Source organism: Pistacia vera, unplaced genomic scaffold (assembly GCF_008641045.1).
Source record: "Pistacia vera cultivar Batoury unplaced genomic scaffold, PisVer_v2 Contig125, whole genome shotgun sequence".
Taxonomy (NCBI): domain Eukaryota; kingdom Viridiplantae; phylum Streptophyta; class Magnoliopsida; order Sapindales; family Anacardiaceae; genus Pistacia; species Pistacia vera.
In genome coordinates this window covers 516,580-588,668 of record NW_022195303.1, presented here as the reverse complement: position 1 = coordinate 588,668, position 72,089 = coordinate 516,580, and the positions used below count along the sequence as shown (strand labels likewise).

Genomic DNA, 72,089 nt, shown 5'->3' with positions numbered 1-72,089 from the left:
CTAAACCTAAAACCAGAAGAATTTGTTACACCAAAGCTTTAATTAAATAATTTAAATAGCGTTAATCAAAGTCATCAAGTTTGGTTAGAAAAACGATAAGTACACACCCTCGCTTTGACAACGTGTCTAGTTTTTTTATATTTTAAAGGTAATTAATTAATTAAATCTTTGTATTTGTTCAAGCAATCCGTATCTCAGTGATTAATATTATAATTAATTTTTTATTTAAATTTGTACTGCTAATTAATTAAAATTAAGGCATTGACTTGTGTAAAATACATTATTCTTTAGAACCGGAAAATAATACAGTTATCGAAGGATACGCATCGAATTCGTGCACCGAATGACGTAACGCAATCCTGATCGTCGATTAATATTAATTTATAATTAATCGACGATCAGGATTGCGTCACGTCATTCGGTGCACGAATTCGATACGCATCCTTCGATAACTGTAGCATTACTCTTTAGAACCTAACTATACCATGTGTCATTTAGGTAGATAGATAAGCTTATTAGTTAAAACAAGATTAGATTAATTAAATATGAAGAGAAATTAATTAACATAAACAATGCACAATGTTCAATATACAATGAAGAAGATCAAAATTTTGAGAGATTTTTGTTCGATCTCTCTTTTGAAAAGTAGATTAAAGCAATTTCAGAACCCTTATGCTAACTAACGTGGTTGATTTCTAGGCAAAGATGCTAAGAATAAGTTTAATATTGTATTCAATTAATCAACATCCTCATAAATAGAATATGAAATCCACTTCAAAGATGGTTGTCACCCATAAAGAAAAAAAAAATCATGGAATTTGGAATCAAATTATCGGGACATTAAAAATACATGTCTTCATTAGTTTTCACATTCTACACATTTCTAATCATATCATATTTGTTAGTTATGGTTCATACTTTACATAGCCTTGATAGATTATCAACTTACATTGGCGCATTCGACGGTCCCGCTTGTCATTGAGCAAGTAAGGGGACAATACCCCCTTTACGGTAAACCCAATTAGTAATTAGGTTTATAATTGAATTGCAAATATTTGGGTCTAGGTCGGGTTAGATCGGATAGCCTAAATGAGATTAAGTTTACTATTATATGCATATTGTAATGGTGAAAAACCTATAGTGAGAAGTAGAGAGCAGGAGTGAACTACCGATACTTTTGATTATTGTATTATGCAAATTTCTGAAACTCAATAAAATACTCTATTTGAATGTTAGACGTAGCTCCTTTATTTGAACAAACTAAGGTAAATCAATTGCTCTTTGTTATCTTTCTGTTTTTATTGTTATGTATTTTGACTATAGTTTCAATAATATATGATATTAAGGGTGTTAGATAAATCAAATATATCACCTTATTTATATATTTATTAAATAAAATCATTTTAGATATAATGTTGTATGAAAAAAATTTCTATTATGAGACAAGAATATAATTTTTCCATCTCTGTTGTGTGTGATTTCTCCACCAAGCTCAGGGAGTTGCGAGGTAGTAACTCGACCCAGAATCAGTCCGACTCTACTAGTTGTCTAACCTAGCATAAGCTCGTTGTGATATAGCTCGACTCAGCACAAGCTAGTCACGAACAATCTAAATGATCATTCAATCAATTCTCAGATAACTTCAAATCCCAGATATTACAGGAATGATCAAATTGACAGCAATCCTTGCGCAATCATAGCACCCAATCGTGAGAATATTGATGTTACATTTCAATCTATTTGTAATCCCTTTAATTTCGCTCTTGCTTCTTGTACAAACTTTGTATATAAACCCCCTCAAATGATGAAAAAGGGGTTAGGAAAATCTAATAGAACTTAGACTGTAAGCTCTTATAGCAAATACAAAGAACAGTGGACAGAGGCTTAAGAATTTATCTCATCTAACCACTTAAAAAATCTATGTGCATCTTCTTCTTTACATTCATTATTTGTTCATTGCTGATTATCAGTAATCACGCACACACCAGTTCTGATCCCACCAAGGTTGATCGGATCACTCTAGTTGATGCAGATTTCTATATCAACATTTTGGCGCTAGAGGAAGGGCCTCTGCCAACATCTCAGAAATTCCGACTAACAACCCAGTAATTTAACCACTCCAAACTCACGATGGTATGTACAAGATAAAAAACCACCACCAAAAACAACGATGCCATGGAAACCACCCATCAAGAGGTGCAACAGGATGTCGTTAGACATCGACCACCATTGCCCCCATCTCAGCATACCATGAATAACCAAGGGGTAGGAACGTTAAACCTCGAGAATGGCCAGTTGGTGGAAATTATCAGAACTATGGTTGCACAGGTGGTGCAATAGAACATGGTTAAGTTAAGAAATCAGCAACCAACCGCCCAAAATCTTGATCAGCCACGCTTCACCAATGCCACCCCAATATGTATGAATTTAGCAGGTGGCTAGTCTAGTTCATCAGCACCAAGAGGCGATCAACACCCCCGACACTCCACTCACGAGCGTGAGTCCCGTAGGCAAGTTAACCCTAGAAGGTGACCAAGGAAGCAACCATTGGGTGAAGGCAAAGGAAATGGTCACCCCCAAAATGCATGACAATATCCCCAGCGTCAGCGTGCTGGTCTTAACACACGCCTAAAACAAGCTTGATCCTCGCAAGCTCACGAGATGAGTCATGCATGCCAGTCTGGCAATGACCAACGTTCTAGTTATAACCGACATCGTGGGCAACGTACCGATGAGCATGATAGTACTTATCAACCTAGCCATCATGACTCAACTTCGCGCATCAATGCACGCAATGGAGGGGCTTCACAGGCAACAGACTTGCGAACACACTTGCTCGAAGTAAGGCTGAACAGGGCCAGCCAGGGCAACCACAATAAATATTTGGATTGTGTGCAAAAAATGCTCGACGATCTAAGGGGCCCCAGAACGGTACAGTCGAAGAAATAGTGGGTTCCCCCTTTATAGAGGAGGTTCGCCAGGCCCCACTCCCACAGGGATTCAGGGCACCAGAGAGTAAGTTCGACGCAAGAGAAGACCCTAAAGACCACCTCAACAATTTCAATGACTTGATGGAGCTACACCAGGTCTGTGACCTAGCGAAATGTCGTTACTTCGCGGTCACATTGGTAGGAGATGCCAAGAGGTGGTATAAAAGACTCAAGGCGAACTCCCTCAGTTCTTGGCAACAGTTCTCCTCAGGGTACTTGCAACAATTCCAAGCAAGGAGACAGTTCGCGATGCCGCTCAGCTACTTGAGCAATATTCGTTAGGAGAGAGATGAAACCCTAACCTCATATTTAACGAGGTTCCAGAATGAGCAAGCGAAGGTCGCGGATGCACTTGAAAAGTCAGTCCAGACTTTGTTAATTGTTGGCATCAAGCCAAACACGGAGTTGTTGAAAGAGCTCCAAAGCGAAAACCACGTAAATCTGGCCAAGTTTTACCAAATGGTTGCAAAACATGAACGAGTGGAAAGCTCGTTAGCAGCGTTGCCCAGAAGCTCGACATGAGGAGCCCTAGATAGGCGACAAGATTGCCCATCAGACAAGCACAGGGGCCAAGACCGTAATGATAGGGATCGCAACATGTCCCAAAAAAGACAGAGAACAGATAACCGCGGGGACAAGCAGCCCTTCCCCCGGTATGCAGAATATACCCCCCCTCACGCGAGACATAACCCACATCTATGAAGTCTCCCGCGAGGCAAAAAGATTGCCAGCTCTAGAAAGGATAAGAGGGGCTCCAAGTAGAAGAGATTGGCAAAAATATTGCCGATACCACCAGGACATCGGGCATAATACCAATGAGTGTCATGTTTTGAAAGATGCCATCGAAGACCTGATTCAAAAGAGCCACCTAAAGGAATTTGTCAAAGAGGCACCGGCTCGTGAAAGTGCTAGCGAGCAAAACAATCAAGCCTAGAACCAGGTCCAACAAGCCCCAACAAACGCCAACAATGAGGTCCTGGTAGGCATGATCTACGAGGGGCCCGACACAGCAAACAGCTTAAGGTGTGCCTGCGAACAATATGCTTGTAAGGCCAGAACAGATTCGGTGCCTCGAATAATGAGTTGTGAATAGAAACCGCTGAAGCAACCCACATAAGAGAGCGAGGTAGTAGGGTTCACGATTGAAGAATGCAAAGAATCCCCTCGCCATAATCATGATGCGATCGTAATCGCAACAAGAATCAGCAATGCCAAAGTACTGAGGGTGATGGTCGATAATGGGAGTGGTCGATAATGGGAGTGCAACAAACATCATTTTCTTGGAAGCTTTTCGAGGAATGAGGTTCACAGAAAGAGACTTGAAGGCGTGCCCTTTGCCGCTCTATGGATTTACTGATGATAGCCTGGTTCCTAAGGGGATGATCGACCTCCCCGTGACTCTTGGGGCAGAGCCTAAGATAAGGATGGTGATGGCCGAATTCCTAGTGGTAAACTACCCAATCACATACAATGTCATCCTCGGAAGACCGATCTTGGATGACTTGAGTGCAATCACATCAGTGCGTTGCCAAGCAATGAGGTTTTTTACTCTCGGGGGAGTCGCGACTATCAATAGTTGTAGAAAGGAATCTAGGGAATATTACAACCGGGCCATACATGTAGCACAAAAATGGTCGCTCCTGAGGACAGTGGTTATCACATAATCTGAGCTAAACCTTGGGCCTCTCGAGGATACTATTGATCCTCGCATACATAGAGAAAAGCCCACAGCAGGGCCGACAGAAGAGTTGCGAGAAATATGTGTTAGCGAGGAAGATCCAACTCGCATACAAAAAGTTGGCAGCAACTTGAGCAAAGACATGGCTGACAACCTGGCGGGGTTTTTGAAGAAAAACCTTGACGTTTTCGCATGGGTGCATGCGGATATGGTAGGGATCAGCCCCAAGGTAATGTGTCACAAGCTGAACATCGACTCGAAAGCTCGGCCGATAAGGCATAAAAGAAGGTCTATAGATGTAGAGTGCTCCAAAGCGCTCAAGGATGAAATTGATAAACTCCTAAACATCAATTTCATTAGAGAAGTGAAGTACCCGGATTGGCTCTCCAACCCAGTCTTGGTTAAGAAGTCGAATGGCAAATGGCAGACTTGCGTTGACTTCACGGATCTAAATAAAGTTTGTCCAAAAGACAACTTTCCGCTACCACAGATTGACCAACTTGTAGATGCAACAATTTGAAACACACTACTTAGCTTCATGGATGCGTACTCGGGATATAACCAAATCCCGATGTACCAGCTCAATGAAGAGCATACCTCATTTATTGCTGACTATGGAATTTATTGTTACAAGGTTATGCCATTTGGCCTCAAGAATGCTAGGGCTACCTACCAACACCTAGTGAACAAGATGTTCGTCAACCAAATCGATAAGACTATGGAGGTATACATAGATGGCATGTTTGTCAAGTCAAAGGTCGCCAAAAGCCACATTGAGCATCTGGGGAAAATGTTTGACATCTTCAAAAGATACAGAATGAAGCTCAATCCCTTAAAATGTGCTTTCAAAGTGAGCTTCGGAAAAATTTTCGGCTTCCTCATAAATCAATAAGGTGTCGAAGCCAACCCATAAAAGATTCAAGCTCTACTCAATGTAAAAAGCCCGACTAGCATAAGGCAGGTACAGAGCTTGACGGGGCATGTGGCCACACTCAACAGGTTTGTTTCTCGAGCCATAAACAGATGCTTACCATTCTTTGAGACCTTGAGGGGAACAAAGGTTTCAAGAGGACAAAGGAGTGAGAAAGAGCCTTCTAGGAGCTAAAGAAACCTCCGGGACAACCTCTTTTGTTGTCAAAACCCATACAGGGCGAGTCATTGCTATTGTACTTATTGGCATCAAAGTCCGCTATCAGCATGGCATTGGTACGTGAAAGGGAGGAGTGCAATGGCCAGTATACTATGTGAACAAAAGGCTACTCGATGTGGAGATGAGATACCCTAAAATGGAGAAGCTCGTCTTCGGCCCTGTCATCGTTGTCAAGAAGCTGCGACCTTATTTCCAAGCACACTCCATTCACGTGCTGATCAACTTTCCTTTGAAGAAAATAATGCAAAAGCCCAAGACATCGGGTAGATTGATCCAGTGGACAATGGAAATGAGTCAGCACGATATCAAGTACATCCCGAGAACAGCAATCAAAGGTCAGGCCTTGGCGGATTTCATATCAGAATTCTCCTATCAGCCGGAAAGGGAACCAAGCTCGCTAGAGGCAAATACCTTAGGAGAAGTCAAGCAATAGAAACCAAAGCTTGATGACCTATGGCAATGGACTATGTATGTGGATGGCTCTTTGAACGAGAAAAGGGCAAAAGTAGGGCTTTTGCTCAAAAGTCCAGAAGGAAACCCTATTAGAGCTGTAGTAAGATTCGGGCTCGAAAGGATCCGCCTCACCAAGGAAATGGGGGCAGAGTCCATTAAAATTTACAGTGATTCATAACTCGTAGTCCACCAAATTACCAGGGAATACCAGGCGAAGGAAGATAGGATTGCGTCCTACCTCCAACTGGTGGAAACCAAGCTCAAACAGTTTAAATCCTTCACAATTCTCCAGATCCCAAAAGAAAAGAACTCAGTAGCTGATGTTTTAGCCTGCTTAGCGTCTACAATGAACCAAGAGAAAGCTGATTTCATTCCATTCCAGTTAAGTTCCTCCCAAGACCAAGCATCTCCGCTCCAAAAGAACCAGTCTTAGCAATGAGTCGGAGATATAATTGGATGGACGCAATCATTACCTACCTAAGGGATGGTACCCTGCCAGAGGGGAGAATTGAAGCTAGAACACTTTGTGCAAAGGCTGCTTGGTACACGCTCATTAATGATAAATTGTACAAACGCAGATTCAATGTACCACTGCTATGATGTATCGACCATAAGGACGCAGATTATGTTCTAAGGGAGATCCATGAGGGGATTGGCAGGAACCATGCAGGAGGCAGATCTCTAGCATACAAAGTGCTTCGCCAAGGGTATTACTGGCCAACAATTTTTGACGATGCAGCAGGTTATGTACGCATATGTGATAAATGCCAGAGGTTTGTAGATACTTCTTCTTAAGGCCTTTTGGCTTCTCAACCCTAAAGGTGGGCATTTAGGACTAGGTCTAAAAACCCAGTCTTAAGAGGCCTGGTCCTGCTAAGGAGGAGGGCCCTGTCCCTCCACTGGGCCCTCTTCCAAGGCCCGGGCCTAGGACTGGTCCCAAGCCTGGGCCCAAATCTTTTTAGTCTCTTATATAATTACATAAAACCCCTTATAAATTTTGAAATAAACATAAATTATAAGGGTTAAAAGGAAATTTTATAAAATTTTAAAAAAAAAAAATTTACTTTTGTTTAATAACCATTGGCTGCCAAACAATAGCCAATGGTCATTTGGACCTCTCATTTTTTTCACACCACTCAATCTCTCATTCTCTCATTCTCTCAATCTCTCTACTCTCTACTCCAAATCTCCAATCAAATTCTCATTCAAATTATATTTATATTTATAATTTATTCATATTATTTATTTATTTATTTATATTATTCAATTTTTTCTATTTTTCAATATCATATCTTATTCATATTATTAATTAATTTTTTTTCATTTTAATTATTTATTATTTTATCATAAATTCATAATGGATTCCCGAAATGATGCATTCGGAGGATCATCCCCAAATGAGTTTTACGTTCCATCCACTGAAGAAATAGAAGGGTTCAATCCATTTTCACCCTTTCCTCCAGAGGCAGCAACTGCAATTCCACAACCACATTCGGCCAGGACAACAAATGGGGAAGGGGAAGAATTGTGTGGGGTATGTAATTTCTGTGGAACCATTATTGGCACTGAGAATGGGACTTCGACGATGCGACGACACTTGGAGAAGAAGCACCCCCAAACAATGCAACTGCCCAGTACATCTTCAACTGGATCAGTTAGACAAATTCAAACTCAACTTAATTTTAATCCACAATCCTCAACTCTCTCAACATGGCAATACAATGCACATGTTGCACGAGAGGAAATAGCAAGATTCATAGTTGTTACGGACTCTCCCATTTGTTTATCTGAAAATCCTTATTTTATTCACATGATTAAAACTGCATTTTGTCCAGCATATACCCTTATTAGTAGAAGTACAAGTAAAAGAGATATCCTAAAACTTTATAACAAAATAAATAATAAACTTAAAAACGAATTTCAAAATTTTAGGAATATATCTATTTAACTTACATCGGACATATGGGATTGTAGATAAAAAACCGATTTTTTAACTATCACAGTACATTTCTTATATCATAATTGGGGTTTACAACAAAAATTGATGGGTTTTAAACAATTATATGAAAAACATAGTGCTAAAACTATTTATTTTACAATTCTTGAAGTTTTGCAAGAATATCTATTAACTGATAGAGTTGTAGCGCTAACGCTTGATAATGCAGCTGCTAACACCGCGACAATCTCTTTATTTGAAAAGAGATTGGATCCGCGTGGTGAAGGCAAATTTTTTCACCAGAGATGTGCTTTCCACATCATCAATTTGATAGTTAAAGTAGGTTTAGATGCTATACATTCGAAGATGGAGAGGGTGCACGCGGTTATCGGATTTATCGTTGGCGGTAGCAATAAAAGATGGCAAGAGTACGTCAAATATTGTAAGCAAGAGGACCCACCGATTTGACCTTTGAAATTATGTATGGACATGCCTATCCGTTGGAACTCCACCTACTTGATGTTGGAAAAAGCTTTGCCAACCGCAAAATAAATTACAGATTTTGTCAACCGGAAGCACTATCCAGAGAAAGTTGTCAGCTATGATGATTGGGCGGTTTTTGAACTTTTTTATTCATTTCTTAAAAAATGTTATGATTCCACTAATACATTAAGTGGTATTTGTTATTCGATTACTAATTTAGTGTTAGATATTTTACTTCAAATAGCTAAAACTTTTGCTAAATATAGATATAATAACGTTTTAAGGGAAATTGTTTCAAAGATGGAAGAAAAATATGAGAAATATTGGTTAGATATTCCATTCTTATATGGATTAGACCTTGTTTTAGATCCTAGGTTTAAATTACACGTAGTTAACTGTATAATTACTGAGTTAGGCCAGCATTTAGGACATGATTGTACGTCTTATTTGACTGACTTTAAACAAAAATTGGATAGCCTTTTTTCTTTATATGAGAACAGGTACAATGGAAGTGGAAGTGGAATGTTTAGGAGAGATGATCAGGACCCTGATACAGACCTCCGTCAAGGATCAAGCAAGTGGAAGTATATGGAACATGGCGGAAGTAGTAGCTCCAGCTCGTACATACATGGACCAAATGAGCTAAATCGCTACATACAAGTAGACTTGTCCTTCATGACGATGAAGGAGAAACGTGACATGGATATTCTTCAATGGTGGCACCAACATGAAAGTCGATTCCCCATTGTAGCCCAAATGACACGTGACATTTTATCTATGTCGGTTTCTACAATTGCATCCGAGTCAACATTTTCAATGAGTGGCCAGATTGTTGAAGACAGAAGATGTTCTTTAACCGATGAGATGATTGAAGTGATAACATGTTTACGGGATTAGACTCATGCGGAAAGAAGACTACAACAGCACCCTGAAGATCCCGAACTACTCGAACTCTTTAGGAATACAGATTTGAATGATGTAAATATTGTTGACAATGAAGATGAATAATTTAAAAAAAAAAAATTATTTAATTGTTTATTTGTGAAGCGTGAATGTGTGAAATGTGAATATTACATTTATGTTAAAATTAACTATTAATTTATTTATTATTTTATAAAATTAATTAAACTTCTAGAAACTTACTAATCTACCCCTGAAAAATACTAAAAACCCCCAACAAAATTTTATTTCACCCCTAAAATATAAAAAAAGATCAGGGGGGGAAAATAAATTTTCCAGGCCTATAGGATCGATCCTAAGACCGGTCCGGGTCCTCAAATTGCTCATGGGCCTAGGACTGGTCCCAGGCCCATGAGCGACGGGTCCCAAATGGGACTAGTCCCAAAAGGACCAGGCTTAGGCCTGCTTGGGACTGGTCCTTGACCACCTCTACTCAACCCACATTTCTACAAAAAAGAGAAGCAAATAGTGAGCAACTATCTGTGTGGGAGAAATAAGTGCGAGCAAATGATAACTTAACCTTTTTCAAGAATGGTGAGAAACTTGGCATCGACCCGACAGAAGTCGTATGCTCTCAAGTGAGAAAGCGTGATGATCTTGTTGACGTTACGCTGTCCGTCAGGAAGGTCGCTGAATCGCTGAAACCTCTCCATGCTTGCAGGAGGGAGATAGTTTTATTCGACGTTAACTGCAAAGCAAAACAACTCAGTTAGTTTAAACATAAAGCTTGAAAACGACCTTCGCATGCACTGGAAGTTTGAAGTCTTACTCGATTCCAAAGTGAAAACGCCAGTCTCCCGAGCCTCATAAAAGAAAAATTCTAAGTCCCAATGCGTCCGTTGAAATGCATGGACGTTAACCAGCCCGTTGAGACACACCTTTCTCGCCTTGGAAAGGTAGTATGTCTTGTCTTGCCCTTTCTTTAGTCTATCAGATGGACAAGCTCCTCGACAGATGGCTCGCCCAAATCGGCAATCATATATGTTATATACAGACCTACGATTATGACTTATGAATTCGCGGATAGCTGGAGAGGAACGTTATCGAGCCGTCTTAGAATGCTATCAATAAAATAATGAGAGGGAATAGATACCTCGCATCTCAAGAGGGTCTTAGAGGTCGCTACCCACCTGAGTGGAGGATTATTCCAAGAAGAATCCCCGGGAACCATTAAATTGAGTTGCAGCACATAAACCTCTCTTATGCGCCTCAGATCCCCGACATTAATCGAGAATTGCGGTTCCCTCCACAGTCTATGAACTAGAGACTGCATGCGATGAGCCAGCTGCACTGAGGCACAATCGGACGAGCGCGCTGCTTTAGGGTCTAAGCTCTGTGCAATGATTTCCTCTTAGACCTCAGGAATTATACCCCCGAGGATTGTTGAGCATATGAGTGAGTCAAACATGCAATCAATCGTGTGACTACTAGAAGAAGACATAATTATAGCTCGTTCTTAGGTACTTGAAACAGACGCAAACATGTATCAGAGCTCAAAAAACTCGGTGATCAATCTACACTTGCTTTTAGTTCAGGCACCCAAGATAGCTCACGCCACACAACGAGCGCACGCGACCTACCCAGGGTTCCGACAGCCACCACAATAAACCCTCCTAAAACCCAAGGCCACCAAAGACGTGTAATAGCCACTTTCTACTCAAATACTCATAATGAAATACATATAAAATAATATAAAGAAATTGGACCTAAATTTTTTTTTTCTTTTGTTATTAATGATTAATTAATATTAGATAGATATATTATATACATATATATGATATATATATATATATATATATATATATATAATATGTTTATTATATATATCTTTACCAAATATACATTTTACACAAAATTATAATGTGTACAAAAGTATCAAAAACATAATAGACAGTGTAACCGCTTCTCCTCGAGCGCGACGTCCATCCGACCGTTGTCCTCACCAGATCCTGCAAAAATAAGGAAAACAACAAGGTGAGCACTAAAATAATGCTCAGTAAGTAAATCCTCTACTCATCTACCCCGTACTCTCTCTCTTCTAATTCTTTCCTACAACTTCTCATTCAATTTCTCTTTGGTACTTCTCTCTCCTCTCTTTCTTAGAACTCTTTTCTATTAACTCTTTAATAAGTCACGGCCCCATCTTACCGGGGGCACGGCCGGACTCGTCCCATTACGTGACCTACTACGTTCTAGCCGATCGGATTGGTTATGCATGGATTCGAAACCCTTAGCCACGTGAGTGTATAATCTCTCTCTGGGTATCGGGTATAGCCCTCATCCCCATGCACTCTCACGGGCTAACAACTTTCTATTATACTCATGCCGCTCTTCAATGCGGCGTACATGCGGGATATACTCTACCATTACTCACGGGTTTCCCACGCACAACACTCTATATCTCTTCTCTAATATATCTCAAAATACTTCTTGAGTGTATAAGCAAATGTGTATAGATAGTCATGCTCACTAACGCACTTAGAAATGCCAAATACAAGATTTCCTCAAAACAGTCATTCTGCACAGGTCACACTAAAAAGGCCATAACTTGTGTTTACACCTCGGATTGCTACGGTTTTGGTCTCGTTTTAAAGCTTAGAAACGAGCTATAACTTCTAGTTTTGGTCTCAGCCCAGTTCAACCCGTAAGATGCCCAAAAATTACTTAGAATGTCACGGCAGTGACAGGGCAGATTTCACCTAGGATTTCATCAAGCAACTCATGTGCATAAAAACACTCTACTAAAATTACTACTATATTCATTCTCTAGCCATCCAAAATGGGGGAAAACTCCCTCATATACTCATAATCCCTGCCAGAAAAGCACTTCCAAATAGGTTCACACAACATCTCTCAAACTTCATCTCAAATTCATTTTCATCACACATCACAAAACACTTCTCATAATACATATTCATCTCAACTCAATTCAAAACATAACATACTTATACAAGCATACATCTCTATTCAAATCTACATCTCTACTCAAAACTTAGCAAACTCAAGTTGGTAGGATTACTTACCTGTGGAAAGGTGACTTTTTAGCACTTTTCCTTTCCTTTGTTGTCTTGTCTTCTCTCTACAACTCAAAACAACAACAAGAACAAACCAAATAAGACTTCACTATAACTATAAGAAAACTCACATCTAAAGCATGAATCCTTATCTTAGGATGCTTTAGATGAAATTTCTACTCAAATTTACTCAAAAGCTCTCTTAAATCCCTTGGAAATCTTGGAAGATTGGATGAAGAAATTGAGAGAAATTAGAGAAATGCAAGGAAGGCGGTGGAATGAATGAATAAAGGGCTTCTCTACACTTTAACTCTTTTTAGCTCACATTATAAGCATCCTTTCCCATTTTGCCCTTGCCCTTGCCCTTCCTTAGAAATTCCATCTATATCCTTTGATTCTTTACAACACCCTATCCAAAACACAATCTACTAAATTCCTTACATTTTACTCCCACTTTCCTACTATTAGGGGTAGAATGGTCATTGTGCCCCAAAAGAAGAATTCTCTAGAAAACTCAAGAAACTTTTATTAGGCTCGTCGCCGCAGCGAAGAACTTTCCGTCGCCCCAGCGAAACAGGCAGAACCTACCCGTGGGTGCAGCTCCTCCTCGCCGCGGCGAAGCTTCTTCTTCGCCCCGGCGAAGATTGGATTTCCAAACTTCATCAAAATTCAACCAATTTCAAGACAACCAATCAACCAACTCAATTGAAACTGAAACAGTAAACTTTTAACTAATACAGCAAATCTTAAATACGTACCTCAAGTGGGATATTACAAGACGCCCTTAAAAAACCCTAAAAAGCTCAATGTGGCCATGATAATGGCCACCCTTAGCTATGAAAATCAAGAAAGCAATTAACGAGAAGGAAGGAAGTCTTACCGAAATAAGAGAATGGGAAGAACTCGCTAGAAAGAACACTGTCATGACAATGCAGTGACAACAGGATAAGCGAAAGACGTCAAAGAATTTTTGCAAGATAAGTTTCTAACGACTTCGCTCGCTTTTATGGTGGCTTGCATGGGAGACAAAAAAGCGGGGTTCGATCATAGCCGTTGATCTATAATGAATCTCGACCCCCCATTCATCAAGCAATCCTAGCCCTTGGACGTGGCCACGTGTCATCTATCGCAAGGGGCGATGAACCATCAGACTGCTACAATCATAACTGTCGTCGCACGTCCCCTCGACTCTGTGCATGGATAGCTGTAGTTGCCCATGCGCAATAAAACGTGACTACTAAAGGTTGCCGCATTTAATGCGACATGACCACATGGAATTTACATAATTGCCCTAACTTTTCATATTCTGAGTTTATCAGGTATCACAGAAGATAAAAGATCCAAGTGTGGAGTACGTCGATCAGGCTCGAGGATGACCCTTGGAACTCGACCGAGCCTGGATCTGATGGCCTACTGACAACACCAAGCTTAGTATCAAATCGAGTAATAGTCTTCGAAACTCAAAACGAGCATCAAACACTAGGGGGCAAATGTTGTGTGTGATTGTTACACCAAGCTCGAGGAGTTGCAAGGTAGTAGCTCGACCTAGTATCAGTTCGACTCTACCTATTGTCTGACTTAGCATAAGCTCGTCGAGATATAGCTCGACCCAGCACAAGCTAGTTGCGAATAATCTGAATGATCATTCAATCAATTCCCAAATAACTTCAGATCTCAGAATTTACAGGAATGATCAAATTGACAGCATTCCTTGCGCAATCACGACGCCCAATCGCGAGAATATCGAAATAACATTTCAATCTATTTGTAATCCCTTTAATTTCACTCTTGCTTTTTGTACAAACTTTGTATATAAACCCCCTCAAATGATGAAAAAGAGGTTAGAAAAATCTAATAGAATTTAGACTGCAAGCTCTCACAACAAATATAAAGAACAGTGGACATAGGCTTAAGAGTTTATCTCGCCGAACCACTTTAAAAATCTATGTGTCATTATCTTTTTTACATTTATTATTTGTTCATTGCTGATTATCTATAATCACGCACAGACCAGTTCCAATCCCACCAAAGTCGATCGGATCACTCTGGTTGGTGTAGATTTCTATATCAGCTATCTCTATTTTACAATGAGATAAGGATCCATTGTTCATACAAGGCTAATTAAGAGATCAAAGTGGTTGAACCAATGAATCAAGAAAGGCATCAAATTAATTAAGAAGCAAAGCAAATTACAATATTCTTGCAAGGCTGATTAAGTAAAGCCGAAGTTTAGAAGGTCTAATTAAACAAGATCAAGCTTAATTCATTTCTACAATTCCAAGTTCGGTATTGCCTTAATATACATAAAATCTGCTAATTAACGGAAGATTAATTGAATAAAAAGTTATTAGAATTTAGAACTCCCTCAAATCATCATCATCATCATCAACAACATTGCCAGGCTGCAGGCTATAGCTCAAAAGATCGAAGAGATGATAATTTTAATTTGAACTAGCAGGTGAAAGTGGAGGTGGGTTTTTTAAGTTCAATTACTACAACACTAATATTATCACTGCTACCGCGAGCCATGGCGAGCTCGGCCAGCACTGCTGCCGCTCTAGTAGCTCGATTTTTGATCACGACATCGAGCGTTGATGACGCCCATTTTATGTGGCCATTGAAGCATCTTCTCACCACCTGGCATGCAACTTCGTTTGATACAACATCCCACAACCCATCACTTGTTGGTATCAGAAATTCATCGCTCTCAGTTCGCTCACTCACCATCACTTCTGGTTTCGATATCACAAATGGTTTCAGATATTGATCACCTGCATGCATGAAAGTTTTGATTAATTTTCCCCATTTACTTACTCTTTTGCTGCTAATTATGTAGAAAGGTTTTGCTTTTACATACCTATGGATCTTGAAGTGGCAAGAACTCCAAGTATTCCATGTCCATTCCAGTTTATGACTCTTCCCCCAGCAGCTTCAACTCTTTGCAACTCATCAGGTCTGTCGGGCTTTGCCAAAAAAAAATCCATTTCAATAGACGGAATTAAAACTGTAACTATATATGAATAGAACTGCCGCTAGAAGAGGTCATGCATTATTCCAACGCAAGATTGGTATCGGAAAACACCAAAATATTAGGCACAAAGCAGGAAATCACGTTGGAGTTTCATTTCTACCTCGATGTAAAAGAACCGACATCATCTTTCATCAGTTCTTCGTTTAATGTAACATAAAGATATTGACATATGATAGAATTGTAGTAATTTGATGGAGATAAAAGTCCACATTAACAGCGAGGTAAAGTAACAGGAAATTAGGGGAAACATTTGACATAAGTAGGGGACCGTTCACATTGTAAAAGGAAACATAAATATTGAAATTAACAATCCATGAATTAGGTTCGAAGTCGAACGAACCCCACTGTTGTTATTACATTTCAACAAATGTATCTACCAAAATAAATCACAGCATGCCACATGATCATCTAGATCTAAAGGTTGTCTGGCTTAATTATTATTCTAATAATGTTAAACAGTTGAAAGGATTTTTTATACTCATGATCGCAGTTTTCTAAGTACCCATGTATATTATGATATATTAATTACATCAAAGCCGTAAATCGTAATTAGCTGCTTAATGAAGACTTGGTTCTTGACCTCTCCTCATGTAGAGCTACAATATATTATAAGATTGCCCCAGATTATTTTCACATTTATCACGTGGAATATAATCATATTTTAATCTCCAACAAGGCATAAAGCAGACAAACAATGTAATGTCTCCAATAACAAGAATTCTATTCAACAATTGAACTGACAACAAAATCTCAAGACATAAACAACCATATCCCTACTCAGAATTTAATATAAACAATAGCAAATTCCCATAAATTAATCCTTTTTTTTTTTTTTTTATTTGTATAAATTTGAAGCAGAGGTTAATATTAATTAGTACCTTGTGATCAACAGAAAGAGGCACCACAACACCACCCCTAGAGAGCACAGCCCTTGAGTCTCCACAATTAGCCACCACCAACTCCTCCTTCACCACCACAGCCACCAACGCCGTCGACCCTACCATATCCTCCTTTAACCTCCCTTTATTCACCTCCTCATCCATTTTCTCAAAACAACTCTCCATCACAGTCTCCCAAACAATCTCATCATCTTTATTATTATTATTTCCTTCCTTTTTATAACTTTCTTGATTCTCTGTTACCGTCTCCACCAACACTCTGTGCAGCCTCTCTTTACACGCCTCCGCTACCCAGGACCCGCCGTGCCCATCGTACACCGCAAAAAAAAAAAAATCAAAAATTTTCCCTCCTTTTACCATTAACCCTTTCTCAACTCTCACCGTATCCTCCATCTCCCTCCTCCTCCCTATCACGGACACCATCCCATGTGACACGCACGTGACACTCTCCTTCTCCTCATTGCCCCTAATCTTCTCCTCAAACCCCATCGAAACGTCATAGTTTTCTAACGAATGATCAGAAGCAAAAGATATTGATAACGACAAAGACAAAGCCATCTCCGTTTCTTCTTCTTCTTCTTCTTCTCATCGTAGTTCTCTCTTATGCACAACACCATTACTAGAGACACGTGAACTTTGACAAGCGTACTTTTAACCCCCGGATTTGCAATCTTTTCCGACGACCATTCTTCACTCTCATCATAACAATTTTCTCGCCTGTTCTACCAGAATCTGATGCCATTCGGCGGGGCGGCTTCATTGGGTTTTTGTTGTTTTTAATGTTGGTGTTAGTCTTCTTCTTCTTCTTCATCTGAATCATTGCATGACAGGTGAAGTAAACAAGTCACCAAGATTAGAGATTACATTTAAAAGTGAAAATTTTTATTTAAATAGGAAGGCGTGAAAAGCATTGAATCAAAGCCATGAGATTAAATGTGGTCCAGTTGGTGGTTGCCACATGGGCCTATGTACGCTACTAGGCTTGGATTTTTCAACAAAGACGTGGACGGTTTAGTTTTGGCGGGCAGCATGTGGTGCTATGATCTACTGGTAAGTGATTCGATACGGTGACAGTGGGGCCCACCTGTGGACTCTAGTCTCTAGAATGGCCACTACGTGGCGCCTCGTGCTGTGGTGTTATGATGCTTTTCCAGTTTCAGTCTTTCCCGATTTGCTTTTGCAACTTTGTGTTTTCCTCTGACAAGGAATGTTCAATTGTCAACTTTTCCACTACACGTGTCCAGCATTTTCGTTCATATCTTTCGTGTCTGCTGTAGATAGGACAGCCATATTTCGGGTCGGGTCTAACCCGAATTTATAATGATCTACTATTAACTAGGCTATTGAGATATTAATTTGTATAATTTTACAAATTAATACTGACCCACTTATGGATAGTCTAACAGTAAAAACGAATCAAGAAGGTTGTTTATGAGTTTAACACTGAATCCTGGATAACATTGATGGGGTGAAAATGGCAGTAGTTAACTGAAGAATCCATAGAAATTGGCCAGCTTACGACATTTTGATGATGATACTTTGACAAACACAAGCAGCATGTAAAGAATTCTAATAGCGTTAATTACTAGAATACACATAATGATCAAATACTTTTCTTATTTATTGCGTGATTAAAAATCAAAGACCAGTACCGGATTCTACAAAAAAAACAAATTTGTTGATTCGAATTTTAACATGTATCGACAAGTTAAAACACTTTGAAAGATTCTTCAATATTTGGGCAACTGAATGGCTGGCAAATCAAAGGGTTGGAGTCAAACAAAACTGCATATGAAATATAAGTAAAGATTTCTAACTCCAAATAGCAACACATCAAAGATCGTAGAGGGGTTTTGGTGGAGCTCTGTAATTGGCTTCCTTGGAAATGTCCTTATCCTTTAAGATACATGTGACTCCATGTGGCAAAGTCACATAAAGCTCTGCTCAAAAGCTTGTCATCACTTTAAAGGGTGTGAAATTTAAGCTACTTTCCATATCATAGGAAAGAGTCTTGACAAAAAGACGAAAGGAAGGGAATCCAAGAAAAATGCACAGGAAATTGAAGTTATAAGACGACATTATTGGAATATCATATCATCAGTAAAGCAATTGAATGTGGGGTGAATTATTACACAATCATGGTAAATAATTGATCAAAAGAGTGCATACATAGTAGTATGAACAAGCTACAAATAAGAGCTACTAAAATTACAATTAGCAGAACAAGCAAAGGATGCTTCAAAAATGAAAAAATGGGAGTATANTGTAGTATTACTCTTATTTTAATATAGTTTGTAGGTTTTAACAATTATCCAATTTTATAAAATTTTAAAATATGTTTTTATTTCTTACATATAATTAGATTATATTGTATTGTTAAAAAAGTAGATAGCAATGTTATATAATATTTTTTGCCATATATATATTTTTTTTGTGGTAAAAGAAAGAACAATTTTTGCATAAGAAAGAAGTATTATTGCAAAAAAGAGTTGAAAGTTTTGCTACGAAAAAAAAGGTTGATATAAAAAAAATGAGGTTTTTTATTTTTTTTATTTTTTGTTACGAAAAAAATTTCTATAGGAAATAATTATTTATAACAAGAAATTTCGGTTACATATTTTTTTGCAACTCCAGTTTAAGTAACGGTTAGCCAGTTAGGTTTTCGTTGCAAATTTGATACAAAAATGTCTTTTTACAACAAATTTATAACAGAGACCTTCTGATACAAAAAGTGAATTTCCTTGTAGTGATACATACTCCTTGAAATTCAAAATTTTCATTTTTAACCCATAATGTTTTTACCTAAATGTTACTATGCCCCCTAAACAAAATTTTCTCTCATTTATTTATTTACTTCACCTTGTAGAATATTATTTATTATTAACTTTTGATTATCTCTTTGTAAATTATAATACTAGTGTAGATGCTAAAATCTATGGTTACGGAAAGAAGGCTTGATCCTGTGAGGTTGAGGTCACTGACAATCCGCTATACCTGCACATAAAGTAAACAAGCGTGAAGCTTATGTAAACACTAGTGTGGTATCTGCTGTAGGAACTTCGACGCTGGAGTTAGTAAGGCTCAATGGTGCAATTTAGTGAGGGCTAAGGGAACGAAAGGTTACCAGAAGGTTAGTTGAGACTAGAACCACGACATAGGTGTATAACTCTTAGGAGTAAGAGTTTGGGTGCAAGTAGGTGGTATTGAGATTGAATGCCTAAACAGAGATGTGACCCCTATTTATATAGTAGTCATAGGATCTTTATATTCTAATAGGACTTTGAGTCCATAATAGTACAGGTTTAGTGAATAGGAAAGATCCTGATTTACTTGCCTCGGGATCAAAAGACTTAATTCGCATAGGATATAGAATCTTGGACGAATTAGGATAAGACTCGAACAGGAAGTCTCCTAATTATCATTGACCAATGGGTCTGGCCCTAGGTGGGCCAATGGTGACGCCCAATCTAGAGAAAGGCTGGGTTTCGGCCGTGCATTTTGGCCCGTGACATGAATTATGATGTTGGCCCAACCAGCATTGGGCCATGGCCTTAGGCCTACATAGTAAAAAATGTTTGTTTGGGCCTGATAAGGCCTAAGATGATTTTTAGCCCATATAGTTAGCCCCCCACTCTCTAAGTTAAGAAGTACTTAGCTTGGACAATAATTAGTCTGAGTGGAGGTTACTTAGGCCAGACGACGGTATCTCAAGCAGAGCGAGTGTTTCCTCAGCCGAATGAAGGTGTTCTGTCTTGACAAATGATGCAAAGTGCCTTCAAAATAAATGTCCCCCCTCGGCTAACCATGCTGAGTGATAGGGTGCGAAGTGCACCTTTTTGTAGATATGCCCACTTGACTGACCGAGCCGAGTGATAGGATGCGAGGTGTCACTTTTTGTAGTTATGCTCGCTCGGTGCAACGCACATCCTTTGTAGATGTTCTCACTCGACTGATCAAACCGAGTGTGAATGTATTCTGACTATGAACTTTGAGAGGAAGATTTCATCACTTCGAGGACTAGACCTCAAGTCGGCTTGTCCGGGCAAGGTGAGTTTTGTTTGAGCGCGATTTGGTGGCGTTGGGAGAACAGGATGTGTGTAATGTATGGTTTCATAGACTTTGAGCGGGAAATGGTAGGTTGCAAATCTCGAGGTGAACCTATTGCAACACACGTGTACGATAAGGATTTAATCTTTCTTTTAAGCGGGAATTCGAATGGTTGCACCCAATCGCCAGCTGTCGCATGCCCTGTCTAACAGGATGGGCGTGTAGAAAATGATAGACCATTCACACGATTGTTCATCTTTTTTCATTCTTGTCTTTCAGATTACTTCGTTTCCTTTCAAAAATACTTTCTATTCGCAGTGGTGGTTTGCAAACATCCTTCACGCTTATTCACGGTAAAAACTTCATTCCTTTATAAAACTTCGCTTCTTTTTCTTATTTTTGTTTTCTTCGTATTTTTAGAGCAGTTTCAGTGAGTTTAGGCTAGTTTTTAGAGAGGTTTTGGGGGAGCTGAATCTTTGGTGTTTTTCACTAGTTTTCTGGTTCTTTTCCTTGAGAAACTAAGTTTGAATTGGGTTTGAAAGGGATTCTATTGAGAAAAATGAGAATATTAACAATTTTTTTACAGTTTTGTTGGCAAAACTAAAGTTTCAATGAATAAATGGGCGATTTTTTGGGCATTCTAGGGGTTTTTTAGGTTTTTGGAGGAGAGAAGAAGAAGCTAAGTTACCCAATGTTTCCATTCTACTCGTCTCAGTATCCTTGTCCGAGTCGAGTGAGGTGTTAGGTAATGCTTTAAAGGGCAAGTTGAGGTTAAGGTTAAGGTTGATTGGGTTGTCCAGTTGGTCTACCAGACCGAATCGAGTAAAGTGAGGGAAGCTGAAGTGCAGACTACTACGATGTCACATTTCGAGTCAAACGAGGAGAGTTAGGTAGAGATAAAGATGGGAGGTGAGTAGGAGAATGTTCCTACTATGGTGGTACTACTAGAAGAGGGTAATGTGCCAGTGGGAATTTTCAAAGGGCTTAGTGTAGTTGTGGCCGAGCTGACTTTTGTTGAGTTGAGTGATGAAGACTTTGATAGGCAATGGGAGAGTGGGGAAGAGAGTGATGAAGAACCAAATAGTAGTCCCGAGGACGAGCCCTCGACCAGTGGGAGTTTAAGGGATGAGTTGAGTTGGTCGAGCAGTGGTATCCTACCATTAGATTATCACCCCCCCCGGAGGTTACTTAGGATGATGAGTGGAGGATAAGAACTATGTACCATATACTTGACTCGGTAGAGATACGGTTGCCAAAACACTTTGAGAGAGTCGACTGGGATGTGCCAAGAGGGATTGGCATGTACGACATCTACTTCTACGATGGGCTGAGGCTGTTGATTCCCCAGTTGGTCTAGGAGGTGCTGAACCACTTCATGATTGTGCCGACTCAGTTCATGTTGAACATGTGGAGATTGTTGATGGCGTTGGAGCTCCTCTACACTATGAACCGAGTAAGGTTCGGGTTGTACAAGTTCCTTTATTCCTATTACCGAAAGAAACATGACAAGGACAAAGGTAGGTATGCCATCACCCTGAAGCACAACTGACTCCACCTGGTGACTTGCCTCAGGTTGAGTGATAAGAGCTAGAAAGAAAGTTCCTTTTCTTGAAAGTCTAGAGAGTCTTCAAAGAGAGGGGACAAGGTGACATCCCATCCACTTGGAGAGCCACGGGTGAGTGACATTTTTACTTGTCTTTCGTAATTTGATTACTGAGTCTTATCTTCTATTATTTTGAAGATCCCTCGTTCAACAAGGTCGGGCAGGGTGGTGATGGACTAGACGAGACCACCAAAGAAGTACTTGCCATACCGAAGGAGCAGAGAGATTGGAGAATGGTGTTGTAAGAGGCAAAGTTCAAGGCGAGTCATCTTTAGAATGAAGTAGCTACTGTATTGAAAGGTACACCTTTTCCTTCATTGAAGCAAGCGTGGAGTGTTTTGTTGATTCGTTATTGTAACCACATCTTGTTCTAGCATTCGTTTCTTTACCTTGTAACTCCTGAAGAGTTTGCCTTTGTAGAAAGGCTGATGAGAAACATCAACGTGGATGTCCCTAATGCGAGTGAAGCAGCTACACAATGTCGAGCTAAGAGAAAGAGGGAGTCTACATCGAGGTTGAGAGAAAATATTCAAGTGGAGCGAACCAAGTCAACTCCACCAGTTAGGCAATCATCGACCAGAGCCGGATTGTTGAAGAGTGTCCAAATTGATGAGGACGCCAAGAAATTGACCATCACCCTTCCGACGATGACCTATGTCTATTCCGATGCGGTTGGGATGGGAAAGCTGGCCCATTCCTTTCTGCTCCCCACGGACGAGAGCCAACTGAATCAGATAGGGATGACTGCTGCAATTGAGCAGGCAATGGCTCGGCAATTTCAGGTAAGTCTCAAATTTAAACTTTTTTGTTTTAATTATACAACTAATTATATGAACTTCTGCAGACTTTGTGCGGGATTCTCTACCTAAAGAATGTCACGGTCGTTTAGGAAGTAAAAATCCAAGAGCTGACCAAGTCTAACATTGGTCTGCGCACCTAAGAGGCTTCAATGTTGAAACTATCGAAGGAGAGCACTGCCAAGTTTAGTCGAAGTTGGTTGAGGCAAATAAAGCATTGGCCGAGAAGGAAGAGAAGTTGGTTGCCCTTAAGGAGTGATGCAAGTCAATCGCCATGGATGCCATGATCAAAGCTCGCGTCAAGCCGATGAAAGAGTACAAGGCCAAGAACACTTCTCATTAGAATCTTGACGAAGACATTAAGCCGTGGGAGGAGATTGAGGTTGAGTCAACTGGCGTGGACGGTGGAGCGAAGGAAGACTGAATCAAGCTAGAGCCTAAAAACTTGATGGAGGACTTCAGTGAAGACTTGGAGGGCACTCTGGCAAGGTTGAATGAATCTACTCCTTAGGACAAGTCGGTAGCGATGGCGTCTGCTGGTAAGGGGAAGGAAGTCAAGCCATCTGTGGGGCAGTCAACTTAGGATGAGGATCTGGAGCATGGTGCTCCTTAAAGTATATCTTTTTTGTTTGCTGGACTTATATTTTTGGGCGTTGAACGCCCATTGCTTTGTAATTAACTCAGCCTTATGAGACTTTATAAAAAATTGATATTTTGTTGATATTGATTTGTATCTGTCAGTTTTGCTTGTAAATGTACTGAGTTGTTTGAATCCGAGTCTGTGTGGTCTGACTGACATAGGTGTAATTGTTTAGTGTTTTGAGGCCATGTTGGCATGACCGACTGGTTTTGAATCATTGAGATTATTTCACAACTGATGCCCTAAGGCCTTGTCAGTATGACCAATTGACGTTGAATCAATGACTTATAATTTTTGCAACTATTCGAATCAACAAAACAAGCGCTTAGTAGTCCGAGTCGGTATGACCGATTGAATGTGAAGATAAAGGCATTAGGCCTTCAGAGTCGAGTCGGCGTGACCTACTGATTGCGAAAGTGAAGGCATAAGCCTTATGGCCAAGTTGGCATGACCAACTAGTAGTTCAAATTCAAGGCATTGGGCCTTGTGGCTGAGTTGGCATGACCGACTAGTAGTTGACATTCAAGGCATTAGGCCTTGTGGTTGAGTCGACATAACTGACTATAGTTAAAATTCAAGGGATGAGGCCTTGTGGCCAAATTGAACAGTCCGATTTGTAGTTGAATTTTCAATGCATTGGGCCTTGTGGGTGAGTCGACATGAACGACTATAGTTGAAAGTTCAAGATGTTAGTCTTTTTATGCTAAGTCACTATGAATTTGATTAAAGATGGATGTCATTCCAAATGTGGCTGATGTCTTTGCCCTCGGGAGATTGGAGTTTGTAGAAGCCTTTGCCGACTGACTTAGTGATCTTGTATGATCTCTCCTAGGTAAGCCCAAGTTTACCAGCATTGATTTCCTTGGTGTTCTGGAATACTTTGCGAAGGAACCTAGTCGCATTCTTTTAATGTTCTCACTCAAACATTACAGTTGTGCTGTCAAGTGACTTACTACTAGTAGATGGAATTTCTGATCTGGGCTTGTTCTTAGAGCTCATCACTAGTGTCCCAGTTGTGGTATAAGTTCTAGCTGTTTGACTCTTCACTCATCCATTAGAGTCTAGGTGATGAGATTGATACCTCGGTTGAGATGACTGCTTCGAAGCTGTATGCAAGAGAGAAGGGTGTCTCACTTGTGGACGAGTGGACGACGGTTTTGCAAGACCATAAGACTCTTGGTGGTTCATCTGCCCACGTGCCCTTTGCTTTCTAGAGGCGCTTTTTTATTGTTTGCATGACAGTCTTATTAGATGACTCATCTTGGTCGTTTGAGTAAGGGTTTCAAGGTGTTGAGAAGTTGAGCTTGATTCCCCACATTGCACAGAAGTCCTTGAAGCCCGAGCTAATGAATTAGGACCTATTGTCGATGACTATCTCTTTCGAAATTCTAAACCGACAGATGACGTTCCTCTAGATGAAACCTTTTACCTTCTGATCTCGGACTTGGGCAAATGCTTCTACCTCAATCCATTTTGTGAAGTAGTCTGTGACTGCCAGCATATACACTCGTTGCCCGGGTGTAGTTGGAAGCTTGCCAACTATGTCCATCCTCCACTTTATAAATAGCCAAGGGGTGAGGATGGAGTTAAGTCGTACAAAGGGGAGGTGCGAGACATGAGCAAATCGTTGACAACTATCACACTTCTTGACATATGAGGCTGAATCCGAGCACATAGTGGGCCAATAGAATCCTGAAGTTATCACTCAATGTGCTAAACTGCGTCCCCTAATGTGGTTCCCGCACTCGCCATCATGGAGTTCCATTAATATGTATTGGGTTTCTTCCGGAGTAATACACTTGAGATAGGGACTAGAGAATGACTTTTTAAGAAGCTGACCCTCATGGATGGTGAGTCTGGCTACCTTGACTCTCAATTGGTGTGCTTCATTCTTGCTGGCTGAGAGCTCATCTTTTTCTAAGTATTTGAGGATGAGAGTCATCCATGAGTTGGCAAACTCAATGTCCATAACCTCGGTGGGTTCTTTGGGGATCAGTGCTATCTTAGATTGGGGTTCTTTCTAGTCGACCGGCCATTGGAAAAAAAGTAGTGGATGGAAGAGTCAGAAGTACCTTGAAAGGCTGAGCTGAGGTTGGCGAGTGCATCAGCATGGGTGTTCTCAGTTCTAGGGACTTGGCTAACGGTGGACTACTTGAATGCCGACTAGAGTTCCTTAACCAGGTTTAGGTATGTTGTCATCTTCGAGTCTCGAGCCTGGTAGTGCCTTACAGTTGATTGACTACAAGCTGAGAATTGAACTTGACTTCCAACCTTGTTACCCCTATCTCCTTTGAAAGTGAGAGACTGGTTAGCAACGCCTCATACTCGGCTTCATTATTTGTACACTTGAAGCCACACCGGATGGCTTGCTAGATGACTTCTCTATCTGGTGTAACTAGTACTATACCTAAACCGCTTCTATTTACATTGCTTGACCCATCGACTGAGAGAGTCCATTTCAAAGGAGTCTCGCTTGTTAGGCATAATAGCTCTCTCTTTGCCTGAGCAAAAATGTTAAGAGTGAAGTCTGTTATGAAATTTGCTAACACTTGAGACTTGATGGTAGTGTGCCATTGTAAGGAGACATTAAACTCATTCAGTTCGATTGTCCATTGGGTGAGTCGTCCCGAGAGCTCAAGTTTGTGTATCATCTTCTTGAGCGGGTAGGAGGTGAGACCAATGATGGAGTGACATTGGAAATAGGGCCAAAGCTTCTTGGATTCGTGGATGAGTGTAGGTGCTAGTTTTTCTAACTGACTATACTGGGTCTCAACGTTGAGGAGCGACTTGTTTACGTAGTAGACTAGCAGTTGTTTCCCATTGTCTTCTTTAATTAGGACGACTAAAATAGTTGACTCCAAGACTGCCAAATATGTGTACAATTTTTCCTCGGTTAATGGTTTAGAAAGTATAGAGGGAGAATCAAGTACCTTTTAAGCTGTTGTAGGGCTTCTTTGCAAGTTGAGGTCCATTCAAACTACTTTGACTTTCGAAGGGCTGCGAAGAAGTGGTAACACTTGTCGGCCGACTGAAAGATGAATCAGCTTAGGGCAGCCACTCTTACAAAGAGACGTTGGATATCTTTAATGCCTGTGGGTGAGGGGATGTTCAGGATGGCTTGGATCTGGTCAGGGTTAGCCTCTATCCTGCGCTGAGTCATATGTACCCCAAAAATTTACCAGAGGAGACCCCAAATGAGCACTTTGCTAGTTAAGCTTCATATTGTACTTCCTCAAGACTATGAAGGCTTGACTGAGGTAGTCCAAGTGTTGCTCGGCTATCAGGAACTTGATGAGCATGTCGTCGATATACATTTCCATAGTGTCCCCCAAGTGTTCTGCAAACATCTTGTGGATGAGTCGTTGATAGGTGGCCCCAGCATTCTTGAGTTTGAATGGCATCACTTTGTAACAGTAAGTGTCTTTCTCTGTGATGAAAGTAGTCTTTTCTTGGTCATATAGGTGCATGAGTAGCTGATTGTAGCCAGAGAAGGCATCCATGAAGTTGAGCAACTCATGATTGGTTGAAGTGTCGACTAGCATGTCGATGTGTAGGAGTGGGAAGGAGTCCTTGGGGCATGCTTTGTTCAGGTCTGTGAAATCTATGCAGACTTGCCGCTTTCCATTCTACTTTTGAACCACCACCACATTAGCGAGCCAGTCGCGGTAGTGAACCTCCCGAAAAAGCCCATTACTTAGTAGTTTTTCTACTTTTTCATTGATGACTCGGTTTCGCTCTGGAGCAAACTTTCTTCTCTTCTGTCTGACCGAGTAGCAATCAGGATCAACTTGGAGATGGTGCACAATTGCTTCAAGGCTGATCCTTGTCATATCTGCATGGGACCACGCAAAGCAGTTATGATTCTGTTTCAAGAAGTTGATCAGTTGCTCTCTGATTTTAGGACTCAGTCGAGTCCAATCTGAGTCTTCTAGTCAGGATCGTCCAGGTGAATCTATACCTCACCTAATTCTCCCATTGATGGTTGATTTGGCTTGGCTAGAAGAGTGGGGTTGGTCTGTAGTTGTTATAATGTGTGGGACTTGCCTTTGAAGACATTCGTTTAATAGTCCCTTGGGGCCTTAAGGTCGCCTCTGAAAGAAAACTATGAAGAGGTGGCAGAAAATGTAGATTGAAACCATGAAAGGGTTGGATTAATAGGATTCAAAAAAATTTCAAACAAAGCTTGAAAACACTATACCTTCTCCTTTGCTGAAGGTTGATGAAGCCAAGATTCAAAAGAATAAATTCTCCACACTTTAACACCACCTTGAGAGAGTGAAAGAGTGGCCGAACCCTAAGAGAGAGAGATTGTTTTTCTTTTGAGTGAACCAAATGAAAAACTTGACCTAAAATGCAACCATTTGCGTTCATATATACATGGGCCATTTTATAATTAGTTGTCTTTCACTAGCATCCCCAAATAAAATCTTATTCTAAAAGGAGCCCAAACATTTATTAATTTGTCCTTTGAATAATCAATATTATTCAAGGGCCCATGTAAACTAAACCAGTTTACATTAACAACCCATAAGTTTACCCTTTTGCCCTTTAATTATTAAAAGGTTATTTTAGTTCATCTCATTTATCTTAACGCTTTAAGATATAATAATTAAATACAATTAATTATTGCTTGACCATTTTAACCCTTAAAATGTCACAAATAATTTTATGTGTAACTATTACCATAGAAATCTTGTCATTACCCTCGAAAGGTGCTAGCCCTCTTCGGATAATCATTTCTCTCTCTTATCCTTCTCTAACTTCTCAAGGCTATTGGTGTGACCATGTAGGTCCACCGTGGATTAGCCGTGAGCCGATTCTAGATAAATTCGAAAACTTGTCCGGATGCCCAACGACTATGGTAAACATCTAGCAATGTGCCATAGTCCCTAAACCACGATGAAGAAATAATTCATCGAACCCATTTCAGATCACATGTATCATGCAGGTAAAGTCCCTCCATTGATATATCCTGATTGAGTACGGATTCATGGAACGTCAAAATCCTAAACTCGATCTTCTACCGAATCATCGATCAATATGTCTGGAACTCGTCATCACGAACTTGCTTTTGTATGACTAATAATAGACTCTAGCCAGAGATTCTGATTTCTGACATTTATCTACGTTCGTCCAAGAACTCGAATCCGGATAGAGTCAGCAGTACTCCTGATCCTATATTTCTGAGTCAATGGATCCCTTTTTGACCATCGTTCGTTTTTGCATATGAACAATGCATGACCAAATAGGTTTTATCATACGAAACATGACTAGTCTCGTACTTATACACCGTATGAACCATACGCATTCGTATCGGATCCGACCATAATGTCTCAGGTCAAAGGACTACATCGTGCATTGATATAACCAAACGGTAAATCATTGACTACATGCTTTTCTAAATGATTTGTCGTTATTCGGTCACGTTCAAAAAATAGTTCACCAACCGCTAATCTATACTAATGCCCCAGTGACATGACTATCATCGTCATCCGTACTTATATCAACTCATAATATCTTTTGGAAGTATCTAGTATGCGTACTATGCAATATAGTTTCCCAAATTATATTGCTTCCGTAAGAAACCTTTTGATAACTTATTTACCGATTAAATGAATCATCTTGACAATTCATATACGTATTTTATTTTAAATGCATGACTGAATAAAGGAAACAATTTATATATATGAATTGAAGAACTATTTCTTCTATTATTTATGATATATTTATACAAGACAAAATGCTCTAAAATTGATAACACGAATTGTTTCTAGGGCATACACTAATATACACTAACAACCTTTAATCTCTTTCACTCTCCATCTGGTTGAGAATCTGACTGTCTGATGGAAGGTTAACGGGACGACTCTGATATCATGGATCCAAGGTCGGCCCAGGATGACGTTGTAGGGTGAAAGGCAATCCAGCACAAGGAAAGTGGTATGTCGGTTTACCCCACTGGTATAGACAGGAAGGGCAATCTCCTTGATTGTCTACTTCTGCTTAAAGTTGAAGCCGATCAGGATGGTGGGGCGACTGTTGATGTCTGACTCATCCAGGCCCATTGTCTTGACAACTTCCAAGAAGAGAATGTTGGTTAAGGAGCCTCCATCCATGAATATTCTCTTGACTAGAATATTCATTATTTGTAGGGTGATCACTAAGGCATTATGGTATGGGGTAGTTAGGGTGATTGGCTCATCATCTTCGAATTGAATGACTTGCTTAGTTAGCCTCTATATGGGTGGATAGGAAGAGCGGGCTTTGGGGTGATGGCTAGCTCAGGCATGCCTCTTTGCAGAGGAGTAACTTATTCCACTGATTTCTGAACCTCCGGATATCATGTGGCAAAATCCTTATGGCTTTGGATCTAGGGGAGGGGAAGACTGATTTTTCTTGTCCCTGTTTTTCATGGTGCTCTTGCCTTTATTTCTCAGTATGTCCTGAAGGTGTCCTCTCTTAAGTAAAGCTGCAACCTCTAACCTTAGAGCGATGCAATCAGTTGTATTGTGCCCATGGTCATGGTGGAACTCGTACCACTTGGTCATGTCCCTTTTAACATCGGGTCTAAGCTTAGATGGCCATTTGACTGACTAACCCATCCCTTTCATTATTGCTACTACTTAGGCCGACTCAACATTAAGATTATACTCAAGGATCACGAATGGAGTAGAGTTGGAGGGTCTGTATGTAGGTCGGGTTGGTGGGCGGTCATACGGTTTTCGATTGCTTCTACTAGGACTGCGAGCTAGAGATGGGTTGTTTATTTCATACTGCCAAGCTTTTGGGCGTCTGTCACTTCAGCTCTGTCAACAATCATCGTAAGGTGTGTACCTTCTACAATTTGCCTCATCCTTCTCCCACCTTATTTGAATGATTGCTTGGACTAGAGCATCCTCCATGGTATTGTAGCCTAGTTTGGTGAGATCTTTGTAAAGTTTCCCATCAGAAATGAGCCCCTTCCTGAAGGCGTCCACTGTTGTTTCAGGATTGTAGTATGGGATAGATATCTTCTCCTTATTGAACCGACTAACATATTCTCGCTGTGGCTCTCCTCTCTTTTGATAAACCTTGTATAGGTTGGTTGACAGCTTCTCAAGTTTCTTACTACTTGCAAACTGCTCAACGAACGTGTCGGTGAGCTAAGTGAATGAGCCTATGTAGTTGTTGGGGAGGTTTGTATACCATTGAAGAGCCAATCCTGAGAGGCTGGAACCAAAGCTCTTATGCATGCATGCTTCCCTAAGATCCCGTGGTATGGAGATGGCAAACATCCTCTGTTTGTAGGAGGCAATATAATCATCCAGGTCGATTGTACCATCATAAGGTTTCATGTTTGGGATGGAAAATTTTGAGGCATCTCGGTTAGGGCTATGTAGTCAACTAAGGGTGAGTCGGCATAGCTATAGGGAAGGCTTTTCTTGGCTGGGTAGGGACTTCGGGTATGCGTCTCATCATAGCTTCCATGTCGGCCAGCTTCTTTGCTAATATTTGTTCAAGGGGAGTGGCAGTAGATAGCAGGTCTAGACTGACTGTTTGGAGATGGATGTTTCTATCACTCGGTCTGGTAGGGCGAGTCGAGTCATTGGGTGTAGCTTGGTAACAGGTTGTTTGGGTGTTGGGGGTTCCATTCATCCCCTCAGGATGAGTCACCCCAAGTGCAACGGTTTAGGTGTTTCTATCGGCACGAATGGTCAAGAGTGTGACTTAGAGGCTGCTAGATTGGTGAGCTGAGCTAAGTCTAGCCAAGCAGTGTTTGGTAGGGTTGACTACTTAACCCATGAGAAAGAGTCGAGCTAGAAGGGTCTTAGATGTAGTGTGGGTCATTCATACTGATGGGATGGTCGACGTTGGTGATATTTTGTTGCTGATGGCTAGGGATAGCTTGAGTGAGCTGGTCACGAGTGATTGAGGGATTAACTGATAGGGGTCGTGTTTACATGGCTAGGTTTGCTTTGTCTGTAATGGTCGGTGCCAGGCCATCTGAGATGACTAGAGCTGGGAAGATTGTGGGTCTGAGGCTGAGGATCTGGGGTCCGGAGTCATGAGTGGTTGCATGGAGTTTAACGCAATGCGGAAATGGTTCTCTGGTATCTAGTTGAATAGGAAATCAAGAGAATAAAAATGAGTTACCATTTCCCGTAACCTTTGATTCTCGGCCTGGATGTTGTTATTTTTGGCTTCTAGTGTCGTGACCTTGTCGACTTGTTGATGTGTTAGTATCGAAAGAGCCTCGACCTTAGCTGCGAGGTCTACTGAGGCAATGTCTATGATCTCAGCCATGGTGTGATTCTTTGTAGAGTAGGATTGCGAACGGGAGTTGATTGCCAGAGCCCCCAAGGTGGGCACCAAACTGTAGATGCTAAAATCTACGATTACGGAATGAAGGTTTGATCTTGTGAGGTTGAGGCCACTAACAATCCGCTATACCTGCACACAAAGTAAATAAGCGTGAAACTTACGTAAACACTGATGTGGTGTCTACCGTAGGCACTCTGACACTTAAGTCAAAAAGGCTGAATGAGACAATCTAGTGAGGGCTAAGGGAAGGAAAGGTTACCGGAAGTTTAGTTGAAGACTAGAACCACGACGTAGGTATATAACTCTTAGGAGTAAGAGCTTGGGTACAAGTAAGTGGTATTGAGATTGAATGCCTAAATAGAGGTGTAACCCTTGTTTATATAGGAGTCATAGAATCTTTGTGTCCTAGTAGTCCATAATAGTAGAGGTTTAGTGAATAGGAAATATCATGATTTACTTGCCTTAGGATCAAGAGTCCTAATTCGCATAGGATATGAAATCTTGGACGAATTAGGATAAGACTCGAATAGGAAGTCTCCTAAGTATAATGGACCAATGGGCTTGGCCTTTGGTGGGCCAATGGTGACGCCCAATCTGGAGAGAGGCAGGGTTTAGGTCGTGCGTTTTGGCCTATGACATGAATTCTAATATTGGCCCAACTAGCATTGGGCCATGGCCTTAGGCTTACATAGTAAAAAAAGTCTGCTTGGGCCTAATAAGGCCCAAAACGATTTTTAGCCCATACAACTAATTTATATTTTATTTTGTCATTTTGTTCATTAAACTATTACCAATTTTTATTATTTTTATATATTTTAACACTTCAATTTGATATAAAATCGAATTAATTAATGAACTTTACTTAACCCATCCATATTCGTGATTCATTTTTCACTTATATATATATATACTATATTATATCTATCTATTATATATATAGATATAGTATATATATATCTATTATCTATAGATATATATACAGAGAGAGAGAGAGAGAGAGTGAATTATTAACATTTTAACAGTTACTTGGAGTTAATTATTGAAAAAAAATTATACATACATTAAAAAAAAATTGTAATGAATATCAACAATACTTACAGATGAAAATGTTGTAATGAATATTAACAGTACGTACAGATGAAAATGTCACTTCAAAATTATTTTAATTAAAAGTTGGCTACGTTTGGTACCCTATTCTAACATTATCCTATCCTGAAAAATAAAAAAATGTGGTTTTTTTAATATTTTTCAAAATCCAATCATATTGTATTCAACTCAAAATATTTAACAATTACCTTTCTTAATAAAAATTTTAAAATTAACAAAAATACCCCCACCCACCCAACTTTTTGCCGGCAACCGTCCACCACGGTCGAACGATGGCCGGAAGTCGTTGAAATGGCACACGATTGGTTGCTCTGGCTGTTCATGCACCGATCTGTCTGTTTCTGGCCAGATCCATCATGGATCTAGCAGAAAATGACCAAATCTACAGCCAAAGATCTGGCTGTTGATGGTCAAAAGACGACTAGAAATATGGCCGTCAACGATGGCCAAGCAACGGCTAGATCTTTGACCATAGATCTGGCTAGAAAAAGCCAGATCGGCACATGACCAGCCACATCCAGTCGATGGTGCGCCATTTCGATGACTTTCGGCCACTGTCTGGCAGTGATGGCCGGCTGTCAGTAATTATTGGGTGGGTGAGGGTGTTTTTATTAATTTATAAACTTTTATTGTAGAGGGTGTTTAGCTAAATTAACAATTGTAGAGCGTTAAAAAAAATTTAAATGTTTTCAGAGAATGTTTTCCAAAAATATACCGGATACATTTTCAGAATCATATTCTATTCAGAATATAATACTATTATAAAAAACTAAACAACCAGAGCCAGTTTTTAAAAATACTTTTCTCAAACCTTAAGAGTAATTATTATTTGAAATTGAATCCTCTTCTAATGTGAATTCTCTTAGTTTCTAAAAATCTAAAGACATGTATACATTTATAACCAATCGTAATTAAGATTTATTTTTTGTTTTTACCTTTTTATGGATCAAAATCCTTTTTGGATCAAATTTTTACGTGAACAAAATACAAGTACATGATTGGTGGTTGATAAAAAAAAATATATTAAAAAAAAAGAAATCATAACAAAGCATTAGTATTGATGAACATATGTTATAAGTGTTAGGAGATCGCGCAACGGAAAACATAATTTCGATATAAATAACATAGGAATAAAATCACTCCACACAAAGAGACACGATATTTATGTAGTTCAGCATAATCTGTTTACATCCATGGATGAGATAAATCCAATATAGTTTCATGAACACGATATACAAGAGTATACAACATCATAAACTCGGTACATAAAGCAGAGTAGAAACAATCCTAATTTCTAACCTCAACCCAATACCTATAGTGAAATAGATCCTAGTTTATAAGACATTGTATCCATGGTGTTTAATAACTCTTACTTCAAATACTTTGTGTTCTCATATTCTCTCATATTTTCTTATAACCTTAATTAGTTTTCACACTTATATTTATGGGCAGGATATAGGATGTCCTATTTCTAATAGGATTTATATTTCAAATCTTAATAGGACTCTTAAATTATATTTCTATTTATAATTATATTTTTTATTAAATAATTTTCTTAAAGATATATAATTTCACATGAAAACAATTAGGAAAACGAACCACAGTATTCTACCAATAAGATTTTTGAAAACTCAAAAGGGCTCAAATTAGGAGATTATATATATATATATTTTTTTTTTTTACCATTAATTATAATTCATATTGTTTAGGAAAAAAAATCATTTTATATGACCCACTAATAAATGTTCTGAATCTCGGTAACTGGTCATGGTGTGCCTAGCTCAGTAACACCCTAGTTCTCATTCAACTTAAAGGTCTTAATACTTTAATAGTAGCCAGCTTAACCATCTATTGTTATAAAAAGGTAGTAGTTATAAAACTCCAATCCCTATGCTTATACAGGAGACTCTACATGACTATCAGCAACAATTGCTTAGACTATCCAATTAATCTTGTCGAACTTTCAGCATCATGTGACTTGCATTGCAATCAAGAGGCACAATGCTCAAGGGATTTGTGATCCAAGATTCATTTGAGAACTCTTTCCTCTAGTTCTCATCAATAAGTATAATTTTTAACAATCATTATCTACTTATCGGGGTTAGAGTTTACACAATTCCTTGTTCATGATTTATTTATACCCATTAAAAGCTTTGTGCTTGAAGGCATTTGCACCGAAACAGTATATGCTCTTATTGCAGCAAGATCATTTGATAATATTGCTAAGGTTCAAAAACTTTTTTTTTTCTGTACACTCTTTTCTAGAATCCTCATATTCTTCTTCGTTCGTTTCCCTATACTATATATTTATTAGCAAAAGATAAAAATTCACTTTTAGTCAAATGGGTATTTTTTTAATTCACTCCTGGAGTGAATGACATTATTCAATAAATTTTAGTCAAAACCGCCTTATTCAAAATGACTCTAAGATACAAAAAAGATTAGGTCAATTACTACTCTTACATCTCCGTTATAGAGTTTATTAAATTAATGTAATTTTTAAGATTTATTAGGTATATATATAAACTTTCCCATCCAATTTAAATGAGATGATTTAATTAGTTAAAAAGTTACTGTATATTTCACTTTAAATAGGGTCAAAACACGGCCCATTTTTCAGTTAATAACTAATACATTATATAAACTTTATAATCATCTTCTCTACGTACAAAATACCAATTGAGAAAATGAAAATATAATTAAAACTAATTTCTGTTTTATAATTAAATTGTCAATAAAATATTTCCTAGAAACATTTAAAATATTCAATATGAGAACTTAATAAATATGCCACAATGTCCTACATCAACAAACACTTCTAATTTGAATCAAATGCATATAAAAAGTAGGAAAAAAAAAATTGTTTTACTTCTTATTATATGTAACATAATTCAAATATATAATCATCCAAAAAAAAAAAAGTCTTGTTATTTGTACAGTAAAATTATGCTTTTATATGTATGCTTCTATTTTTCCCTTCCCTGTATATAACTATTATTATGATTGATTATATTTTAAATAAAGTTAAATGACAAGACTCTATTGAATGAAGTTAGACTAATTTGGCTTTTCCATGTTCTTATCTATATATTATATGTATATGATAGATCGAAAGAAACCTCATGCAAAAGAGTGGGAAATCGCCATGGAAAGCTTAAGCTGCACCACCTCTTACCCTCTACTTCCCGCACTTCTGCTTCTTCTTCTCTTTCTCACTTTTTCTCGTCCCTTTAATGGAAACCACATTGATCATTTCTTGACTTCTATCACATCTTTCAGTATCAATAGAGATTCCAATGACACAACCCCACCACAAAATTCCTCTCCTATCTTTTCTCCGACTATCATTTATAAAAGCAGTAAACATAAAGCTAGTAAAATCAAAGTAAGAATCTTTATATTATATCGTTATCATCATGTGCTTTCACTTTCACTTGATTGACTTCTCGATTAATATTGATCACGGCCATTTTTTCTTAACTCCTGTATATATATTTGTATCAGTAGAACAAGAGTCGTGTAAAGAGAATTGAAGCAGATTTAGCCAGAGCACGAGATGCCATTCGCAGGGCAGTTCAGCTTCAAAACTACACATCAGAAAAGGAAGAGAAGTTCCCCCCCAAAAGATCCGTTTACAAAAATGCATATGCATTTCATCAGTTAAGTTTCTCACCATAGAAACTTTTAATTGACCCTAAAGGCTTCCTTCTTTTTTTTTTCTTTTTAATAATTATTATTGTAACTAATCAGAAGCCACATTGAGATGGTGAAGAGATTCAAAATATGGATCTACCAGGAAGGAGAGCAACCTCTAGTGCATAATGGGCCATTGAAGGATAAATACGCCCTAGAAGGACAATTCATCGATGAACTGGAGAGAAAAACCAATCCATTCCGGGCTAGTCATCCTGATGAGGCACATGCTTTTTTTCTGCCGCTTAGTGTTTCAAGTATTGTTCGCTATGTTTACTTGCCTATCATCTCCATCAACGACTACTCTCGTGACAGGATGCAACGACTGCTGATGGATTATATCTCCATCCTTGCTCAGAAATACCCCTTTTGGAATAGAACCCACGGCGCCGACCATTTCATGGTCTCATGCCACGATTGGGTACGTATTCATGTGTAATTTTTGAATAATTAGAGCCTAGCGTATAATATAAGTGACGTATAAAATCATTCAAGGTATTAAATTATGACACATAATTGATATCTTAAATCTAATGCGAATTTTTTATTAATGGATTATAATTAATTTTATAGTTACCTTGCATAATACGATTTCACATGTGCTTAAAAGTCAATAGCTCCTCGAGATTGACCGCAAGAATTAAGTTTAATTTTTATTATTTTATTTTATGGTGTTGAGTCATTATCATATATTCAAGAGTTTAATTATACTGAATTTCTTTCAATTATCATTTGCATACTGCAGGCACCAGAGGTTACAAACGACAATCCAGAGTTTTTTCGAAACTTCATAAGAGTCCTTTGCAATGCCAACACTTCAGAGGGATTTGATCCCACAAGAGATGTGTCAATGCCCGAACTCTACTTGCCGCCGTTAGGGAGATATGGCCCCCCACGTCTGAGCCAGGGCCCCCAAAACCGGTCGATCCTGGCGTTTTTTGCAGGAAGGGCTCATGGTTACATACGGGAAAAGCTATTCAACGATTGGAAGAACAGAGACAATGAAGTTCAAGTTTATGAGCGTCTACCAAAAGGCCTAGATTACACAGAAATGATGGGTCAAAGCAAGTTTTGTCTATGTCCAAGTGGGTTCGAAGTGGCAAGCCCAAGAGAGGTTGAAGCAATTTATGCGAGTTGTGTTCCTGTGATAATTTCTGATAATTATTGGTTACCGTTTAGTGATGTACTTAACTGGGACCAATTTTCTATACATATTCCAACGGAGAAGATATCGGAAATCAAGACCATCTTGAAAGGAATTTCAAATAACAAATACTTGAAAATGTATAGAAGAGTAAAGAGAGTGCGGAGACATTTTGTTTTGAACCGACCGGCAAAGCCATTTGATGTGATTCATATGATGCTTCACTCAGTGTGGCTCAGGAGACTCAACTTCAGACTGCCAGCTTCATCATAATTGTAGAAGGAGGATATATATATATATATATATTGTGCTGTTAATTGGATTTGGCCCTATTGGTAAGTAATTAAGCGAAAAAAGGTTTATCCTAGAAGAAACCCAATATGTGATAAGGCTCTATGAAAGAGTATTAAGAAGGAAGTTGACTTGGCAAAAAGATATGAGTTGATAGTTGCAGAAAGTGTGAATTAGGGATTAACAAATTGTAACTAATTTTTGGAATTTTTTCCTTCAAGAACTGTAAATGAGATACACATTGTATCGTAATCAGTAATACTACTTTTCAAAGTTTTTTACAATGTTTAGTATACAAAGTGATGTGATGTATAATGATTGTTAGAGTGAAAATAAAAAGATACTACTTATTTATTACCCAATGATATGTCAATTAAAGGGCAATGCTACGCCACTTTGTATGTTTAAATTTTTATACAAGCTTTGTAAGAGCAATACTACTTATTTATTACCCAAATCCTTTATCTCAAAGTGCTGATGAAGAAGTTTTTTCTTTTTTCTTATATTCCAAAGCATTATCAGTGTGGATAATTTTACTATTGCAAGCGAATTGAGTTTGAATCATTGTAGAAAAATCAAAATAACTCGTAGGCCATTAAGATCTTTGTCGCATATGATATACTCAAGTGAATCTAGAGCAATCATCCACAAATGTTACAAAATAATGAAAACCACCCATAGATTCATTTGGCACAAGGCCCCAAACATAAGAATGAATCAAATCAAAGTGTTAACAAAAACAAAATCACTAACAGAAAAAGGTAAAGCTGATTGTTTGGCGAGTTAACAAGATAGACAATCAATAGATTTATCTTTACCTGACGTAAATAACCAGTAGACACCATAAAACAGAGTCTAGAAACTAAGACATGACCAAGACGAGAATGTCAAAGATTCAATGGAGAGGTAGATGATATGGAAGCAACCTAAAGTGTAGGAACATTAAGAGAAGTAAGCTCGAACAACCGACCAACCTTACGCCCTTTCACAAGGATTTGCCTTGTATGAAGATCCTACACATATCAACCAAATTGAGAAAAGAGACCATCAAGACCAAGTTCGCAAAGTTGACCAACATATAACAAATTAAGGGGTAAGTTTTGGAACAAGATAGGTATCAGGCAAAGAAAAACAAGGAGTAGAAACACTAGCCACATGACTAGCAGACATAGAAGAACCATTAGCAAGTGTAATAGACGGTAAGTGAGGGGTTGATTTTTAAACATAAATAAACTTGGATTAGGAGTCATTTGGTTACAACAAGCAATTTAAAAAAAATAAAAAAATAAATAAAAAAACCAAGCAAATTTACCTAGAGTGACAGACATGGCAATTGGAGAGCTAGATGTAAATGGACAAAAAACAACCTGACTCAATAATTTTTGAAGATCACAAAAGTTGATGTAAGGTTTAGGGCTTGATTTTGAATCTTCAACAATAGCAACAACAGAGTGAGAAGCATCATTATGAGAATGATGAGATTTGGGCTAATTTTCCTACTGATAATTGTTGCCTAAAGATCTTGGTGGCCAAATAGAACAATTACTGATGAAATGGCTAGATTTTTTGCAGTAATTACAAGTCAACTCCTTAGGCCAACTAAGACAATCATGAAGGAAAGGATTAGGCTTCTTACAATAATGATAGATCAATTGTTTAGGTCTTGAAGTATTAGAATTAATAGTAGGAAAAGGAGGCAGAGGATACAACCATTACAACATCCGTCTGAGGTGTCTTTAGGGTGTTGAATCGGGCTTCCTTTGGAATCAGATGAGCTAGAGTTCTATCAAAGGTAGTTGGTGGTGATAGATGTAGTAAATAAGCCTGAATATTCTCATAGTTAGGATGAAGACCCATGAGAAACTGAATCAGACGCATCTTGTTCCTATGTGTAAGAACAACCTGAACATCATCTTGATTCTAAAGTATAGATTTAGATAGAGCCAACTGATCCCAATAACCAAACATTTTAGCATAATAATCATGAATTGGTTGTCCAAATTCTTGCTTCACTGTAATAAGTGCGCTCCAAACCTAATGTTGGTGAACAATTCCACTAGTAACAAATCGATTGCCTAACAAGTTCCAAACATCTTTAGCTAGGTCATAGTTACCAAATTCCTAACTGAGATTTGGTATAGAGGTATTATTGAGCTAGGTAATCATCTAATGGTTTCAGTTGTCCCAATTTTCAAGGCAATCTTGAGACATTTTCATTAGTTTCATGCTCCCTTTGTTTGGGTTCTTTGATATCACTAGTAATATAACACCACATTTTGTGCCCTTTCAGAAACTCCTCATGGCCTGATGCTATTCAACATAATTGGTTCTGTCAAAGACAACATCAATAGGTCTGGCAACCTCACAGTGAGGTACAATAGAACCCATTAACACATGTGAATCAAACCAACACCACCAGCAAATAACACCTAGGAAACACAAATACTCCCAAAGTGCAAATAACTACACCAACCAAACAATAAATAACAACACCAACGAGAAACACAAATTTCAAAACAACAATATAAATTTCAAAACAGCCCTACAAGTTTCTAATTCTATAAGCACACTCTTCATAAAACCCTACAGGTTTGAAAACTTACAAACAAGCCCTATGATCTAAGAAAATCAGCAAATGGAGATCAATGACGGAAGGACGGAAGGTGACTGAAATCGGAAATTTGATCGCACAAAAAGAGGCTCTGATACCAAGTTAACTTTTGGTGAAAAGAGTCTACTTTATTATCTCTAAAATAGTACACATATATTCTATTTAATAGGAATGATAATCCCGCTAACTTGGTGATGTGGGACACACAAACAATTAGGAAACCCTAGACTATACAGTGGGCTTAAGCTCAAATATTATAATACAATTAACATAGCTTAAGCTCAAATATAATAATACAACTAATAAGGACTAAGCGACCTGTTGTTGAATCAAACGACGAGACATAGGCTTGGGACTATAATTTAAACTCACAAACTAGTCTAATGTAAGTAACTGATAATCTTTTTAACTCTATCATTGATTTGACAATTTGTGTGTTGTCTATTTACAAGTGATTTTGTTATTTATTTTTCCAGTTGCAGCCACCCAGCTAAAACCAAAGTAGCATGGTGTTACCCGTGGTATCGTCAGCGTCAACTATGTTAAGTGTCACATAAGGATGGCGATGCAGTTTGCTAGGGAATCAATGAAAGTAATGGATTGCATTCTTGTAAATTGGCCAGTAAATGCAGCAACATCATTAAGTTCAAGGCTCCTCATCACAATCAAGGTTGATAAAAATTTTGAAACCTGATATAGGGACATGTTGTTGCATTGACTAAAGGTAACTTTATGCAAAAAAATTTAAACCTACAGTATTGCATGATTAATTATTAAAATTTCTTTCACTTACACTATGGATTTTTCCTATGTGAAGTTTAAGTTCGGCATTGATTTGGAGGATGAATAGACATATATATGTGTTGAACTTACATGTGCGACACCTTATCTTGACCATTATTATGCTTGGAAGAAGAGTTACATGGCCAAAGAAAATAAGACTTAATAAAGATATATTTTTCTTTTAACAATATGCTTAAATTTTTAAGTGATGAAGACTAGATTCATCTTACTAACTTGTTGAAAAAGAACACATCTAATAAGGTTGATTTAATGATTCCTTATATCTTTCCAATATGATCTCTAAGTTTTATAATACTTGGGTGGATTGTCTTCATTGCTTCAAACCTAGTGCACTTGAAACAAAGAGTATGTGCTCCAGTTCTGATAAATGTTATACATATTATTATAACACTAAATAGTTTTAAACACTAAGATTTTGAAATATTTATGCTTACATGTGTGGTGGCATACAAGGATTTTACAAACCCAAAGGCATGTGAACACGACTTTAATGCAACATTGAATCGTTCCTATATGGTTAAGGATTTGGGTTCGTATGTAGTAAAAAATCAATAATTTAGAGAATGTTGTTTCATCAACTTATGTGTATGTAATTGGTTTTACAATTTTTATAACTTAAGCGTTATTGGTATTTAGATTATGCAAATGCAACAAAGAGGAGAGGTGGAGACTGGAGAGTAAAGAACAACTCTTGTAGTAGCATGTGAACCCTATATAAATGTAAAACATATTCTGGGTGCGATGTAACTGGGTATCTTACCTTGTTGAGAGTAGAGATGATCGTAGGAAAACACATAACTCTGGTATAGTCGAACATAGTGAACATGAAGACAAGAAGTTGTTTTATGGTAAGTTGTTTGGATATACTAGAGATAAGATATATGAGGAAAAAACACACGTAATGTTTAAGTGGTTTGACATTGAACCAAACAAGAGCAAATTATGACAAGTGCACAATTATGTTTCAATTAATTACAACTAGACTTGGTACGTTAAAGATCCTTATCTATTGGCAACTCAAACGGATCGTGTATGTATATCAGTATATGAAAGACCTCTTCCATGGGTGACAATTGGATGGTCGTGGATAAGGTACCCAAAAGAGGTGTATGGGCTACTCAAGAGACAAATGTCAAAAAAGTGATTGAGAATTTTAATAGTGGTACTGAATTTCAATAAGAAGATACCAAAAAAGGAAATATCCATGTCGTTGAGGAGGTCGATGATTCACCTCTACGTAAAGAAGATATGGAGGATACAATCATGTATGAAGATGAGGTTAAACGTACAACAAGAGACTGCCATTTCTTGGATGATTTTATTTTTTATGATGTTGAACATAATGTAGAAAGTGATAGAGAATATATAATTAAGCTCAAAGGTGGAAAAATAACCCGTTCGGCCCGACCCGTGGCGGGTTAAGCAAAATTGTGGGTCGGGCCTAACCGGCCCACCAACAACCCAGCCCGCCTCTTTGGCTAGAAGGGTTGGCCTAGCCTGGCCCGCCAACCCTAACCCGACGGGTTTTTATGAGGGTGGGCCGGGCCGGCCTAGAATTTTTTTATTTTGTGTAATTTTTTTTAGCTAACATTTCAAATATCAATAATTCAATTAAATTAATTTTTTTTATGTTAACATTTCAAATATTAATTCAATTAAATTGTAATATAAGAAAAATTAGATTTATTCATTTATAAATAAATAAATAAGAAATTACAACAAATATTGCCTTGTTAAAAACCTTACCAACAAAAACCCAATTGAGATAAAAACTTGGTAAGGAAAAAAGAGTGCAATAATTGACAATTAATTTACAAATTACAAAGTTATAATTTACAAAACAACGAATTTGAGGGTTGTCTATGGCCTCATTCATATGTATCATCTAAATTACAAAATTGAAATGATTATATTAAAGTATCGTCGATAACCTCGTATTGATCCTGATGGCGCGACTGTTCTCAATCTCGAAAACATGTGAGGACTTCAATCAATTTTTATGAAAGTTTAGTCCTCTTGTCATTTAAAATTCTTCCACTTGCACTAAATGTTTGTTCGGATAAGACGGTTGAGACAGGAACAGAGAAAACATCCAAGCAAGTCTTGATAATTCCAGAAAAATACATTTTCTAATTTTCCAATATTCTAAGACATCAAAGTTGGTTTTTTGTAGTGGATATGCTGCTAGCACGTCGGGGGTTCCCAAATATTGGTGAAGCTCATTACTCCGTAGCTGCATGGAGGACAATATATTCATTGTTAATGCTTCTGAAAAGGAGGCTACGCTTCGCGTTAGGGTCCTCTTCGGCCTATTAAGTGCACTCTAGGAGTCAAAGTCTTCATTTGTTTTTTCTAATGCTATTTCCTTGGGTATTTCGCCTCTTCGCTGGTTCCCATACCTGTTTTCATATTGCAAATATACCTTTGCAAGACACGTCTTATCTCTACTAGTTGATTGGTATATGTTTCGTCTCGTAAATTTTCACTTAATGTGTCTAAACCATTTTCTAAACGCGCTAATTTAATTCTAAGAATAAATATGACAGCTAAACCAAAAAGAAAAGGAATAGGTTTCCAATATATTTTAAATTTTAATTTCATTGCCTCTATTGGTCCTACTAAAATTTCATTGTTTCTGTTTTAAAATAAATTTAAAATTTTTATAATTGTATGTATTACTAGTGGACTAGTAGGATAATACACACCAGAAAGTTTTAAAGTGGATTGATAAAAAAATTTAAGAAAAGAATGAAATTTTTGAGCTATATGTCAATCACTGTCTACCAAAAAATGAGAACCCCTATTATTTGCTACAAAATAACTAATTAAATTTGCATAAGGTAAACATCAATCAAGCATTAAATAAGTACTATTCCATCTAACAGACATGTCTAATGCAAAAGTTCTAGGAGACATATTTGATTTTATACAAGCATCTTGAAATTCAGTATTTCTTCTATTACTACTAGTAATCTAAGCTAAATAATCCCTAATTCTATCAATATTATTTCTAATTTTTTTCATACCACTTTTCACAATTAAATTAATAATGTGACATGCACAACGTTGGTGAAAAAACTTCAAATTGTCATAAAAGGAAATTACTTTTAAAAAAATCTATAGTTCTATTGTTAGCACTTGCATTATCTAAAGTTAAACTTATCAATTTATGAATAATATCACAATCTTCTAAAACTTCAACAATTTTATTATAAATTTGTTGAACATTATGATCCACATCCATTAATCTAAATCCTAATAAAGATTTATTTAATTTACATTTGTTATCAAAATAATGAAAAGTCATACAAATATAATTTTGTTTAGCTCTACCACTCCAAATATTGGCGGTTAGAGTCATACTAACATGACAACTATGTATATTATTTCTTAATTCTAATTTCATTTTCCCATATAATTTTATTAAATCATTTCTAGTCGCGGTTTTAGAATAACTTTTAAATCTTGGAAAAAATGAATTTTTAATAAATCTTTCAAAATATTTATCTTTAACCATATTAATAGGTTGATCAGTTGCAGCAATATATAAAACTAATTGTTCCCTATATACATCAGAATTATAATGTCAAGTAGTACCCATATTAGTTATTTGAGTATGATTGGTTTCTCTATTTCCATGTTGATTCATATGTTCACGAACATGCATTTTTAAAGTACTAGTACCATTACCTGCATCAGCTTTATAAATATTTCCACAATACTTGCATCTTGCTTTCTTCACTTGAACTTTATTTTCGGTCTCGTAAACTTATCGAAATGCACCCAAACGTCTGATGTATGCCTATCGTCAGTTCCGACTATAGTTGATGAACCTGAACCCGCTTCTGCTTAAGATGACATTGGATGAGGACGACTTCTAGAACCACCGAGAGCTGTAGCAGCATGGGGAGGAAGGGGGAAAATATTATGAGCTGTATCGGATTTTGAGAATGAGAAAGCGGGACTATTTGAATCTACTGCATTTACGTTAGTAAATTCAAAGGGACTAGGATAATTTTCTTCATCATCGAAAATGATGGGATGGAAATATCTATTCATTCTAGTTTAAAAAAAAAAAATATGGATATAAAAGAAATAAAGAATTAAAGAAGGAGCATTGGAATTTTGAAATATGAATTGAAAATTGCAAAAACTAATAAAAATTAAAATGAGAGCAAATTGACAACAAAGAGATTGAGAGATTTCAATAGAGAAAATGCGAGAATAAGAGAATTTAGGATGTGAGGAAATATGAGAGTTTGGGCCCTATTTATAGAAAAAAAAAAGGGAAAAGAAAAATGACAAAAAAGACCCCTCCAACTGCTATGAAACGGTTATATTTCAAGGGTAAAATGGGTTTTTGAAAAAAAAAAAATTAATTTAATTTTTTATTAATTTTTTTTGTCCAACCCGGTGGGTTGGACAGGTTTTTTAAAAAGAAAAAATAACCTGTCGGGTTGGCCTATGAAGGCCCACCCTACTCGACGGGGTATACCCGGGCTGGGTTAGGGTTGGCCCGCCTAACCTGGCCCATTTGTTCTACCTCTAATTAAGTTAGAGTTGGAGTCTCACACCGACTAGGCATCTTCAAGCTTACTGGTTTATAAGAGGGGGTAATCCTCTCATTCAACAAGGCCTTATTGGGGTGAGGAGTCAAACCCACCTCAAATTCTATTATGGTATCAAAGCCCAGGTTCAATTGAGCTGAGTGCTTGACCAGCAGGTGAGGAGTTTCAGCCAACAACTACTTCCATCAAAAGGCATGACCCAACATATGGACTTGACCATGAGGGGGAGTGTTAGAGTCTCACATCAACTAGGTACGCTCAAGGCTACTGGTTTGTGAGATAGGGTAATCCTCTCATTCAACAAAGTCTAATCCTCCCTTTTAAACCAGTAGGCTTGAGCGTGCCTGATCGGTGTGGGACTCCAACACTCCCCCTCATGGTCAAGCCCATATGTTGGGTCATGCCTGTTGATGGAGGTAGTTGCTGGCCCTAACTTCTCACTTGCTGGTCAAACACTTAGCTTGACTGAACTTGGCTCTAATACCATGATAGAATTTGAGGTGGGCCTAACTTCTCATTATTGGGTGGGAGAATTACCCCCTCTTATAACCCAGTAGGCTTGAGCATGCTTAATTGGTGTGGGACTCCAACACTCCTCCTCACGGTCAAGCCCATATGTTGGGTCATGCCTGTTGATAGAGATAGTTGCTGGCTCTAACTCCTCACCTGTCGGTCAAGCACTCATCTCAACTAGACCTACCTCTGATACCATGATAGATTTTGGAGTGGGCCTAATTCCTCACCTAATAAGGCCTTGTTGAATGAGAGGATTATCCTCTCTTATAAACCTATAGGCTTGAACGTGCTTAGTTAGTGACCATAATCAGAGGAATGCTATAGATACAGAAATTCACATTATAATCAAATGAAACATGGCAATGAGTTTCTCTTCCACCTGGAAAGAAGACCATAGGGTATAAATGGGTTTATAAAGTGAAACTTAAGTTAGATGGTAGCATTGAAAGATATAAGGCTAGAACAGTTGCAAAGGGGTATACACAGCAAGAAGGTATTGATTACATCGAGACTTTTTCTCCTATAGCTAAAATGGTTACAATTAGGACCATTTCAGCACTTGTAGCCATGAATGATTGGGGTCTCTTTAAAATGGATGTCTATAATGCCTTCCTTCAAGGAGATTTGAATGAGAAAATTTACATGAAGGTTCCTTCAGGTCTGAATAATCACCTTGAGACCAAAAAGAAGGTTTGCAAACTATTGAAATCCTTATACGGTTTGAAACAAGCTTCCAAACAATGGCATCACAAGTTTACCACTGCACTGTTAGAGTATGGTTTCCTATAGTCCAAAAATGACTACTTGTTATTCACTAAGACTCATGGGAGCAGTTTGGTGATCTTATTAGTGTATGTTGATGACATAGTACTAATGGGAAACAATCTTACAGCCATTGATGAAGTCAAGCGATATCTCAACACCAAATTCAGAATCAAGGATTTAGGCATCCTGAGATACTTCCTCGGGATGGAAATCAGTCGCTCACGAGTTGGTTTCGTAATAAATCAACGAAAATATGCCCTAGAAATTCTTTCTGAAACTGGTCTGCTAGGTTCTAAACCAGTTGACACTCCATATGAGCAACATCTCAAATTGACAACTACTGAATTGGATAAATTAGTTGGCACATGTACAAATGATCCACTCCTAGAGGATGCTTCTTCCTATAAGAGATTAGTAGGTAAAATCATCTACTTATGTATGACTCAACCATATATTTGTTATTCAGTTCAACATCTAAATCAGTGCATGCATTCACCTAAGAAATCTCATCTAGAAGTTGCTCTCAAAGTACTGAGATACATCATATAGAGTCCTAGTACTGGCCTATTTTTTCTGCAAAGAAGAATTACACCATTGAGGCTTATTGTGATGCTACTTGGGCTGCCTGTCCAATGTCTAGAAGGTCTTTAACAGGTTATTGTATCAAGTTTGGAGAGTCTTTAATTAACAATCTACTATTTCCAGATCATCTTGTGAGGTTGAATATAGATCACGGGCATCCACTTGTTGCGATATTACTTGGATACAAAGTTTTCTCCTTGATTTGGGCATCAAACTTCTACTACAAGCATTATTGTATTGTGACAATAAAGCTACCCTACATATTGCTGCTAATCCAATATACATGAACGAACCAAACATGTTGAGATTGACTATCATCTGATTCGTATAAAGATTGATCACAAATTAATTAAAACTACATACATCTCCACCAGGGAACAGCCTGCCGATTTGATGACCAAGGGATTATGCAAGCAACAACATCACATTCTCAAGTCCAAGCTTGGTATGTTTAATGTTCATCAATCATTACCAGCTGAGGGGGGATATTAGTTATATTAGTTTTTGTTACTGCTGAAGTCCAAGTGTCATATTGTAATTAGTTGTAATTAGTTATTTAAAAGAGCTGCTGTAGTTGTAAAAACAGAGTTGAGTTGACTGAATAAAGTTTTCCCCAATTCTTTTTTCTCTGTCTCGTATCTTCTAACAGAGGATGAATTAGATTTTGAAAATGAAATTGATTCTCGTTGAAATAGTTTGATCATTGTATGTCCCTTGTATCTTTGGGGAAAAACTGTTGTAACATATTAATTTATTATATGAAGTTTTTGTATGGGCGGTTTACTACCACCTCATGGCTTTTTCTTCCATCTTGTAAGATTTCCACCTTAAATTTGGTGTCTGGATTAGGTTTTGGTTGCTCTATTTCACTGCATTCTTTCTTTAAATTATATATGTTTGGTATAGGTTGTAGTATTTATGCTTACGACGAGGATAACATTATATTTGGATTTGATTTTTTTGTTAATTTTCTATTGTGTGTAGCCTTTTCCCCAACTATTATGTATGTGAATTAATTGACTCATTATGGTTTATTGATAATTTTTGTGTTGATAAGTTACAATCTTGGTATAATGTTTGGATAATGTTCACAGGTGGCTCATGTAAAACAAATTGATACAAAGATGTAAAGACTTGATGAGTGAACCAAAATGGCTAGTGCAAAACGAATTAATTGTAAGAGGTATTTGTTATGTATCTTCTGTAAATATATTGATCATAATTTTTCGTTGTATAGTAATTAGTGAGAGTGTTGGGTTATGTTTATGAATTGGACTCAATTGTTGTCTGTTAATGGATGGGTAACATGTTTGTTATGCCTTCGTTTAGACATATATAATATGAATATTTATAGGAGAAGTTAAAAATAAATAAATAATTATATAAACTAAAAGAATAACATACGAACAAAATAGCATCACACCACAGAACTTTGTAATTAAGAAGCAAGTTACTTGATTTTATTAACCCTTACGGTGGTGGAAAAGCGGGGATAGTCAATTCCACGATGCACACCGACACCAGACACACATAACGTATAGGACACAACCATGACATCAGTCTCAAGATTGTTGGATTGAAGAACATGACGAAGCGCATATGCCAAATCCTGAATTGACGCATGTCCATGTCGTACTCTGAAAATGACGCAAATTATGTACCGTAGAACCTATACAACACGGTAATAGCATCGTATGGGTTGGGCATATGCAGTTGATTTATGCATTAGAACGACTCAATGTTGAGTCCGGAGTCCGAACTCCAAAATTCTGTTGCCAATGAATCTTGGTGCCCGTGTTCCACATTTGTACTGGTGAATGTTGCCAAATCTGATGAAGTTGATCGCGTCGTTTTTAGTTAATCTGGAATGATGCGTGATTTGTGTGTCGAAGTACAATGGTTACAATTGGTGTAACTTGATATCAAGTTATCACGAAAATTTTTGCGTTGCTACATTAGTATGGCAAGACGGGCTTAAGGTATTCTGGCAATATTCTTCTGTCAGAATATTTTCTAGTCGTCTTATTTACTTTAATGTCTGTTAAATTTAGGAGATTATTTACTATTTCTTGAAATGTAAGGTTATGATACAATGGACAAATACCCCAAGGGGAAGAAATGTTCTCACTTAATTGATGTCTAATAAATTTTTATTAATTTATTTAAAGTAAGATGATAAGTTTACTTTTTATTTGTTTAGTATTATTATTATTTTGAGAAAACCAAATTTTATCAACAATAGAGTAGTTTTAATATTTCTAATGATAATAAACATGAGAATAATGAGCTCATGGAATTTGCTAATCTCATTAAGAGTGTGTTTGATAGAATACTATATTATTGAGAGTATTATATTAATAAAAATATATAATATTATTACTTTGACTCAAATACTAAAAAGATTGTCTTGGAAGAAACAAAAACCTCAAGGAAAGAATCACAACTATATATGACAATACTAGCTTTACATTTGTTGTAACTTCATTTAAATTATTTCCATACATAGAAATTCTTCATCAATTTCAAGTATCTCTTTCTCTCTCACTCCCTCTCTCTCCTGAAAAAAATATAGAACCGCCATGGCTGAATTGAACTGTTCAACGAAAATTTCACTTATACCAGCTCTAATACTTCTTCCTCTTCTTCTTATTTTCCACCTATCTCCCTTGAACCTCCAAAACAACCTTACCAATTTTTTATATAGCTCCATAAATTATACCCACATCAAAACAAACCATGAAAATCTCCTATCCTCATCCTCAGCGGCTGCATTTCCGGCACTCAAAAGCATTGGTGGCAACTTAGCTACTGTAACTTCTAATAGGCGTAAGAGAGTGAGTAATCTTGAATCTCTTTGTTCATTTCCACTAGAGCATGTTATTTTACTGTATATGTCTTTTTATATATTTGTACTGTGGGCAGAAAAGGAGTAGTTTGGAGAGGCTTGAAGATGATTTAGCTAGAGCTCGAGCGGCTATTTATGAAGCAATTCGATCACATAACTATTCATCAACCAAACCACAAACTTATATTCCGAGAGGAGACGTTTACAGAAATGCTTACGCTTTTCATCAGTTAAGTTTTCTTTAATTAACTCTCTTAACTTTTTGCAACTTCTTCTCTTGATTATCTATACTTGGGAATTCTTATATTTCATATAATTAGAGTTTTCCATTTTGTTAAACATAAATAATAAATGTTTCTGATCTCTTAATTACGCCCAAGTTCTAATCTAAATTTCACTGTTATTGTAATTCAATATATATATATATATATTGACGTTCAAAATGTTAAGAAATTATTAAAACTACTACTCTTTATCGTCATGATAAAACTTTGTTATTGTTCAAGTGATTCTTTTGGTAATAGAAAACTTCTCCTCCCTTTTCGGTCAGATATACATGATATTTGGATATGGTTTTAAAGTTGGTCAAACTTCCTAATAGAAGAGATTTTGGAGCAGAAAAAGACTCAATTGATTCAAATTAAGAAGATATTTGACAAAATTCAAAAAGTTCAAAGAGATTGAGATAAAAGTTTAAAAATCATTTAAATTTTCTGACTTTATCCCAAAATGGTTTAGATTACATTTATGATATATCTCAATTGCTTCATGATGATGTAGCTTTTTCAGTGATATAACAATTATTTAAGAACTAAAACATTTTGAGTATTCTACTTTTTGCTCTTCTAAAAAACTGAACACGTTATGTTTACATGATTTTGGCTGTGTAACATGCAGCTGATATTAACTTTCATGTAACATGCCATAAAACATATTTTAATCAAATTTCTTTTTGATAACTTTTCCTTTACTCTCAAAATTTTGAATAGAAGTTCCAAACTCAATGATCCCCACCAATTAATAAACGATATAAGAATTAGTAGATTGTCTAAATTACATACAAAAAATTAAATAAAAACCAAAGCCATTATCATCCCCACCAATTATACATAATTTTTTAGGAAGAAAAAAAAATGAGTATACCTTTTTTTCTCGGATTGCTGCTAATCACTCTCTTGCCTTGATTTCATACAAAGTATCGAAATGTACACTACGCACTTAAATGCTATGATTCTATTTCAAGTAACCCTCCCTTGAACACAGTAGCATAAAGGATTGCTTCCTTCTCAAGTCTCAATCTTTATCTATTTTCATCATGAACCTTATTTAATAATTAGGTGAAAAAAATTCATATAAATGAATTAATTTTTTTAAAGCATATACCAGACACCTCTACTCCACCGTTTCTTCAGCCGTTTATTGCATTTTGTGTAATCTTAAGTCTCATATCCCTTCAAGCTTATGAGAATATGCAGTTAAAGATTGCACAGTTTAAAATGAAATAATAAACAAAAATCTTCTTCCTTTGATTATAACTAACATTAAGTCATCTAAACTATTTCTCCAATCAAAACTGAATCCCTTTCTATTGAATAGCTAAGTAAGTTGGAATCTATCTAGAACAAATATTTTAGATTTAGTTCATATCATATGGAAATAATCAATTTCATTTCCCTTTCTTGAAACTTGGACTGGATATTGAATATGCTTCAAACTAATCCAGTAATGGATTTGTCTGAATTAATTTAAAAAAAAAAAAAATACTTTATAAAGGTCCTACTAGGACATTGGGGTAATATGACTACAACTTCATTAGCATTTTGCTTTTGAAACAAGCTAGTGTAATTTTATGATTTTGATGCAACATCATAGTGGAATAAACGGACACAAAAACAAATGGATAAAATATTTTTATCATTAATTGCTCAAGTAAATCTTGCATATACTTTTATAGAATTTTTATAACGATACTACATATGCATAATGCATAGCTAACACGTGAGATGTTAATGATATGTTCATCAGGAGCCACATAGAAATGGAGAAGAGATTCAAGGTTTGGGTCTACAAGGAAGGAGAACTACCCTTGATCCATGTCGGACCGGTGAACAACATCTACGGCATCGAGGGGCAGTTCATCGACGAGATGGAGAGTGGCAGCAGCAATTTCTTAGCCAACCATCCAGACGAAGCGCATGCATTCTTTCTCCCCATCAGCATTGTCAACATCGTCAGCTTTCTTTATAAACCTCTTGTCACCTATTCTCGTGACCAATTGCAACGCTTTGTTATGGATTATGTTGGCATTGTAGCTAACAAGTATCCTTACTGGAATCGAAGCGATGGGGCTGACCACTTCTCAGTTTCTTGCCACGATTGGGTACGTACAACTTTAGGGCATCAGAATTTAATTAAGAATCTGTTTGATTTGTGATCCAAAAATAATTCTCAAAAGTTAAAATATAATTTAAATATTTGAGATATATCTTAATATTTAAAAATGTGTTAGATGTAATATTCAAAGATTGTTTTCAGATTAAAAATTATAGAAAATTATAAAAATGACTTTTAATATTTTTCTAATTTTACACTAGTTTTTAGGATTGTACCAAAAAATTGTATTCAAAAACATTTTAACTTGTTTCTATTAAACACATTTATATAAGATTTGTTGTATTTCATGTTTCTAGAAACAATATTTAAATTATATATCAAACCGGAAGTAATTGTGTGTAATAAGATTATTTTTTTTTACTTTACTGTGCTTTTGAAAAGCTATTATGTTGCATGCAAAATGAAAAAAATAGACATGGGAACTGAGAGCTAATTAGTTACAATTGATTAATTAATTGCATTTTCAGGCACCAGAAATTTCCAGAGCCAACCCTGAGCTTTACAAGAACTTCATCAGAGTACTTTGCAATGCCAATACATCAGAAAGATTCCAACCTCAAAGAGATGTCTCAATTCCAGAAATCAACATCCCCAAGGGAAAACTTGGCCCTCCGAATCTCCAGTTCTCGACAAAACAACGTCCAATCCTTGCTTTCTTCGCCGGAGGAGCCCATGGTTACATAAGAAAGTCCTTGTTAAAGCATTGGAAAGATAAAGATGAAGAAATTCAAGTCCATGAATACCTGCCAAAGAAGGAAGATTACTTCAAATTAATGGGTCGTAGTAAATTTTGCTTATGCCCTAGTGGATATGAAGTGGCAAGTCCTAGAGTTGTGACGGCATTTCATGTGGGGTGTGTTCCTGTGATAATTTCTGATCATTATGCGTTACCATTTAGCGATGTTCTAGATTGGAGTAAATTTTCAGTTGACATTCCATCGGAGAAAATACCAGAGATTAAGGAGATTTTAAGAGGGATATCAGATAAGAAGTATTTGGAGATGCAGAAAAATGTGCAACAAGTTTCGAAACATTTTGTGATGAATCGGCCTGCCAAGCCATTTGATGTGATTCATATGTTGCTTCACTCGGTTTGGTTGAGGAGGCTTAATTTTAGGCTACTGCCATCTTGATCTCTTGGTTGCTTTGATTTATTTTTTTCTTCTTGTAGTATACAATTGAGCGGTAAAGTGGTTATAAAAAGAATTACTGTACTTGAATATTGGGGTTGATTAATGTGGACCCATTATCTATGCTTTAAAAACATTTCTCCCTTATTTCACAAATAAATGGCATTAATCTCAATATGTTAGTGCCATCTATCTAAGTGACAATTTGACCCCACTTTCACCATTAAAATATCAATTTTACCCTTATTATTTAATTCTTTCTGAAATTAATTAATAAAAATGTCACAAATTAATGCTCAATAATTACTAGAAAATTCATCAAAATCACAAAATTCATCCACTACCTCCTTCATCATTACCTCCAGGCCATTTTCACAAAACAAATATAAAAGCCAGAAACACATCCTCCACCATCTACAGATTCTTTAGAATTTTAAACAAATATCAAATAACAAATAGAAAAAACTAACAAAAATCAAATCACAAACCAAGAGTAAAATGTTCTTTTACAATAGATAGGAATCAAAATGTAATTCAGTCATAAATATTGTTATATTTACAAAAACTAATTAAGTTGATAATAATTAAAGAATTAGAAACTTTTCTAAAATCTTTCTCTCTTTCTTTTTTTTTTTTTTTTTTTTTTTAAATCCCCCATCTTGTTTTTTGATCTAATCAAACAATTCAAATCCTTATATCTTATTTTCTAAAAATTGTTAGTACTAATTATCTATTATTTTATTATCTTCTTTAAGATAAGAATAATACTACATTAGTCAAATGATATTCCAAATTTAACATCTTAGATAATGTGTCATCTTACGTGATTTTGATACGTAAATAAAGAGTTAATACAATGTATACTATGTTAACGACACATCATTTGAGATAAGAAATTTGTGATTTCATTTGCAAAATATTGTATCATTCTTTTAATAAGGCATTTTTAAGAAATTAGATCACTATATCAATTTGAACTTCCCTTGGTGGATTCCATGACAAAATCTATTGTTTAACAATAACACTACGGACACCGAAAAAGTTGCACCGAATTTCTGTACCGGCCTACGTGTAACGCCTGTCTCAATTTTTTTACAATTTTTTTCTAGTGAGCGGATGGACGGCCATTCACTCACATGGACGCCCATCCATATTATATGGACGGGCGTCCATGTAAAAGGGACGAGCGTCCCCATTTAAATGACGCCTGTCCCTGATTAAAATACAATTAAAAAATTTGTAAAACCTTAGAGACCGTCGTCCATCCATTATGGACGGCTGTCCATTAATTTTGGACGGGCGCCCACAAATAATGGACGCTTGTCCTTCACCCAAATATGAAAAAAAAAAAAAATTCTTTGGGGACACCCGTCCACAAGTCCACCAATTGTGGACGGCCGTCCCTTACTTTTGGACAGGCATCCGTAAGAAATGGACACCCGTCCATTATTTTGCTTTTACAAATAAAAAAGAAACTCTTTGGACGGCCGTCCAAAAATTATGGACAGCCGTCCTTTCACTGTGGACGGGCGTCCGTAAGTAATGGATGCCAGTCCAAAAGTAATTCGTTAAAAAAAAAAAATTTAACACTGGACGGCCGTCCCTAAATTGTGGATGGGCATCCATACTTAATGGACGCTCGTCCATTCATTATGGACGGCCATCCATAAGGGTTGGACAGTCGTCCCTTATGTAAAGGACGACCGTCCAACCATTATGGACAGCCGTCCATACTTAATGGACGGGCGTCCATTACTTATGGACGGGCGTCCATTACTTATGGACGCCCATCCACAATGTTTTAAAATTTAAAAAAAAAATTATCGTGTTTTTTTAATAAATATTTTTTGTTTACATTAGCTTCTCCAATACGCTTCTCCAACAACAAGCACTAAAATTCTTCGAGCGAAAGAAAACCAGCGCCAAAATTCATCGTCCCCTTCTGCTTCATCGTTGCTGTCTGTTCTTTGCCTCAGTGTTGCGTCTGCATTCCTCAGCCATTTCTTCCTACAACAAACGTTTTCCTCATTTTCCAACTACCGTGTGAAGAACGAAAGCTATAATCTTTTCATCAAACCATAGCCATTTTTTACGGTGGAAAGGGAGATCCATTTTTTACAGTGGAAAGGGAGATTAGAAAGATTTGTGCAGGTTAATAAACGATTTTTATATAATTTATGCATTTATTTAGTTTTTTACAGTGGAAATTTTTATATAACTTATCTATTTATTTAGCTTTGTATTATATTTTGGATTGAATATATGTTACAATAGAAAAAAACTGATAGAAAAAATTTGTTGGTGATTGTTATGATTCAGATTTCGTGAACACTAGTATTGGATTTGCATTAAATTACAGAATATTGAAGAGTCCAGTTTGGCTTAGAATATGGAAGAGTTCAGTTTGGCTTAGAATATGGAAGAGTCCAGTTTGGCTTAGAATATGGAAGAGTCTAGTTTGCCTCATTTCAATGATGTTGAGGTAAATTGTACTCGAAATACTTTTTCGTTAAAATGATTTTAAATTTATTGTATCGTATTGTTTATTTTGATGTGTTGTATTAGTACATTCTAATTTTATGTATTATAAAACTATTAAATCAAGAAAATGAACATGATGAATTAGAAGATATGGGATGTGCAGAGGAAGAAGTAGAGCCTCATATTGGAATGGTGTTTGATTCAGTTGATAGTTTGGTGAAGTATTACAAACGGTATGGTAACAAAATAAGCAATGATACGTACGTCAAAGAAAGGCGAAGATGGAGAGAGGATATATGTCGCGAAGTGGCCATGTTTGTTCTGGAAAGGAGAGATGTAAGTCCAGAAATACCTTGAAAAAACAACTTGTTGCCAAAACAGATGTAAGAGTCAGATTAGTGCAGCTTTGAATGGTGAATGCAAATGGGAAATTAAATCAGTTGTACTTGAACATAACCATGATCTTACAAGTCCGAACAAAAGAAGATATTTCAAGGTTAACCGAACGATACAACCGTATGTGAAAAGCAACTTGAAGTTAATGATGTGGCTAGGATTGGATCGTGTAAAAATTTTCGTCATGTTCAGTTGAGGCAAGAGGTGTAGAGAATTTGACGTTCTAGAAAAAGATTGTAAGAACTACATTGAAAAAGTGAGAAAGTTACGACTTGGAGTTGGAGATGCTTCCGCAGTACTTGAGCATTTTAGGAAATGCAAAAGGAGATTCAAATTTCTGGTACATGATTGATGTAGATGGAAGAGAGTCGATTACAGAATGTGTTATGGGTTTATGCTAGATGTAGGGCTGCATATAAAGAATTCGGTGATGTATCACCTTCGACACAACGTAAGCGACAACAAGTATGACATGCCATTTGCGCTTTTGTGGGGGTTGATCATCATGGACATTCGACGTGTGTAGGTTGTGGGTTATTCTCATGAGGACACTGAGACATTGCATGGTATTTTGTTCTTGGCTTGAATGCATGGATGTCGCTCCTAATAAAATATTCACTGTCAAGATAAGGCCATGCAATGCAATTGAGATTGTTTTCCCTGGTAAGGCATAGGTGGTGTTTGTGGCATATAATGAAGAAACTTCCTGAAAAGTTAGGGGGTATAAGGAATATAAAACTATCAAGTTTAAGTTGCAAAATGTTGTGTATGATTCCTTTACGCATGAAGAGTTCGAAGAGTGATGGAACCAATTTGTGATGTGCACAACCTTCACGAGAATGTATGGTTATGTGGATTGTACAAAGAAATAGTACGATGGGTGCTTGCATCTTAAAGATACTTTCTGGGCAGGTAGTTCACTGCCCAACGTAGTGAAAGTATGCATGCATTTTTTTATGGGTATGTCAATTCCAAAACCACTTTGAAACAATTTGTGGACAATATGATAATGCATTGCGAGCCAAAGTGGAAAAAGAAAGGGAGGCTGATTTTAGATCTTTCAAATCTTGGATACCATCCAAAATAATTACCCATTGAGAAACAATTTCAAAGTGCATACACAACTGCAAAGTTTAAAAAGCTTCAAGATGAGATTGCCGGGAAGATTTATTGTGAGTTGTCTTTTCTGAAAAATGTGATTCATGTGAGGAGTTTCAAGTTTGGGAAAATGTTTGGTTTGGAGATAATAGTCGTCGTGTTCCTCATGTAGTATACTTTGAAGAAAGTTCATGTGATATTCATTGTACTTGTCATTTGTTTGAGTTCAGGGGATTTTATGCAGACATCGCATTATGGTGTTGATTCTAAAAGGGTTTCACACGTTCCGAAAAAGTACATTTTATTGGTTGGAGGAAAAATGTGAACAGATGTCATACGAAAATTAAGGTCAGTTATAATAGGTGGAGCACTAACATTGAAGGACAACGTTTTGATAAGTGTCTAATTTAATGCTGACAGTAGCAAATCTAACATCAAACATGAGGAAGATTATATATGATGACGAAGTTTATGATTGACTGAGGAAAGAGTTGGAGCAAAAGGAAAGTGAGGGAGGGCTTGGTACAACAGTGAACATCTCTTCTAGAAACGGTTTGACTAGTCAAGATAGGGACAGTCCTCCTAAAGAGGGGAATACCCTAACATTACTACAAGCAGTCGTAGCAAAGGTCGTCCTCCATGTAGAAGAAAGCAGTCGAAGATGAAGAAATTGTACGTAGGGTTAAAAGAAAAAATTACAAAAACAAAGAATTGGTATGACTTACACATTATTTCAGTATTTTTTGAAACATTATTTACTATTTGAAGTTTAGAATAATATCGACTTGATTATAAATGTGTTATGATATTTTCAGGAAAAGGACATCAGTACAGCGACAACAGGAATAGTTTCTTCTGTACTTCTGTGGCCGATGCAGAAACTCAAGTGTTGTCAAATGATGTTGTTACTACACAGGTATGTGTATATATCTTGTATAATTGTAATTGCCTTAAGTTTTCTATAGCGGTGTGCTAAATTGTGGTTGTTAAACAATGACAGATGTCCACTGGTCCGATTCCAAATCTAGCAGGACAAAGTAGTTTCTATACTGGACAGGAGTTTGTAAATGATGAAAAGTCTCGTTGGAGATGTTTGTATTTTTGCCAGGTTGAAGCATATAGAATTGTATTTGGTAGAAATTTTTCATGCTTTGGTTAATTTCTACCAAATGCAGTTGAGTTGTATGCTTATACAATTGTTTTATTTTTGTATTGTCGTCATTGATTGTGTAGGATAGTGAATTCATGATAATGACGTTAATGTAACTTATTATATGTTTTAGTATATATTATCATCACATTGCAGACTCCGGTTGTACATGGCATTTTGGATATGCATTTCTTTTGAGATTTGAATTTTTGTCTTTGGGTATGTCTAGTATACATATACATTACATTGAAAAGAGTTGTTGACATATGTTAAAAAAAGACAAATCTATTTATAAACAAAAAATAGATTTATTTATAAACAAAAAATAGATTATTTATAAACAAACTACAACTTATTAACAACATCCGCTCAAATCAATCTATTATAAACAAAGGGAAAAAATTTTCATCATGGTGCAGGGGGTGGAGGTTTACTGGAGGATGAGGAGGCTGTTGAGAAGTTCTCATCATGCTAAAAAATCTTGTCATGGGTCTCCAATGATGTCAATTGTTTCTTCAATTCTTGATGCAAAGTGTTGAAATCACTTTGCAATTGATATGTTGTTCTTGCATTTGCCTCTCAATACGTGAAAAACGCTCCTCTTGAAACTTTTCTATCCACTCAAATTTGCTTTCTATTTCCTGTAAAGTATGAGAAGCCATATCTCTACATTCTCAGATGGTTAGGTTCAGTACCGTTCTTCTTCTTTTGCGCACATAGACTTGTCCTTTAGTAACCCTTCTAGAATGCTGACACTTCTTGAACTGTTGCATCTCCCTCCATTTCATCCCTAATCAGATACCATTGTCTGCCAAATTCTTTTAATCAAACCTATTCTATTCAATGTCACATCCCCAACACATTAGTGTAGAAAACGTAATCTTATTTTGCATCATCAGGGGTGATCTCAATATTCAACTTCTCACATATAACGTAACCAGCATCCCCCAATATATTCTTCTTTTTCGGCGGAATCTCTCCCAACTTCTTAATCAATAACTTTGTGAATTAACTGCCTCCCTGCTACTACTGCTTCCATGAACAATAAATCATAACCGTCACATTTCCATTGTCTCTTTCCTACCATTAAATGTGAAAGTCAAGTATCTCTGAAATACTCTCATAGCAGGATTCTGTAACTTTGAGATTTACACCTATGTGGATGGTAAGTCCCTATTCCGGAAACATCAATCCAAGCTTGTTTGGAATCCCAGTTTCTAGGTACGTTTTCCAAACCTTCACAATCAAATCCTATCTAGGTTGCTAAATCTTGGGGTGTCACTATAAAGTTCTGATTCTTTAATTTAAAGAACATTGTTACGCCTGAAAATCATCACTGTCTGTCTTTGCAACTTCCAAACTACCAAAAAACTCATATATCAATGTCTATATCCATCATATCTCATACTGACCAAACCGTCTCATTTTAAATGATAAATCCAACCATTGATTTCATCCCTAAACCTAAACTTGTTAAAAGTCCTAAATCCAAACTTCTTCCAAGGCAAATATCTCTTTTCGACACGTCCTCGTATTGTTTTTATGTCGCCAGTCTCGAAATTGAAGTGCAGATGAGGATGTGCCTTCCTGAGGAATGGTTGTATTTTTTGCCCTCACCATTTTCTGCTTTCTTCTAAAACCTGTATACATAAAAAAATTGTCATCATAATCTGCCAAAGACACAGAGCCAATTACTTTGAACATATACATTTTGAGCTCATCATCATTTCTACATGGCACTATAAAATCTGGTAATGTTAACAAATGTCCAAAATTAACCAGAAACTAAGAGCTAATCATCAAGCAAAAAACTGATACCTAACTAATTTCTCAAACAATATAGAGAATGGTTAATTCTTCAGGCACTTGTTTTGCATTTAGACTACATTTGTAGTCATATTGTAACAAAAAGGCACAGCTTAATTAGAAATGTAATTTCTCTTTCAATGCTCAGCAAAAATTCCAGAATTCCACAACCAACCAAATAACAATTTCATATAAACACAATAAACAACATAGAACAATCAACAAATACTCTTCAAATATGTATTCAAAATGTTCGGTCACCCCACCTACCTGGTCGTCCCAAAGCCGACCGAATGGAGCTCTTCGGTGAACTTCCTGAACTTTGCCCGATCTGGCAGGGCGAATAATTGCCCCTTGCGCGGTTTCCTTGATAATCGCGCTGAGTACCGAGCGACCTTACCTAACTTCTGCCTTCGGCTCGTCGAAACGATCAGCACACCGTGGTGGCGTGCTCTTGTTCAGGAATGGATACCGACCAGATCCAATCAAATCACTTGCGGCGGTAGCTCTCTCCAATGATCGCTGTTATGAGGAAAGAACGAGCTCGCCTTGAGCGCAACCTACTCTCTGACTTGAGATACTCTCAACTTAGAGAGTGGGGGACAAACTGTTAGGGCCAAAAATCGCCTTGGCCCAAATAGGAAATAGGACAATTGCGAAGAGACCAGGCCCAGTCCTGCAAAGGCCCAAGCCAGGTTAGTTCTATTTTGGCATGAGGTAAAAACCGGTCCAAATCACGCGGGCACGAGCCTCTCAAACCTAGTCCATTTCCTAGGTCCACGGACGAATCCAGAGCCCACAGTCCTTTCATAGTACTTTCTACTCCTAATCAACCTCCTATTCAAGGACGCCTTCCTATTCCTGATCACTTTCCCACTTAGCGAATTCCTAAACAGGGTTACCTTCCTATTTGGACACTGTAAGACAACTCACCACGACCCTAATTCTTCTAGGGTTTACATCGGAGTCACATTATGACTCCTGCTTCCACCAGGATTGGGAGACCAGACGACCACTATATAAGCAGAGCCGCCCTCTCACAAGGACATCGAATTACACTTCACACCCAACGCTCTTTACCTGAGAATCTTGTTTATTCACCGTAGTCAGTCCCGACTAGACTTCCGGTAATCTCTCATTCCCTAGCCCTCACTATATTAGCCTCTCGGCCTTGCTGACTTGAGCGTCGGAGTGCCTACGGTAAACACCACCCTGGTGTTTCCCATTCGCTTCACGCGTGTGTTTCTTACGTGTGCAGGTGCAGCAGATCGCTAGTGGCCTCAACCTCGCGGGATCAGACCCCCCTTTCCGTACAGGTAGAATTTTACGTCTACAGTTTGGCGTCCACCGTGGGGCCTCTGCAATCATTGGTGCTGACACCTGCTACGTGGAGGAATATTCCATGGCTGACAATCCAGACGACGTTAACTCAGGCCTCGAGGCCAGACTGGAGGCTTTGACCGCCCTCATGCAACAAAACTTAGACAAGGTGCGCCACTGGAAGCCGAAAACACATCCATCAGGGCGAGAACAGTCGCTAAAAGAGAAAGTAAGTCGATTTATGACTCGAGTTTGCCCGACCAAGACCCCCCAATCGATTCCGCACATGTCCCATCCATGCAACCCCTCTCCACACCAGAGCATCAACCCTCGGTTCTGGTAAGGGCCGCGTCCGCTTAACGCTGGCGCTTGACTACTCCGTTCTAACTAAAGGAGATAAAGATACAACAGGGGGCGGTCCAGCGACCCATCCCAGCCTCATGATCAAAACGATCCAACAATAGAAAACCCAAAGGATCAACCATCTCAACCATACCACTTCCCTCCAGTCAACCCAAACACAAACCCCCTCCTGCCTGGCTCACCCTCGCAGGGTGAACGGCCAAACCAAACCAACTCCAGCTCTTGAGCCCGTCCATCCCAAAAGACCGAACGACTACCAGACAACTCCCTGACCGTTCATGTAGGGAAGAACAACGAACAGTGACAATGGGAGTCATCCAACTAGAAGGAATGAACGAAGACACATGCTACCAAGGAGCGCACGAAGGACTAATCATCAGTCTACCCCCCAAGGGATGACCCACGAAAAGTACCAGACCCGTAAGACGGGATGACCGATAGTATCCCCTCCCCTGTGGAACAGTACTGGCCAAGAGACTGGCCGACATTGAGGCAGTAATGAGGCGTACCAGGAATGCCGATCCCAACCAAGAAAAGCAGACCGAATTGTTATGCCGATTCACCTTTTGCGGACGAGACGCCCTGGCTGAACATGCCCCAGAAATCACTATCCCCAACATGAAACCATATGACGGTACCAGACGGACGACCACATAGCCTCATACAAGCAGCGGATGTTCACTGTTTCCATACCCCGACCGTTAGAGAAGCGCATGTGCAAAAGTTTCGGTTCTAGTTTGTCCGGCCCGGTGCTCCAGTGGTACACGAACCTCCCGAACGGGTCCATCGATTCATTCGCTCAGCTTACTGACACCTTTGTGGAACAGTTCCAGCAGCAAGAAGCTAGAGAAGTTGTCGGCCGACTTGTACCGAGTATACCAACGAAGGGGGGAACCATTAAGAGAGTACTTAGCAGATTCAACAAAGAGAAGATCTCTATTCCTTCCTGTAACCCCGAGACTGCGTGGACGCTTTTAGAAAAGGCCTCCTCCCAGATGGAGAACTATACAAAGAGCTTACAAAGCTGGGCTGCACTACCATGGAAGACGCTCTGGCCCGAGCCGTGATCCAGATAAGGTGGAAGGAAGATGAGATGAACCGAGCCACCCATTCCAGATACGAACCAAGGCGGAATGACAGGAAGCCAGAGCCATAGACCGTAGAACACCGCACCAACCCCCGCACGGAATATAGGCAGAGCCAGAAGACCATACGACCGCCAACCTTTGAGAAGTAATAACAGGAATTTGGGATCGAACCAATTCAATACCAGAATACAGTCTCAGCATCGAACCAACCCAGGTCGTAGCAATAATGAAAGGAATGGGATCTGCTGTCAAGTGGCCTGGTAAGCTCAATCCCGAGGCAAGGAGAGACAACCAAGTGGTGCGAGTTCTACAACGATCATGGGCACAACATCGCAGACTGCATCGCCTTGCGGCTCGAGGTTGCCGCACTTCTGAAGAGAGGACATCTCCGTGATCTACTCACTGACAAGGGGAAGAACACCATTAGCCAGAAAAGCTCCAAACAACAGTCGCCCCCCCCCCCCCCCGCGAGAACCCACACCGAAGGGATTCTGCTCGCTAATCTCGGAGGATCAGAAACCAGTGGGATAAGTTACTCATCAGCGAAACGGCATGCCAGAACTAAACACATGAAGTCCAATCCATCCACCCCGTCTCGGGTCATACTCCCATCAGGGATTCAGTTTGAGGATGACGAAACAATCACCCTAGCCGCTCCTCACCACGACGCTTTAGTCCTTCCTTGCAAATAGCAACAATCCTAGTGAAAAGAGTGTTCGTAGATGGGGGTTCGTCAGCAAATATTCTATTCCTCGAAGCAATTAGAGCAATGGGACTGGAAGAAGCAAATATCAACAGGCGACCGACACTGCTAGTTGGATTCAGTTCGGAGCAGAAATACACTATCGAGGAGATCATCCTTCCTATCTATGCCGGCGGAGTAAAAAACAGATAGTCTCTGGTGATCGACTGCCCATCCCCTTACAACGTCATTTTAGCCGCCCCTGGATCCACGACATGCGGGCAGTCCCATCTACCTTCCACCAGACAATCAGATTTCCGACGTGGGGAGTACGGGGATCAAGGGTGACCCTAAAGCTTCCAGGGACTGCTACAAAAACGCCTTCAAAGGCACAGGAAACTCTTCATAGCAATTACAGTCTCGTCCAACCCTCGAGCAGAGCCTGACCAACCAACCATGGAGGAGCTGGATGAAGTGCAGATACATCCGGATGACCCAGAGAGAAAAACACAAATAGGCTCCCGCTCGACCCGAGACAAGAGAGAAGCTGATAGGTTTTCTAAAACGGAACGAAGACTGTTTCGCCTGGTCCCATGCCGACATGACCGGAATCAATCCAGACGCAATGGTCCACCAGCTCAAGGCAGATCCGGATCACCCGCCAGTCAAGCAGAAGAGGAGGAAATTCGCACCTGAACGGAACCAGAATCATAATGAAGAGATGAAAAACTCCTAAACAACGGCATGATCAGAGAGGTCCACTACCCCGAAGGCTGGCAAACGTCGTAGTCGTAAAGAAAAAGAACGGAAAGTGGAGAGTCTGTATCGACTTCACTGACTTGAACAAAGCCTGCCCAAGGATTCTTTCCCCCTCACATATCGACATGATGGTAGACGCGACCGTAAGGCACGAACTCTCAGTTTCATGGACGCCTTCTGGGATACAATCAGATTCTGATGCCTACGGACGACAGGAGGAAGACAACTTTCATCACAGAGAGGGGAACTATTGTTACAAAGTAATGCCGTTTGGACCGAAAAACGCCGAAGCACCTACCAACGCCTGGTCAACAAAATGTTCTCTGACCACTTAGGGAAGACCATGGAAGTTTACATCGACGACATGCTCGTCAAATCCCTGATTGCCGAACAACACCTCGACCACCTTAGCCAGGATTCGCCATTCTCCGGAAGTACAACATGAAACTGAACCCAGATAGTGCTCATTCGGCGTCTCATCAGGTAAATTCTTGGCTATATGGTTACTCAGGAGGAATAGAAGCAAACCCCGACCAGATCAGAGCGGTCCTCAGCATACCATCCCGATCTGCATCAGAAATGTCCAGCGTCTTGCAGGACGAGTGGCCGCCCTGAGCCGCTTCATTCCAGGTCCGCTGACAAGTGCCACCTCTTCTTCCATGCCCTCAAAAAATCCAATAAGTTTGATTGGACCCCTCATGCGAAGAAGCCCTACAACAGCTGAAGAGGTATTAGACTACCCCCCCGTGCTCCAAACCCATGGACGGGGAGAAGCTCTACACTTACCTAGCGGTCTCAGAGACGGCCATATCAGCAGTGCTAGTGTCGGAGAAGAAGAAACAACAAGCAGTCACCGGTCTACTACATTAGCAAGTCGCTCCTTGACGCAGAAACTCGATACAACCAACTGGAAAAGCTTGCCCTTGCCCTCATCCATGATCCAGGAAGCTCAGACGTATTTCCCGTGCCATCCTATAGTTGTGAACCTCATTCCCGCTCAAGAAAATATTGCACAAACCAGAGTTATCAGGCCGACTCATGCAATGGACCGTAGAACTCAGCGAGTATGACGTATCATACCAACCACGCATCGCCGTCAAGTCTCAGGCACTAGCAGTTCATTGCCGACTTCACACCAAGCGAAACCACCCAGGCCGAAAAAGAATTACTATGCATGAACGGGCACCACCTTCAAAGTGGACTCTCCAAGTAGATGGAGAGTATGTCAATGGAAACGGACTCGGAATAGTACTGATCGCACCAGAGGGAGACATCATCAGTGGGCAGTCCGCTGTGGGTTCAAGTGCGAATAACGAGGTCGAATACGAAGCCCCCTGCTGGACTTACCTTGGCCAGAGAAATTGGCGCCAAGAGACTAGAAGTGAAGTCAGACCCCAACTCGTGGTCAATCAACTACAAGGTACGTACCAAGCACGTGACTCAAAAATCCTATTAAGCATGGTCAAAGAGTTGCAGGCCGAATTCGAAGAGTTCTCGATAGTACAGATCCCAGAGCTAAGAACAACCATGCCGACGCCCTCGCCAACCTTGGCTCAGCACTCCCAGTTCCTCTCAGTCATCCATCCCCTCCTATTCATGCAGTGGCCAGCTAACTGGAAAGAACCGCCACCCAACAAGTCTCCTATAGAAGCCATGGGCAATGAGCAAGCCGACTGTTGGATGACCCCGATAGTGAAGTACTGGAAGACGACGAGCTCCGGCTGGCAAGAACGAAGCACGCCGATTGAAAGCAAAAGCGCCAGATTCACCCTACATGAGGGGCAACTCTCAGAAAGTCGTTCTCAGGCCCCTACCTCAAATGCATAAGCCTAGAAGAGGCCCAAAGGGTTCTAGCCGAACTCCATGAAGGCGAATGCGGCAACCATGCAGGGGGGCGTAGTCTTGCTCACCAGGTGACACGCGGGTAATACTGGCCGACTATCCGCACCGACTCGATCGCTTACGCAAAGAGATGCGACAGTTGTCAGAGGTTTGCTCACGTCTCACACCTCCCACCAGAACGACTCCATTCCATTCTAAACCGTGGCCATTCATGAAGTGGGGAATGGACATCGTGGGAAAGCTACCTACTGACCGGGGCAACGAGTCTTCATGTTGGCAGTGACAGACTACTTCACCAAGTGGATCGAAGCCGAAGCCTTCGCCCAAGTCAGAGACCGAGAAGTCAAAGCTTTCGTCTGGAAGAACGTGATCTGCGGTTCGGAATACCAAAAGAGATTGTCAACGATAATGGGTCCCAGTTCATTAGTTCAGGCTTCGGGATTTCTGTGACATGTGGGGAATAAAGTTAAGCTTCTCAACACCCCGCAACCCCAGTCTAACGGCCAGACCGAGTCGTCAAACAAAACAATCATGCAGACACTGAAGAAGCGATTACAGAAAGCTAAGGGCGATGGGCGGACGAGTACCTGGAGTCCTTGGTCATACGAACCACAGCTCGATCATCAACTGGCGAAACACCTTTCTCCCGACATATGGTTCAGAAGCAGTCATTCCAGTCGAAATATCAGTTCTGTCTACCAGGCTCCAGTGGGCGGACGAGAAATCAAATAGCCAAAACCTTTGCCAGAACCGAGACACTGGACGAGCTACAGGAACAAGCGAGCATCCGCAACGCAATCTACCAGCAACAGGCCGCCGCCCGACATTATAACCGCAGCGTGAGGATCCGCACTTTCAAGATAGGCGATTGGGTCCTTCGTAAGGTTTTCCAAAACACCAAGGAGATTAACTCTGGCAAACTCGGACCCACCTGGGAAGGCTCCTACAAGATAATCAAAGAAGCAGGAAAAGGCGCCTACAAACTCCAGACCCCCGAGGGCAAAGACATCAACAACAGTTGGAATGCCGTTCACCTCAAACGTTAACTCATAGGTGAACCCCCGTCCTTGTTGGGAAATTTGTTTTCATTTCTTTTCATTGTTAATAAAAAGGATGAGTGGGCCTATCCACCTCCTCTCAGACAGTCGGCCTCATGGCCAGATATTTAATGAAGTATTATTCAGTAATTCTCATCTTCAAATCAAGTTACTTACACCTTCAAATCGGCCATGCCCGATGTACGTACGAACACCTTCAAATCGGCCATGCCCGATGCACGTACGAACACCTTCAAATCGGCCATGCCCGATGCACGTATGAACACCTTCAAATCGGCCATGCCCGATGTACGTACGAACACCTTCAAATCGGCCCTACCCGATATACATACGAACACCTTCAAATCGGCCATGCCCGATGAACGTACGGACACCTTCAAATCGGCCATGACCGATGAACGTACGGACAACTTCACAATCGGCCATGCTCAATATACGTACGAACACCTCAAATCGGCCATGCCCGATGTATGTACGAACACCTTCAAATCGGCCATGCTCGATGTACGTACGAACACCTTCAAGTCGGCCCTACCGACGAACTTATGGACACCTTCAAATCGGTCATGCCTGGTACACGTACGGACACCCTCAAGTCGACCCGGACGATGAATTTCTCACGCTCGAATCCACCCGCTCGACTCTCGAGAACACCTTAGATCGGTCCTGCCCGATCCAAGACTTGGCACCTTGGGACTGACCACCAACCCAAAAACTAAACTCAAGATGCACCGCCACTCATCCAGGGGACTACACACTCGGTCAAACCGACCGAACGAACAAGTCCTATAACGTTAAGCAAAGCACCAACTCAGCCCGACATAAGGCCTACTCGCCTTGGCCATCAGGCCACGCTAAAGTAACGCGCACAAGAATAAGGAAAAGAAACAAAAGAACAGTCCATGCATCCAAGGAGACAACAAGAGAAACCACAACAATCAAAAGTAATATATAGGCGCCATACGCCCAAGTTCAGAATACAAACAAACGGCACAGACGCCGGACAAAAGGGCATCGCAGGCCCCAAAATACAAAAAAAAAAAGAGGGTGGAGACACATAAGCATCCTCGGCACGAGTCTCATCTCCATCAAATCAGCGCCACGCAAGCACCACTAGTGCTCGGCCCCGAGCCAGGTCGCTCACGTCCCCAACACCCGGCTGAACAGCTCAGGCGCCTGCTCCTCGCTGTCCCACCGGATGACCAGTTTCCTCTTCTAATAACTCTTGTATAAGCAGAATGTCTTCATCCGGATCCCAATGAGAGGTTGCCCTTCTTTAAACTCAAGCATAAGCTCGCCTCGGGCCTTAATGATGGCATCATCAGCAATGGAGATGCACTGTCCCTGAGGGATCGACCTCCGCGGTCCTCTAGCTAACTCGCGCCGTAGTCCTCGACCTCAGCCTCATATCCCGAGGCGCTGCTGACTCTCTGTTCAGCCTTCGGGATGCTACTCCTTCTGCCGTAAACCAGCGTTGGCCTTGGATACATCCTGTATCCGCTTCTCTGCGCCACGACAGACCTCCTTAGATGGAGACTGCTAGTGAGTACTGCACAACAAAACTGAACAATGAGAACAGAATCAAACAAGAAAAATAAACAAAGTACTACCATACCTGAACGGCGCGGGATACACCCCAATCAGCGGCAGCAACGCACCCATCTGGTTCAGACGGCCTCGTCCGCTGGGAACAAGAAAGAGTCGGCCAGCTTACATAGATGTCGCGTCCGGTAAGTCGACGCAGTAGCCGGAATCGTAATGGTAATAGTCCCGGCCTCCTCATCCACAACGGCATCCTAGGACGACCCGACTCCTGCCAAAGGCGCTGACTCGGTGGCTGCTGACTCGGCGGCGTCGCCAATACATCTTCAACCCTCACATCGCTCTTACCAACGACTCCCTCTTCCTCTTCTCTCGAAGCATGGCGATGGATTTGCTCGCGCTCGGAACAGTCAATTTCTTCATCAGGGACTCTGCAAGTGCAAACTCTCCAACTGTTAGTGGTTCAGCCCGGATTCACCAAAAATGATATGGTTGCAGTATCGACTCAGGAGCACATCCCAAGTCTGCTTCAGCGAGGGGAAGGGAGTACCTCTCTGAATAGCCTCTACTCCGGCCAAAGAATACTGCTCCTCAGATTAGACTCTGCCAGCAACACCGCCAATCCCTCTGCTCCAATGGGATGGATATACCCTCGTGGTAGCTACGTCCAAGCCGTCCCCGCTCTGCCAGCGCGATTGAAATCGAGCTCTGCAAACAAAAAACATAATCAAGATTTAGTAATCAAAAGTACGAAAGAAACAACGAAGTTCTCACCAGTGGCTCGCCACCGATCGGGATCTCGCCCATGCCCTATCTCCGAAAACGGCCTGACCCTTCAAGAAAAGTAGCGGTCTTTCCAGTTTTTATCACTAGACCGCAGGTCGGTCACCAGATGAGACCGGTCGTGCCTCAAGTTTAGCAACTATCGGCCTTCTCCTTATCGTTCGCTTTCAGGAAGTACGAGTACAGCAGCTCGTGCAACCCGAACACAATTTGATGCCGAACACACAGATCCTCAAGGCCATCAACAGCCTCCAGGCGTTTGGCATAAGTTGGGAAGGGACGATGATGAAGTAATTCAGCACCTCCCAGACGGGCGAGGCACAGGCAACCTCAGCCCATCATGAAACCTTTCTCGTACACGCAAAACCAACCTTCAGCCTCCCAATCAACCGCTCGTACGACGCGGGTTGCGGACTTTAACGAACAGGGATATGATAAGTGTACGGATACGCCACACGTCACTATCCTCAGCACGGACGGATAATCCTGGTCAGAATCCCACTGCCCTGCTGGCTCGGCCCTTCCTCAGAGCTTACTAGATGAAGAGGGACGTCAGCCCCTCCGGGGTTTCCCCACTCCTGCCATACCAACCTGAGCCACTCGGCCCAGCTCCACTCGACCCGGAGCAGCAACACTAAATGCGGTCAGCACGCGACCGGAACGCTCCCCTCAGGCATCATCACCATAGTCGGGGCACGCTCATACTTGTCCTCAACATCAACCCTGTCTCGACCCGACTCCGAGGACATATCGTCAGACATAGCGGATGACTCGCCCGTCCGAACCGACCGACCCGTTATTTGAGAACTAATCAACTCAAAAAGTTAACCCAGCTAACAGTCGCCCTTCAACACCGACCGACACGCGAAATCAATCTTCAATCTTAGTCGCCCCGCCTAACTGACCGAATGAGGAGAAGCTACTACCCGACCTGCTGATAACTAGGTCAACCTACCCTGGTCGACCCCTCTGACCGACCGACTCTAAAACCTTAGTACAGTAGTTCGCTCGCCCCAGGCGACCGACTCACCTCCAAGTCCAACCAAGTCACCTGCTAACCTCGCTCACTCCACGAACCTGAAAACCCCGCTACCCCGGATGACCGATCGCCTATACACCACACGACCAACTCACACACTCGGTCAGACGTACCGACCGACCCAAACAACGCCTAAGTCGACTTTGTCTTCCAGGCCCAATCCAAAAAACCCAGAAAATATTCGAAACTACCGGATTCTTCCCAATACCCACCGGAAAAATCAAACTACACCTATTCTCCAAAATCCTAA

General features: G+C 39.3%; 3 protein-coding genes and 1 pseudogene across 3 annotated transcripts; 3 read left to right on the top strand and 1 right to left on the bottom strand.

Annotated features, from left to right (window-relative positions):
• Positions 1-4,228: 4,228 nt before the first annotated feature.
• LOC116119508 lies at positions 4,229-5,188 on the top strand. Its single transcript, XM_031405453.1, has 2 exons — positions 4,229-4,438; positions 4,682-5,188. The coding sequence occupies exons 1-2, from the start codon at positions 4,229-4,231 to the stop codon at positions 5,186-5,188; spliced, it is 717 nt and encodes a 238-aa protein (XP_031261313.1).
• Positions 5,189-15,100: 9,912 nt separating this feature from the next.
• Positions 15,101-17,435, bottom strand: LOC116119575 (annotated as a pseudogene).
• A 19,402-nt stretch (positions 17,436-36,837) lies between these two features.
• LOC116119613 (probable glycosyltransferase At3g42180) lies at positions 36,838-38,414 on the top strand. The gene is made up of 2 exons (XM_031405561.1): positions 36,838-37,203; positions 37,528-38,414. Exons 1-2 carry the CDS (start codon positions 36,853-36,855, stop codon positions 38,197-38,199), a joined length of 1,023 nt encoding a protein of 340 aa, XP_031261421.1. The 5' UTR covers positions 36,838-36,852; the 3' UTR covers positions 38,200-38,414.
• Positions 38,415-50,601: 12,187 nt separating this feature from the next.
• LOC116119590 (probable glycosyltransferase At5g20260) lies at positions 50,602-54,522 on the top strand. Its single transcript, XM_031405536.1, has 4 exons — positions 50,602-50,897; positions 50,986-51,137; positions 52,934-53,288; positions 53,770-54,522. Exons 1-4 carry the CDS (start codon positions 50,643-50,645, stop codon positions 54,433-54,435), a joined length of 1,428 nt encoding a protein of 475 aa, XP_031261396.1. The 5' UTR covers positions 50,602-50,642; the 3' UTR covers positions 54,436-54,522.
• Positions 54,523-72,089: the final 17,567 nt, after the last annotated feature.

What these genes read in the sequence shown, in the direction of transcription:
- LOC116119508 (XM_031405453.1), top strand. Translation starts at nt 4,229, where the DNA reads ATGGGAGTGGTCGATAATGGGAGTGCAACAAACATCATTTTCTTGGAA. An exon ending in TGATGGCCGAATTCCTAGTG is followed by an intron (nt 4,439 to 4,681) that starts GTAAACTACCCA and finishes GGGCCTCTCGAG; the next exon opens with GATACTATTGATCCTCGCAT.
- LOC116119613 (XM_031405561.1), top strand. Translation starts at nt 36,853, where the DNA reads ATGGTGAAGAGATTCAAAATATGGATCTACCAGGAAGGAGAGCAACCT. An exon ending in TGGTCTCATGCCACGATTGG is followed by an intron (nt 37,204 to 37,527) that starts GTACGTATTCAT and finishes TGCATACTGCAG; the next exon opens with GCACCAGAGGTTACAAACGA.
- LOC116119590 (XM_031405536.1), top strand. Translation starts at nt 50,643, where the DNA reads ATGGCTGAATTGAACTGTTCAACGAAAATTTCACTTATACCAGCTCTA. An exon ending in AATGCTTACGCTTTTCATCA is followed by an intron (nt 51,138 to 52,933) that starts GTTAAGTTTTCT and finishes TATGTTCATCAG; the next exon opens with GAGCCACATAGAAATGGAGA. An exon ending in CAGTTTCTTGCCACGATTGG is followed by an intron (nt 53,289 to 53,769) that starts GTACGTACAACT and finishes TTGCATTTTCAG; the next exon opens with GCACCAGAAATTTCCAGAGC.